Source organism: Strongylocentrotus purpuratus, unplaced genomic scaffold, assembly GCF_000002235.5.
Source record: "Strongylocentrotus purpuratus isolate Spur 01 unplaced genomic scaffold, Spur_5.0 spur5_scaffold_1, whole genome shotgun sequence".
Classification (NCBI taxonomy): domain Eukaryota; kingdom Metazoa; phylum Echinodermata; class Echinoidea; order Camarodonta; family Strongylocentrotidae; genus Strongylocentrotus; species Strongylocentrotus purpuratus.
The window spans coordinates 6,987,934-7,060,022 of NW_022145594.1; the positions used below are offsets into that span (position 1 = coordinate 6,987,934).

Below are 72,089 nucleotides of genomic sequence, written 5' to 3' on the forward strand. Positions count from 1 at the left end.
ATGTGGGTCACTCCGTGGCAAAATGGACCCCACTGAAATGAGTACCAAAGTATAGCAATAACAAATGTCGGTCCAACTGCGTGGTGGATATATGGACCACTCCATGGCAAAATGGATCCCACTGAAAAGAGTACCACAGTATAGCAATAACATATTTGGGTCCAACTGCGTGGTGGATATATGGACCACTCCGTGGCAAAATGGACCCCACTGAAAGGAGTACCACAGTATAGCAATAACATATGTGGGTCCAACTGCGTGGTGGATATATGGACCACTCCGTGGCAAAATGGACCCCGCTGAAATGAGTACTACAGTATAGCAATAACATATGTTGGCCCAACTGCGTGGTGGATATATGGACCACTACGTGTCAAAATGGACCCCACTGAAATGAGTAGCACAGTATAGCAATAACATATGTGGGTCCAACTGCGTGGTGGATATATGGACCACTCCGTGGCAAAATGGACCCCACTGAAATGAGTACCACAGTGTAGCAATAACATATCTGGGTCCAACTGCGTGGTGGATATATGGACCACTCCGTGGCAAAATGGACACCACTGAAATGAGTACTACAGTAAAGCAGTAACAAATGTGGGTCCAACTGCGTGGTGGATATATGGACCACTCCGTGGCACAATGGACCCCACTAAAATGAATACCACAGTATAGCAATAACATATTTGGGTCCAACTGCGTGGTGGATATATGGACCACTCCGTGGCAAAATGGACCCCACTGAAATGAGTACCACAGTATAGCAATAACATATGTGGGTCCAACTGCGTGGTGGATATATGGACCACTCCGTGGCAAAATGGACCCCACTGAAATGAGTACTACAATAAACCAATAACATATGTGGATCCAACTGCGTGGTGGATATATGGACCACTCCATGGCACAATGGACCCCACTGAAATGAATACCACAGTATAGCAATAACATATTGGGTCCAACTGCGTGGTGGATATATGGACCACTCCGTGGCAAAATGGACCCACTGAAAGGAGTACCACAATAAAGCAATAACATATGTGGGTCCAACTGCGTGGTGGATATATGGACCAATCCGTGGCAAAATGGACCCCGCTGAAATGAGTACTACAGTATAGCAATAACATATGTTGGCCCAACTGCGTGGTGGATATATGGACCACTCCGTGGCAAAATGGACCCCACTGAAATGAGTACCACAGTATAGCAATAACATATGTGGGTCACTCCGTGGCAAAATGGACCCCACTGAAATGAGTACTACAGTAAAGCAATAACATATGTGGGTCCAACTGCGTGGAGGATATATGGACCACACCGTGGCAAATGGACCCTAATGAAATGAGTACCACAGTATAGCAATAACATATGTGGGCCCAACTGCGTGGTGGATAAATGGACCACTCCGTGGCAAAATGGACCCCACTGAAAATGTACCACAGTATAGCAATACATATGTGGGTCCAACTGCGTGGTGGATATATGGACCACTCCGTGGCAAAATGGACCCCACTGAAATGAGTACCACAGTATAGCAATAACATATTTGGGCCCAACTGCGTGGTGGATATATGGACCACTCCGTGGCAAAATGGACACCACTGAAATGAGTACTACAGTAAAGCATAACATATGTGGGTCCAACTGCGTGGTGGATATATGGACCACTCCGTGGCACAATGGACCCCACTGAAATGAATACCACAGTATAGCAATAACATATTTGGGTCCAACTGCGTGGTGGATATATGGACCACTCCGTGGCAAAATGGACCCCCACTGAAATGAGTACCACAGTATAGCAATAACATATGTGGGTCACTCCGTGGCAAAATGGACCCCACTGAAATGAGTACCAAAGTATAGCAATAACAAATGTCGGTCCAACTGCGTGGTAGATATATGGACCACTCCGTGGCAAAATGGATCCCACTAACAAGAGTACCACAGTGTAGCAATAACATATCTGGGTCCAACTGCGTGGTGGATATATGGACCACTCCGTGGCAAAATGGACTCCACTGAAATGAGTACCAAAGTATAGCAATAACAAATGTCGGTCCAACTGCGTGGTGGATATATGGACCACTCCGTGGCAAAATGGATCCCACTGAAAAGAGTACCACAGTGTAGCAATAACATATGTGGGCCCAACTGCGTGGTGGATATATGGACCACTCCGTGGCAAAATGGACCCCACTGAAATGAGTACCACAGTATAGAAATAACATATGTGGGTCACTCCGTGGCAAAATGGACCCCTCTGAAATGAGTACCAAAGTATAGCAATTAAAAATGTCGGTCCAACTGCGTGGTATATATATGGACCACTCCGTGGCAAAATGGATCCCACTGAAAAGATTACCACAGTGTAGCAATAACATATCTGGGTCCAACTGCGTGGTGGATATATGGACCACTCCGTGGCAAAATAGACCCCTCTGAAATGAGTACTACAGTAAAGCAATAACATATGTGGGTCCAACTGCGTTGTGGATATATGGACCACTCCGTGGCACAATGGACCCCACTGAAATGAGTACCACAGTATAGCAATAACATATGTGGGTCCAACTGCGTGGTGGATATATGGACCACTCCGTGGCAAAATGGACCCCACTGAAATGAGTACTACAATAAACCAATAACATATGTGGATCCAACTGCGTGGTGGATATATGGACCACTCCATGGCACAATGGACCCCACTGAAATGAATACCACAGTATAGCAATAACATATTGGGTCCAACTGCGTGGTGGATATATGGACCACTCCGTGGCAAAATGGACCCCACTGAAAGGAGTACCACAATAAAGCAATAACATATGTGGGTCCAACTGCGTGGTGGATATATGGACCATCCGTGGCAAAATGGACCCCGCTGAAATGAGTACTACAGTATAGCAATAACATATGTTGGCCCAACTGCGTGGTGGATATATGGACCACTCCGTGGCAAAATGGACCCCACTGAAATGAGTACCACAGTATAGCAATAACATATGTGGGTCACTCCGTGGCAAAATGGACCCCACTGAAATGAGTACTACAGTAAAGCAATAACATATGTGGGTCCAACTGCGTGGAGGATATATGGACCACACCGTGGCACAATGGACCCTAATGAAATGAGTACCACAGTATAGCAATAACATATGTGGGCCCAACTGCGTGGTGGATAAATGGACCACTCCGTGGCAAAATGGACCCCACTGAAATATGTACCACAGTATAGCAATTACATATGTGGGTCCAACTGCGTGGTGGATATATGGACCACTCCGTGGCAAAATGGACCCCACTGAAATGAGTACCACAGTATAGCAATAACATATTTGGGCCCAACTGCGTGGTGGATATATGGACCACTCCGTGGCAAAATGGACACCACTGAAATGAGTACTACAGTAAAGCAGTAACATATGTGGGTCCAACTGCGTGGTGGATATATGGACCACTCCGTGGCACAATGGACCCCACTGAAATGAATACCACAGTATAGCAATAACATATTTGGGTCCAACTGCGTGGTGGATATATGGACCACTCCGTGGCAAAATGGACCCCACTGAAATGAGTACCACAGTATAGCAATAACATATGTGGGTCACTCCGTGGCAAAATGGACCCCACTGAAATGAGTACCAAAGTATAGCAATAACAAATGTCGGTCCAACTGCGTGGTAGATATATGGACCACTCCGTGGCAAAATGGATCCCACTAACAAGAGTACCACAGTGTAGCAATAACATATCTGGGTCCAACTGCGTGGTGGATATATGGACAACTCTGTGGCAAAATGGACTCCACTGAAATGAGTACCAAGTATAGCAATAACAAATGTCGGTCCAACTGCGTGGTGGATATATGGACCACTCCGTGGCAAAATGGATCCCACTGAAAAGAGTACCACAGTGTAGCAATAACATATGTGGGCCCAACTGCGTGGTGGATATATGGACCACTCCGTGGCAAAATGGACCCCACTGAAATGAGTACCACAGTATAGAAATAACATATGTGGTCACTCCGTGGCAAAATGGACCCCTCTGAAATGAGTACCAAAGTATAGCAATTAAAAATGTCGGTCCAACTGCGTGGTATATATATGGACCACTCCGTGGCAAAATGGATCCCACTGAAAAGATTACCACAGTGTAGCAATAACATATCTGGGTCCAACTGCGTGGTGGATATATGGACCACTCCGTGGCAAAATAGACCCCTCTGAAATGAGTACTACAGTAAAGCAATAACATATGTGGGTCCAACTGCGTTGTGGATATATGGACCACTCCGTGGCACAATGGACCCCACTGAAATGAGTACCACAGTATAGCAATAACATATGTGGGTCCAACTGCGTGGTGGATATATGGACCACTCCGTGGAAAAATGGACCCCACTGAAATGAGTACCACAGTATAGCAATAACGTATGTGGGTCCAACTGCGTGGTGGATATATCAACCACTCCGTTGCAAAATGGATCCCACTGAAGAGAGTACCACAGTGTAGCAATAACATATGTGGGCCCAACTGCGTGGTGGATATATGGACCACTCCGTGGCAAAATGGATCCCACTGAAAAGAGTACCACAGTGTAGCAATAACATATGTGGGCCCAACTGCGTGGTGGATATATGGACCACTACGTGGCAAAATGGACCCCACTGAAATGAGTACCACAGTAAAGCAATAACATATGTTGGTCACTCCGTGGGAAAATTGACCCCACTGAAATGAGTACCAAAGTATAGCAATAACAAATGTCGGTCCAACTGCGTGGTGGATATATGGACCACTCCGTGGCACAATGGACCCCACTGAAATGAGTACCACAGTATAGCAATAACATATGTGGTTCCAACTGCGTGGTGGATATATGGACCACTCCGTGGCAAAATGGACCGCACTGAAATGAGTACCACAGCATAGCAATAACATATGTGGGCCCAACTGCGTGGTGGATATAGTACCACTCCGTGGCAAAATGGATCCCACTGAAAAAAGTACCACAGTGTAGCAATAACATATGTGGGCCCAACTGCGTGGTGGATATATGGACCACTCCGTGGCAAAATGGACCCCACTGAAATGAGTACCACAGTATAGCAATAACATATGTGGGTCACTCCGTGGCAAAATAGACCCCACTGAAATGAGTACCAAAGTATAGCAATAACAAATGTCGGTCCAACTGCGTGGTGGATATATGGACCACTCCATGGCAAAATGGATCCCACTGAAAAGAGTACCACAGTATAGCAATAACATATTTGGGTCCAACTGCGTGGTGGATATATGGACCACTCCGTGGCAAAATGGACCCCACTGAAATGAGTACCACAGTGTAGCAATAACATATCTGGGTCCAACTGCGTGGTGGATATATGGACCACTCCGTGGCAAAATGGACACCACTGAAATGAGTACTACAGTAAAGCAGTAACAAATGTGGGTCCAACTGCGTGGTGGATATATGGACCACTCCGTGGCACAATGGACCCCACTAAAATGAATACCACAGTATAGCAATAACATATTTGGGTCCAACTGCGTGGTGGATATATGGACCACTCCGTGGCAAAATGGACCCCACTGAAATGAGTACCACAGTATAGCAATAACATATGTGGGTCCAACTGCGTGGTGGATATATGGACCACTCCGTGGCAAAATGGACCCCACTGAAATGAGTACTACAATAAACCAATAACATATGTGGATCCAACTGCGTGGTGGATATATGGACCACTCCATGGCACAATGGACCCCACTGAAATGAATACCCCAGTATAGCAATAACATATTTGGGTCCAACTGCGTGGTGGATATATGGACCACTCCGTGGCAAAATGGACCCCACTGAAAGGAGTACCACAATATAGCAATAACATATGTGGGTCCAACTGCGTGGTGGATATATGGACCAATCCGTGGCAAAATGGACCCCGCTGAAATGAGTACTACAGTATAGCAATAACATATGTTGGCCCAACTGCGTGGTGGATATATGGACCACTCCGTGGCAAAATGGACCCCACTGAAATGAGTACCACAGTATAGCAATAACATATGTGGGTCACTCCGTGGCAAAATGGACCCCACTGAAATGAGTACTACAGTAAAGCAATAACATATGTGGGTCCAACTGCGTGGAGGATATATGGACCACACCGTGGCACAATGGACCCTAATGAAATGAGTACCACAGTATAGCAATAACATATGTGGGCCCAACTGCGTGGTGGATAAATGGACCACTCCGTGGCAAAATGGACCCCACTGAAATATGTACCACAGTATAGCAATTACATATGTGGGTCCAACTGCGTGGTGGATATATGGACCACTCCGTGGCAAAATGGACCCCACTGAAATGAGTACCACAGTATAGCAATAACATATTTGGGCCCAACTGCGTGGTGGATATATGGACCACTCCGTGGCAAAATGGACACCACTGAAATGAGTACTACAGTAAAGCAGTAACATATGTGGGTCCAACTGCGTGGTGGATATATCGACCACTCCGTGGCACAATGGACCCCACTGAAATGAATACCACAGTATAGCAATAACATATTTGGGTCCAACTGCGTGGTGGATATATGGACCACTCCGTGGCAAAATGGACCCCACTGAAATGAGTACCACAGTATAGCAATAACATATGTGGGTCACTCCGTGGCAAAATGGACCCCACTGAAATGAGTACCAAAGTATAGCAATAACAAATGTCGGTCCAACTGCGTGGTAGATATATGGACCACTCCGTGGCAAAATGGATCCCACTAACAAGAGTACCACAGTGTAGCAATAACATATCTGGGTCCAACTGCGTGGTGGATATATGGACAACTCTGTGGCAAAATGGACTCCACTGAAATGAGTACCAAAGTATAGCAATAACAAATGTCGGTCCAACTGCGTGGTGGATATATGGACCACTCCGTGGCAAAATGGATCCCACTGAAAAGAGTACCACAGTGTAGCAATAACATATGTGGGCCCAACTGCGTGGTGGATATATGGACCACTCCGTGGCAAAATGGACCCCACTGAAATGAGTACCACAGTATAGAAATAACATATGTGGGTCACTCCGTGGCAAAATGGACCCCTCTGAAATGAGTACCAAAGTATAGCAATTAAAAATGTCGGTCCAACTGCGTGGTATATATATGGACCACTCCGTGGCAAAATGGATCCCACTGAAAAGATTACCACAGTGTAGCAATAACATATCTGGGTCCAACTGCGTGGTGGATATATGGACCACTCCGTGGCAAATAGACCCCTCTGAAATGAGTACTACAGTAAAGCAATAACATATGTGGGTCCAACTGCGTTGTGGATATATGGACCACTCCGTGGCACAATGGACCCCACTGAAATGAGTACCACAGTATAGCAATAACATATGTGGGTCCAACTGCGTGGTGGATATATGGACCACTCCGTGGAAAAATGGACCCCACTGAAATGAGTACCACAGTATAGCAATAACGTATGTGGGTCCAACTGCGTGGTGGATATATCAACCACTCCGTGGCAAAATGGATCCCACTGAAGAGAGTACCACAGTGTAGCAATAACATATGTGGGCCCAACTGCGTGGTGGATATATGGACCACTCCGTGGCAAAATGGATCCCACTGAAAAGAGTACCACAGTGTAGCAATAACATATGTGGGCCCAACTGCGTGGTGGATATATGGACCACTACGTGGCAAAATGGACCCCACTGAAATGAGTACCACAGTAAAGCAATAACATATGTTGGTCACTCCGTGGGAAAATTGACCCCACTGAAATGAGTACCAAAGTATAGCAATAACAAATGTCGGTCCAACTGCGTGGTGGATATATGGACCACTCCGTGGCACAATGGACCCCACTGAAATGAGTACCACAGTATAGCAATAACATATGTGGTTCCAACTGCGTGGTGGATATATGGACCACTCCGTGGCAACATGGACCGCACTGAAATGAGTACCACAGCATAGCAATAACATATGTGGGCCCAACTGCGTGGTGGATATAAGTACCACTCCGTGGCAAAATGGATCCCACTGAAAAAAGTACCACAGTGTAGCAATAACATATGTGGGCCCAACTGCGTGGTGGATATATGGACCACTCCGTGGCAAAATGGACCCCACTGAAATGAGTACCACAGTATAGCAATAACATATGTGGGTCACTCCGTGGCAAAATGGACCCCACTGAAATGAGTACCAAAGTATAGCAATAACAAATGTCGGTCCAACTGCGTGGTGGATATATGGACCACTCCATGGCAAAATGGATCCCACTGAAAAGAGTACCACAGTATAGCAATAACATATTTGGGTCCAACTGCGTGGTGGATATATGGACCACTCCGTGGCAAAATGGACCCCACTGAAAGGAGTACCACAGTATAGCAATAACATATGTGGGTCCAACTGCGTGGTGGATATATGGACCACTCCGTGGCAAAATGGACCCCGCTGAAATGAGTACTACAGTATAGCAATAACATATGTTGGCCCAACTGCGTGGTGGATATATGGACCACTACGTGGCAAAATGGACCCCACTGAAATGAGTAGCACAGTATAGCAATAACATATGTGGGTCCAACTGCGTGGTGGATATATGGACCACTCCGTGGCAAAATGGACCCCACTGAAATGAGTACCACAGTGTAGCAATAACATATCTGGGTCCAACTGCGTGGTGGATATATGGACCACTCCGTGGCAAAATGGACCCCACTGAAATGAGTACTACAGTAAAGCAATAACATATGTGGATCCAACTGACAAAATGGATCCAACTGAAAAAAGTACCACAGTGTAGCAATAACATATGTGGGTCACTCCGTGGCAAAATGGACCCCACTGAAATGAGTACCACAGTATAGCAATAACATATGTTGGCCCAACTGCGTGGTGGATATATGGACCACTCCGTGGCAAAATGGACCCCACTGAAATGAGTACCACAGTATAGCAATAACATATGTCGGTCACTCCGTGGCAAAATGGACCCCACTGAAATGAGTACTACAGTAAAGCAATAACATATGTGGGTCCAACTGCGTGGAGGATATATGGACCACTCCGTGGCAAAATGGACCCCACTGAAATGAGTACTACAGTAAAGCAATAACATATGTGGGTCCAACTGCGTGGAGGATATATGGACCACTCCGTGGCACAATGGACCCCACTGAAATGAATACCACAGTATAGCAATAACATATTTGGGTCCAACTGCGTGGTGGATATATGGACCACTCCGTGGCAAAATGGACCCCACTGAAATGAGTACCACAGTATAGCAATAACATATGTGGGTCACTCCGTGGCAAAATGGACCCCACTGAAATGAGTACCAAAGTATAGCAATAACAAATGTCGGTCCAACTGCGTGGTAGATATATGGACCACTCCGTGGCAAAATGGATCCCACTAACAAGAGTACCACAGTGTAGCAATAACATATCTGGGTCCAACTGCGTGGTGGATATATGGACAACTCTGTGGCAAAATGGACTCCACTGAAATGAGTACCAAAGTATAGCAATAACAAATGTCGGTCCAACTGCGTGGTGGATATATGGACCACTCCGTGGCAAAATGGATCCCACTGAAAAGAGTACCACAGTGTAGCAATAACATATGTGGGCCCAACTGCGTGGTGGATATATGGACCACTCCGTGGCAAAATGGACCCCACTGAAATGAGTACCACAGTATAGAAATAACATATGTGGGTCACTCCGTGGCAAAATGGACCCCTCTGAAATGAGTACCAAAGTATAGCAATTAAAAATGTCGGTCCAACTGCGTGGTATATATATGGACCACTCCGTGGCAAAATGGATCCCACTGAAAAGATTACCACAGTGTAGCAATAACATATCTGGGTCCAACTGCGTGGTGGATATATGGACCACTCCGTGGCAAAATAGACCCCTCTGAAATGAGTACTACAGTAAAGCAATAACATATGTGGGTCCAACTGCGTTGTGGATATATGGACCACTCCGTGGCACAATGGACCCCACTGAAATGAGTACCACAGTATAGCAATAACATATGTGGGTCCAACTGCGTGGTGGATATATGGACCACTCCGTGGAAAAATGGACCCCACTGAAATGAGTACCACAGTATAGCAATAACGTATGTGGGTCCAACTGCGTGGTGGATATATCAACCACTCCGTGGCAAAATGGATCCCACTGAAGAGAGTACCACAGTGTAGCAATAACATATGTGGGCCCAACTGCGTGGTGGATATATGGACCACTCCGTGGCAAAATGGATCCCACTGAAAAGAGTACCACAGTGTAGCAATAACATATGTGGGCCCAACTGCGTGGTGGATATATGGACCACTACGTGGCAAAATGGACCCCACTGAAATGAGTACCACAGTAAAGCAATAACATATGTTGGTCACTCCGTGGGAAAATTGACCCCACTGAAATGAGTACCAAAGTATAGCAATAACAAATGTCGGTCCAACTGCGTGGTGGATATATGGACCACTCCGTGGCACAATGGACCCCACTGAAATGAGTACCACAGTATAGCAATAACATATGTGGTTCCAACTGCGTGGTGGATATATGGACCACTCCGTGGCAAAATGGACCGCACTGAAATGAGTACCACAGCATAGCAATAACATATGTGGGCCCAACTGCGTGGTGGATATAAGTACCACTCCGTGGCAAAATGGATCCCACTGAAAAAAGTACCACAGTGTAGCAATAACATATGTGGGCCCAACTGCGTGGTGGATATATGGACCACTCCGTGGCAAAATGGACCCCACTGAAATGAGTACCACAGTATAGCAATAACATATGTGGGTCACTCCGTGGCAAAATGGACCCCACTGAAATGAGTACCAAAGTATAGCAATAACAAATGTCGGTCCAACTGCGTGGTGGATATATGGACCACTCCATGGCAAAATGGATCCCACTGAAAAGAGTACCACAGTATAGCAATAACATATTTGGGTCCAACTGCGTGGTGGATATATGGACCACTCCGTGGCAAAATGGACCCCACTGAAAGGAGTACCACAGTATAGCAATAACATATGTGGGTCCAACTGCGTGGTGGATATATGGACCACTCCGTGGCAAAATGGACCCCGCTGAAATGAGTACTACAGTATAGCAATAACATATGTTGGCCCAACTGCGTGGTGGATATATGGACCACTACGTGGCAAAATGGACCCCACTGAAATGAGTAGCACAGTATAGCAATAACATATGTGGGTCCAACTGCGTGGTGGATATATGGACCACTCCGTGGCAAAATGGACCCCACTGAAATGAGTACCACAGTGTAGCAATAACATATCTGGGTCCAACTGCGTGGTGGATATATGGACCACTCCGTGGCAAAATGGACCCCACTGAAATGAGTACTACAGTAAAGCAATAACATATGTGGATCCAACTGACAAAATGGATCCAACTGAAAAAAGTACCACAGTGTAGCAATAACATATGTGGGTCACTCCGTGGCAAAATGGACCCCACTGAAATGAGTACCACAGTATAGCAATAACATATGTTGGCCCAACTGCGTGGTGGATATATGGACCACTCCGTGGCAAAATGGACCCCACTGAAATGAGTACCACAGTATAGCAATAACATATGTCGGTCACTCCGTGGCAAAATGGACCCCACTGAAATGAGTACTACAGTAAAGCAATAACATATGTGGGTCCAACTGCGTGGAGGATATATGGACCACTCCGTGGCAAAATGGACCCCACTGAAATGAGTACTACAGTAAAGCAATAACATATGTGGGTCCAACTGCGTGGAGGATATATGGACCACTCCGTGGCACAATGGACCCTAATGAAATGAGTACCACAGTATAGCAATAACATATGTGGGCCCAACTGCGTGGTGGATAAATGGACCACTCCGTGGCAAAATGGACCCCACTGAAATATGTACCACAGTATAGCAATAACATATTTGGGTCCAACTGCGTGGTGGATATATGGACCACTCCATGGCAAAATGGACCCCACTGAAAGGAGTACCACAGTATAGCAATAACATATGTGGGTCCAACTGCGTGGTGGATATATGGACCACTCCGTGGCAAAATGGACCCGCTGAAATGAGTACTACAGTATAGCAATAACATATGTTGGCCCAACTGCGTGGTGGATATATGGACCACTCCGTGGCAAAATGGACCCCACTGAAATGAGTAGCACAGTATAGCAATAACATATGTGGGCCCAACTGCGTGGTGGATATATGGACCACTCCGTGGCAAAATGGACCCCACTGAAATGAGTACCACAGTATAGCAATAACATATGTGGGTCACTCCGTGGCAAAATGGACCCCACTGAAATGAGTACCAAAGTATAGCAATAACAAATGTCGGTCCAACTGCGTTGTGGATATATGGACCACTCCGTGGCAAAATGGATCCCACTAACAAGAGTACCACAGTGTAGCAATAACATATCTGGGTCCAACTGCGTGGTGGATATATGGACCACTCCGTTGCAAAATGGACTCCACTGAAATGAGTACCAAAGTATAGCAATAACAAATGTCGGTCCAACTGCGTGGTGAATATATGGACCACTCCGTGGCAAAATGGACCCCACTGAAATGAGTACCACAGTATAGAAATAACATATGTGGGTCACTCCGTGGCAAAATGGACCCCACTGAAATGAGTACCAAAGTATAGCAATTAAAAATGTCGGTCCAACTGCGTGGTAGATATATGGACCACTCCGTGGCAAAATGGATCCCACTGAAAAGATTACCACAGTGTAGCAATAACATATCTGGGTCCAACTGCGTGGTGGATATATGGACCACTCCGTGGCAAAATGGACCCTTCTGAAATGAGTACCGCAGTATAGCAATAACAAATGTGGGCCCAACTGCGTGGTGGATATATGGACCACTCCGAGGCAAAATGGACCCCACTGAAATGAGTAGCACAGTATAGCAATAACATATGTGGGTCCAACTGCGTGGTGGATATATGGACCACTCCGTGGCAAAATGGACACCACTGAAATGAGTACTACAGTAAAGCAGTAACATATGTGGGTCCAACTGCGTGGTGGATATATGGACCACTCCGTGGCACAATGGACCCCACTAAAATGAATACCACAGTATAGCAATAACATATTTGGGTCCTACTGCGTGGTGGATATATGGACCACTCCGTGGCAAAATGGACCCCACTGAAATGAGTACCACAGTATAGCAATAACATATGTGGGTCCAACTGCGTGGTGGATATATGGACCACTCCGTGGCAAAATGGACCCCACTGAAATGAGTACTACAATAAACCAATAACATATGTGGATCCAACTGCGTGGTGGATATATGGACCACTCCGTGGCACAATGGACCCCACTGAAATGAATACCACAGTATAGAAATAACATATGTGGGTCACTCCGTGGCAAAATGGACCCCTCTGAAATGAGTACCAAAGTATACCAATTAAAAATGTCGGTCCAACTGCGTGGTATATATATGGACCACTCCGTGGCAAAATGGATCCCACTGAAAAGATTACCACAGTGTAGCAATAACATATCTGGGTCCAACTGCGTGGTGGATATATGGACCACTCCGTGGCAAAATAGACCCCTCTGAAATGAGTACTACAGTAAAGCAATAACATATGTGGGTCCAACTGCGTTGTGGATATATGGACCACTCCGTGGCACAATGGACCCCACTGAAATGAGTACCACAGTATAGCAATAACATATGTGGGTCCAACTGCGTGGTGGATATATGGACCACTCCGTGGAAAAATGGACCCCACTGAAATGAGTACCACAGTATAGCAATAACGTATGTGGGTCCAACTGCGTGGTGGATATATCAACCACTCCGTGGCAAAATGGATCCCACTGAAGAGAGTACCACAGTGTAGCAATAACATATGTGGGCCCAACTGCGTGGTGGATATATGGACCACTCCGTGGCAAAATGGACCCCGCTGAAATGAGTACTACAGTATAGCAATAACATATGTTGGCCCAACTGCGTGGTGGATATATGGACCACTACGTGTCAAAATGGACCCCACTGAAATGAGTAGCACAGTATAGCAATAACATATGTGGGTCCAACTGCGTGGTGGATATATGGACCACTCCGTGGCAAAATGGACCCCACTGAAATGAGTACCACAGTATAGCAATAGCATATGTGGGTCCAACTGCGTGGTGGATATATGGACCACTCCGTGGCAAAATGGACCCTAATGAAATGAGTACCACAGTATAGCAATAACATATGTGGGCCCAACTGCGTGGTGGATATATGGACCACTCCGTGGCAAAATAGACCCCTCTGAAATGAGTACCACAGTATAGCAATAACGTATGTGGGTCCAACTGCGTGGTGGATATATCAACCACTCCGTGGCAAAATGGATCCCACTGAAGAGAGTACCACAGTGTAGCAATAACATATGTGGGCCCAACTGCGTGGTGGATATATGGACCACTCCGTGGCAAAATGGATCCCACTGAAAAGAGTACCACAGTGTAGCAATAACATATGTGGGCCCAACTGCGTGGTGGATATATGGACCACTACGTGGCAAAATGGACCCCACTGAAATGAGTACCACAGTAAAGCAATAACATATGTTGGTCACTCCGTGGGAAATTGACCCCACTGAAATGAGTACCAAAGTATAGCAATAACAAATGTCGGTCCAACTGCGTGGTGGATATATGGACCACTCCGTGGCACAATGGACCCCACTGAAATGAGTACCACAGTATAGCAATAACATATGTGGTTCCAACTGCGTGGTGGATATATGGACCACTCCGTGGCAAAATGGACCGCACTGAAATGAGTACCACAGCATAGCAATAACATATGTGGGCCCAACTGCGTGGTGGATATAAGTACCACTCCGTGGCAAAATGGATCCCACTGAAAAGAGTACCACAGTGTAGCAATAACATATGTGGGCCCAACTGCGTGGTGGATATATGGACCACTCCGTGGCAAAATGGACCCCACTGAAATGAGTACCACAGTATAGCAATAACATATGTGGGTCACTCCGTGGCAAAATGGACCCCACTGAAATGAGTACCAAAGTATAGCAATAACAAATAACGGTCCAACTGCGTGGTGGATATATGGAACACTCCATGGCAAAATGGATCCCACTGAAAAGAGTACCACAGTATAGCAATAACATATTTGGGTCCAACTGCGTGGTGGATATATGGACCACTCCGTGGCAAAATGGACCCCACTGAAAGGAGTACCACAGTATAGCAATAACATATGTGGGTCCAACTGCGTGGTGGATATATGGACCACTCCGTGGCAAAATGGACCCCGCTGAAATGAGTACTACAGTATAGCAATAACATATGTTGGCCCAACTGCGTGGTGGATATATGGACCACTACGTGGCAAAATGGACCCCACTGAAATGAGTAGGACAGTATAGCAATAACATATGTGGGTCCAACTGCGTGGTGGATATATGGACCACTCCGTGGCAAAATGGACCCCACTGAAATGAGTACCACAGTGTAGCAATAACATATCTGGGTCCAACTGCGTGGTGGATATATGGACCACTCCGTGGCAAAATGGACCCCACTGAAATGAGTACCACAGTATAGCAATAACATATGTGGGCCCAACTGCGTGGTGGATATATGGACCACTTCGTGGCAAAATGGACCCCACTGAAATGAGTACTACAGTAAAGCAATAACATATGTGGATCCAACTGACAAAATGGATCCAACTGAAAAAAGTACCACAGTGTAGCAATAACATATGTGGGTCACTCCGTGGCAAAATGGACCCCACTGAAATGAGTACCAAAGTATAGCAATAACAAATGTCGGTCCAACTGCGTGGTGGATATATGGACCACTCCGTGGCAAAATGGATCCCACTGAAATGAGTACCACAGTATAGCAATAACATATGTGGGTCACTCCGTGGCAAAATGGACCCCACTGAAATGAGTACCACAGTATAGCAATAACATATGTGGGTCCAACTGCGTGGTGGATATATGGACCACTCCGTGGCAAAATGGACCCCGCTGAAATGAGTACTACAGTATAGCAATAACATATGTTGGCCCAACTGCGTGGTGGATATATGGACCACTCCGTGGCAAAATGGACCCCACTGAAATGAGTAGCACAGTATAGCAATAACATATGTGGGTCCAACTGCGTGGTGGATATATGGACCACTCCGTGGCAAAATGGACCCCACTGAAATGAATACCACAGTGTAGCAATAACATATCTGGGTCCAACTGCGTGGTGGATATATGGACCACTCCGTGGCAAAATGGACCCCACTGAAATGAGTACCACAGTATAGCAATAACATATGTGGGCCCAACTGCGTGGTGGATATATGGACCACTTCGTGGCAAAATGGACCCCACTGAAATAAGTACTACAGTAAAGCAATAACATATGTGGATCCAACTGACAAAATGGATCCAACTGAAAAAAGTACCACAGTGTAGCAATAACATATGTCGGTCACTCCGTGGCAAAATGGACCCCACTGAAATGAGTACCAAAGTATAGCAATAACAAATGTCGGTCCAACTGCGTGGTGGATATATGGACCACTCCGTGGCAAAATGGATCCCACTGAAATGAGTACCACAGTATAGCAATAACATATGTGGGTCACTCCGTGGCAAAATGGACCCCACTGAAATGAGTACCAAAGTATAGCAATAACAAATGTCGGTCCAACTGCGTGGTGGATATATGGACCACTCCGTGGCAAAATGGATCCCACTGAAAAGAGTACCACAGTATAGCAATAACATATGTGGGTCCAACTGCGTGGTGGATATATGGACCACTCCGTGGCAAAATGGACCCCACTGAAATGAGTACCACAGTATAGCAATAACATATGTCGGTCCAACTGCGTGGTGGATATATGGACAACTCCGTGGCAAAATGGACCCCACTGAAATGAGTACCACAGTATAGCAATAACATATTTGGGTCCAACTGCATGGTGGATATATGGACCACTCCGTGGCAAAATGGACCCCACTGAAATAAGTACCAGAGTATAGCAATAACATATGTGGGCCCAACTGCGTGGATAATATATGGACCACTCCGTGGCAAAATGGACCCCACTGAAATGAGAAGCACAGTATAGCAATAACATATGTGGCTCCAACTGCGTGGTGGATATATGGACCACTCCGTGGCAAAATGGACACCACTGAAATGAGTAGCACAGTATAGCAATAACATATGTGGCTCCAACTGCGTGGTGGATATATGGACCACTCCGTGGCAAAATGGACACCACTGAAATGAGTACTACAGTAAAGCAATAACATATGTGGGTCCAACTGCGTGGTGGATATATGGACCACTCCGTGGCACAATGGACCCCACTGAAATGAGTACCACAGTATAGCAATAACATATTTGGGTCCAACTGCGTGGTGGATATATGGACCACTCCGTGGCAAAATGGACCCCACTAAAATGAGTACCACAGTATAGCAATAACATATGTTGGTCACTCCGTGGGAAAATTGACCCCACTGAAATGAGTACCAAAGTATAGCAATAACAAATGTCGGTCCAACTGCGTGGTGGATATATGGACCACTCCGTGGCACAATGGACCCCACTGAAATGAGTACCACAGTATAGCAATAACATATGTGGGCCCAACTGCGTGGTGGATATATGGACCACTCCGTGGCAAAATAGACCCCTCTGAAATGAGTACTACAGTTAAGCAATAACATATGTGGGTCCAACTGCGTTGTGGATATATGGACCACTCCGTGGCACAATGGACCCCACTTAAATGAGTACCACAGTATAGCAATAACATATGTGGGTCCAACTGCGTGGTGGATATATGGACCACTCCGTGGCAAAATGGACCCCACTGAAATGAGTACCACAGTATAGCAATAACATATGTGGGTCCAACTGCGTGGTGGATATATGAACCACTCCGTGGCAAAATGGATCCCACTGAAGAGAGTACCACAGTGTAGCAATAACATATGTGGGCCCAACTGCGTGGTGGATATATGGACCACTCCGTGGCAAAATGGATCCCACTGAAAAGAGTACCACAGTGTAGCATTAACATATGTGGGCCCAACTGCGTGGTGGATATATGGACCACTCCGTGGCAAAATGGACCCCACTGAAATGAGTACCACAGTATAGCAATAACATATGTGGGTCCAACTGCGTGGTGGATATATGAACCACTCCGTGGCAAAATGGATCCCCCTAAAGAGAGTACCACAGTGTAGCAATAACATATGTGGGCCCAACTGCGTGGTGGATATATGGACCACTCCGTGGCAAAATGGACCCCACTGAAATGAGTACCACAGTATAGCAATAACATATGTGGGTCACTCCGTGGCAAAATGGACCCCACTGAAATGAGTACCAAAGTATAGCAATAACAAATGTCGGTCCAACTGCGTGGTGGATATATGGACCACTCCGTGGCAAAATGGATCCCACTGAAAAGAGTACCACAGTATAGCAATAACATATTTGGGTCCAACTGCGTGGTGGATATATGGACCACTCCGTGGCAAAATGGACCCCACTGAAAGGAGTACCACAGTATAGCAATAACATATGTGGGTCCAACTGCGTGGTGGATATATGGACCACTCCGTGGCAAAATGGACCCCGCTGAAATGAGTACTACAGTATAGCAATAACATATGTTGGCCCAACTGCGTGGTGGATATATGGACCACTCCGTGGCAAAATGGACCCCACTGAAATGAGTAGCACAGTATAGCAATAACATATGTGGGTCCAACTGCGTGGTGGATATATGGACCACTCCGTGGCAAAATGGACCCCACTGAAATGAGTACCACAGTGTAGCAATAACATATCTGGGTCCAACTGCGTGGTGGATATATGGACCACTCCGTGGCAAAATGGACCCCACTGAAATGAGTACCACAGTATAGCAATAACATATGTGGGCCCAACTGCGTGGTGGATATATGGACCACTTCGTGGCAAAATGGACCCCACTGAAATGAGTACTACAGTAAAGCAATAACATATGTGGATCCAACTGACAAAATGGATCCAACTGAAAAAAGTACCACAGTGTAGCAATAACATATGTGGGTCACTCCGTGGCAAAATGGACCCCACTGAAATGAGTACCAAAGTATAGCAATAACAAATGTCGGTCCAACTGCGTGGTGGATATATGGACCACTCCGTGGCAAAATGGACCCCACTGAAATGAGTACCACAGTATAGAAATAACATATGTGGGTCACTCCGTGGCAAAATGGACCCCACTGAAATGAGTACCAAAGTATAGCAATTAAAAATGTCGGGCCAACTGCGTGGTAGATATATGGACCACTCCGTGGCAAAATGGATCCCACTGAAAAGATTACCACAGTGTAGCAATAACATATCTGGGTCCAACTGCGTGGTGGATATATGGACCACTCCGTGGCAAAATGGACCGCACTGAAATGAGTACCACAGTATAGCAATAACATATGTGGGCCCAACTGCGTGGTGGATATATGTACCACTCCGTGGCAAAATGGATCCCACTGGAAAGAGTACCACAGTGTAGCAATAACATATGTGGGCCCAACTGTGTGGTGGATATATGGACCACTCCGTGGCAAAATGGACCCCACTGAAATGAGTACCACAGTATAGCAATAACATATGTGGGTCACTCCGTGGCAAAATGGACCCCACTGAAATGAGTACCAAAGTATAGCAATAACAAATGTCGGTCCAACTGCGTGGTGGATATATGGACCACTCCGTGGCAAAATGGATCCCACTGAAAAGAGTACCACAGTATAGCAATAACATATTTGGGTCCAACTGCGTGGTGGATATATGGACCACTCCGTGGCAAAATGGACCCCACTGAAAGGAGTACCACAGTATAGCAATAACATATGTGGGTCCAACTGCGTGGTGGATATATGGACCACTCCGTGGCAAAATGGACCCCGCTGAAATGAGTACTACAGTATAGCAATAACATATGTTGGCCCAACTGCGTGGTGGATATATGGACCACTCCGTGGCAAAATGGACCCCACTGAAATGAGTACCACAGTGTAGCAATAACATATCTGGGTCCAACTGCGTGGTGGATATATGGACCACTCCGTGGCAAAATGGACCCTAATGAAATGAGTACCACAGTATAGCAATAACATATGTGGGCCCAACTGCGTGGTGGATATATGGACCACTCCGTGGCAAAATAGACCCCTCTGAAATGAGTACTACAGTAAAGCAATAACATATGTGGGTCCAACTGCGTTGTGGATGTATGGACCACTCCGTGGCACAATGGACTCCACTGAAATGAGTACCACAGTATAGCAATAACATATGTGGGTCCAACTGCGTGGTGGATATATGGACCACTCCGTGGCAAAATGGACCCCACTGAAATGAGTACCACAGTATAGCAATAACATATGTGGGTCCAACTGCGTGGTGGATATATCGTCGCGGACTTTACGAACCGGCGAATAGTCAAATTTCAATGAAATTTTCAATTTTGTAATTTTTACATATTTTGATAGTGCTTACAAGGATGTATCAAAATGCCAAATTTCAGGACATAAAAGTGAATATTACTGAAATTATCAATGTTTTTGTATATTGACCATGTCCTAAATTTACCAAAAGTGAAAAAAGGGGTTTTACGAACCGGCGAATAAAACATTCGTCGGTTCGTAAAAACCGATGGGATGCGCGGCGCTGTAGTGTACTATGCGTTATCGACTACACTTAACTAGAAAAACTCGCGGGTTTTACGAAGCGACGAAAATACAGTATTTCGTTACTGTATCGTCTGCAGAGCCTGAAACATTTTTATTATTTTCTGTTATTTCATCGGAATTGCCTGGAATAAGTTCGTCATTGTAAAAAAGGTGAGCTTTAAATGATTATGTCACATTATTATAGTTTTGATTAACCTCACATTCCAAATTTCAACACTATTAAGACTTAAATATAATATTTTCTTCGCTGATTGAAACAATGTTTGTAGCATGGTCCCAGATGCCTTAATTTATGTTAGTAGGTGCAAGCAATCGGCGCTAATGCTGTTTCGCATCGACATCCGGCGACAGATTAATTACTTAACTTAGGGTTAAGTTTAGATATATAGATCTAAGTTTACGGTTAGGGTAAGGGTAACCTTACGTTACATTAGGTAGCCTTATGTAATCTTAACTCTAACCCTAACTTAGATCTAGATCTAACTTGGATCTATTCTAAGTTTGAAGTTCAAGTCTGAGCCTGGCCTGGGGCCGCCGATTTTTCTAGAAATACAATTTTACATTGTTTTTTGTATGGATCTAACGTTAGACTAAGGTTAAAAGTGTTAAGTTAGTTAGATTCTAAGTAGATCTAGCGTTAGTCTAGATCTAATAGAATAAACAAATAGGGTCTATGTCAAGACTCAAGTCCTAGATCTAACTGTTACTCAAGTTCGATCTAGTTTAGCCTAAGTTAGACTCTAGAGTCTACTTGAGTTAAGTTTAAGCCAGGGCAAGGGACAGGAGATGGATGTAACGTTAACATTAACAGTTACTCACGTAGATCTAACGTTAGATCTATGTTAACTTAACATCTACCAAAGATCCTAGATCTACATCTATGACAAAATGGCATGGGTGAATTCAATTTAATTTGAAATATTTAAAAGAGGGCGATTGACTAACAAAAGTTAGGGTTTAAATCTAACTTAGAGCTAGATCATCTAGTGCAACCTAACATAGATTCCAGATGAACAATAATCTAACGTTAAATCTAAGTTAGATCTAAGTTAGCTTCGTTGGTCAAAGTACTGTGAATAGATTTAGATCTTACTAACTAACGTTAGATCTTTATCTAATTTAGATCTGTTAGATCTAACTGTTAAGTTAGTTCCCGCTTAAAATTTAATATCATAGATAGATTTACAACAATAACATCGAGACATTTAAGTTAAATGTCGATGTTGTATCGACGTTGTATCTAATAAAAAGAATTGTATCTATTTGCTTGGAGATCTGATCTAATTTATTTTAAGTAAGACCCAGACTATAGATCTAGAAAGTTAAACCTCTACGGGCTCTAGATCTATGAGACTCTGGTCTATTTTTTTTTTTATTTCAAGTGATTTTTTTGTGACATAGATCTAGTCATAGATCTAACGTTAGATGTATGGTCAACTCTTGCCTTGGTAAAATGTCAGGGGCCCGTTTCATAAAGCATTTACCGCAGCGGTAAGTCCCATTTTCAGCGGTAAATTCCAGTTTCAGCGGTAAATTTGGAAGCAGCGGTAACTTTCCGTTTCATAAAACTTTACCGCTGAAAAAAGCAGCGGTAAGTGGTCATACCAACGGTAACAGTTACCGCAGCTCCATGAGGTGCGGTAAGTGTTGTTATTGCTATGTTTTTTCATAGACCTGTGTACAAAAGTGTTCAAATAAAGCAATTTTTTTCATTTCCCATAGGCTGGTGTACAAATTTAGTATATTCTGCCATTCTTTTCACTAATTTCATATTATTCAACATTCATGCCATCCAAACCTCAATCTGACAATACAGGGAAACATTCCCTATGTCATTAAGTTCACAGCAATCCATCTTGCTTCGCTCCTTGAAAACAAGCCATCTTCATTGGAATTCACATCCTGAATTCCAATGAAGATAGACACTTCACTTGCATTGTACATAAAAATATCCATTCACTGATCTCCACACAAAGAACTATACTGAAATGATGACAATATTTAACAGATCAATTTGTTATGCTTTGGATTTTAATTCATTTGATCCCTTCCTTGAAGGGTTAACGGAATAGCAGAGGGGGGGGGGGTTCCTTTGGGACAAAGTTTCTTATCAAATTTAGAAGCTTAACCCTACCTTAAGGTTAACACCAGTTACATAAATCAATGCTTCAACAAGTGTTTGTTACGATTTGTTCAAGCATGACTGGTCGAGTTTTGTGCAGTAGTTCTACAATCCATTAATTTAGTACATGTATATTGCAAGTAGTCCACAGTCAGGAGGGTCACAAACTCCTCTACCGCCACTGTCTCATCTTGATTCCTGAAGAGCCATGTCTGATTAGTGATGAACTTGAGAGAAGTATCCAGTATCCACATTGTTTTGGAGTTGGGTGCTCCTTCAGCTGACTGCTCCTCTTTAACTACTGAAGACAAGCCCACTTGCATCTTTGTAACCAATTCTGACAAGCTGGCTGTTCATGAACAAAAGATTAGTTGAAGAAAAAGAAGAAAAAAAATCAAATATTGTACAAGCACTTTAAGATGTAAAGCTAACATCATCAGTCTATTTCTTCTCCTTTTTGTTCTTCTGCTTCTTCTAGTAATCTTCAAAAGGCTATTAGTTTTATATAATGTTGCAAAATTGTTTTCGATTTTCTGATGGTATAACTCTATTATCAAATAAACATTTACTTTACTTAAAGAGAACTGTTGCTGAGCTAGCGCCATGAGTGTACCTGGACGGTGTGTGCGCTCTATAAGTTTACACTATTATTATTATTATCATTAACATACTGTTTGCTCGACAGGAATACATTCCTATATTTCGTGCTTTTTTGTCATGATTTTTTTGTTAACAAAAATATTTATCACACTTCTGGGGCGACTACCTCCAGGATATAGCCATATGCGATAATAAGGCCTTGTATTGATGGGCTGACTGCCTGCCCCCCCCCCCCCCAAAAAAAAAAAAAAAAAAAAGAGAAAAAAAACAAACAATAATAATGATAATAATAAAATAAATAAATAATTAATTAAAAAATAAATAATTTAATTAATAACAATTTTAGTTCTAAAAATCAATAACAACAAATTCCTATATAGGAGTATGAAAAAGGAGATTAAATCGTTTTCTGTCGCCTTTCTTAATCACTAAACCAAATGTTGATTGTAGGTTACTGTTGTCTAGAGAATATATTGTGAAAGTGGGATGGGTTGCAGGAAACATGGATGGGTTGGTTGACAATTGCAACTGAAAGTTCATGCTCTTCTATTGGGCAAACTTACTTCAGACACTGTCATCTGGTCTCTGAGCTTTAGACAGCAAGGTCCTTGTCTTGTCTACCATATCATCATGAGCTTTTGCATTACATGTACAGGCACCTGTTTGTACAGAGACATACAATGAGTTCACTTTTATGGCATGTTCATGAAAGCAGTGTAAAATAATAATTATAAAGTGAACAGCAGGGTATGATTTTGCAGAAATTTTAGAACTTGAAGTAAAGGTGTAATAAAATATCAACTTTGAACAATACCAGTACCGGACTACCGGTATGTAGAAAGGGATTTAGGGTTACCTAACTTTGGGTCCGGAATGTTTAAATACATTTATGTTTTGCAATAGATCCAGGATTAAGGTTAAGAATTAATTTTGTGTTTAGCATAACCATGCAGTAAACAATTGTCAATGTCGTAAAAATCGCTTACTTCTTTCAATTGGTAATACAGTGCTACAATACATGTTTCACAAACTGCAGGTCAGTGTATTATTACTTTACTAAAGCTATTGTAAATGATGGAAAGAAGTCTTGTATACTATTTCCCCTTCCACTCTTCATCATGTTTAAGCTGCTATCACAATGCAGATGATGAGCAACATACATGCAGCTTCACCAGCACCTGCAAAATTGTGTTGGGTGACACTTCATCCAGTGACCACAGCTCCACGTCAATTTCCTACACTATTTAACAAAATAATTAACATTATCCCTGGACCCAACACTCGACCAAAACCTAACTCTAAACCATCTCAATCCCAATTGCAGCCCTCGACCGAACCCTATACCTTTGACGAAATAAAGCCTGGAGCAGTCGTTGCAGGGGCAAATGTCCGTTCACTAAAAATGCCATGACAGAATCAAATCCTATGAATTTATCTCTAAATATATCCCAGATTGGTTAAAAAACATGTAATATTTATTATGAATTACCAGTCCATTGTGCTTTGCTCCTCCAAGAGGCCATCGCTTTGAGGTAAAGGGCAGAAATTCAAGGTCGGAACCTCAAGGCACCCCATGATCTTTCTACAGGAAGCCCTCCTTCTGGAACAGAATTATAAACACTTCAATAAATATTGACAAAATATGAAAGAAAATACAAATATAAGAGCATTATTAAATATTGCTTGCCATTCCTTTTCATATTATTGACCCCCCCCCCCCCCCACCTTTCTACATTAACTTCAAATATTAATTCTAAAAAGAGATACATTGGAAGTTAAAATACACTTAATGAACACTACAGCAACTTGTTACTAGACATTTTGATGCATAGCCACCCCACAGGTTTGCATCCCCACAGGTTCCTTTAGTACATGTTTCAATGAGAAACCATTTTAAAGAAGACAAATAATGTGGTCTTTATAAGACAGGTGGTCACTAAAGCAGGTTTGACTGTATATGCTTACCTTCTCTTGTGACGGTCTGTTTTCTCCAGGACATTCTTGTTTCAAGCACATTCTCAGAGGAGGCAAGCATTTGGTACTGCGACAAGTCTCAATGTACATTTTCCTGTAAAAGAGAGGGGGAATTTAATATTTAGAATGAAAACTGAGTATGACCATTTAAGTTTGATGAGCATTTGCAGAATTAACGTGTTTTAATTTGGATTTCACACAAAAAACCTCCTTCATTATAGGCCAACTAACAAAAATGGGAAGTTTCTCGTCCTTTATTTTCTATTAAAGGAGGGGGGGGGATGAATGAATAGATCATCCCCCCCCCCTGATGAATAGGTATCAGTGACAGATCGACACCCATGGAGGCAGGGCATTACTATTTACTAATTTTAAATTTTTTGATATTTTTGTCCAAGACGACGTCATGCTAAATATAGCTGGCCAAGGTATATTTATTAACAGATATTGTGCTCAGGCGCGTACGCTGGGGTTGGGAGGGTTGAACCCCCCTCAATTTTTTTTTTTGTGTTTTGGAGGAAACCCCCCCCCCCCCCCCTCAACAAAAAACAAAAAAAATTGTGCTAATGGGTGACCCCAAAAACCTGACTTACCCAGCCAGGCTTTAAATTTCAATATTTTTAGGGCAAGGCCACTTTTCTGTGGGGCACATTCCTACATTACAGCACAAATAGAAAGAATTGGAAATCTCCAACGCCAATGAGAGGGGCATTAAGGCCAATCAAAAGGGCATCCACGGCCATGGCCTTGGATTAACTTAAGCCTTTACCCCCCCCCCCCCCCCAACAGATCGAAATAGCAATCGACCAAATTTTTGGGACAAAAAAAATAATTAAAAAGGTGCTCTTACCCCCCTTCAACCCCCCCCCCCCCCCGCTTATTCAGCGACTCTCTGAGTCGTTGCGAATTTTTTTATCAAATCCTGGACCAAAAAAAATGTGCTCTTATCCCCCCCCCCCCTTTCATGTAACCAATCTTGTAAAGTAGCCCCCGAAAGTGTTTAAATATTTTTTCCCTGCTATATAGATCTACAGTAGCTTTAGTCTCTTTAGTCTTAAGACTAGACCCTACGCAAAAATTAAAGATATAGATTGATTCTAGATTAGTCTAGACAGTAGACTAGACTCGTCTCTAAAACTAAAGTCTACTCTAGTCTAGATCTACTAGTCTATTGAAATCTAGATCTAGACACTGTTTGGGTTCTTGCGGTTTACTGCAGGAGTTGCTGTTTCAATAATTAGGGGCATACTCGTGATATAGGCCCCGCAACTGTTTTGAATCGATTATAATTTTATACTAGGCTTCTAACTTCAGCCAACTCACTATAATATACTCGTGATCTAAGCCCCGCGCAACGGCATCGCGCGCACTTCAACACAGCAGCGGGGCCTGTATCACGACTATACTATATACTCGTTATATAGGCCCCGCGCTACGGCATCGCGCACAATTCAACACAGCAGCGGGGCCTGTATCACGAGTATATATTAGCGAGTCTGCTATTCAACTCGCTATATTATACTCGTGATATAGGCCCCGCGCAACGGCGTTGCATGTTCTACAACACGGACATGGGGCCTGTATCACGACTATACTGTATACTCGTGAACAAGGCCCCATCCTATGCATTTTCAAGACGGACAGCACGGTAGTGGGGCTTCTTTCACCTAAGTATAATTTAGGGGGTGTTTTGAGGTTTAATAAATAGAGCTAGCAAATGATTAAAAAGGGTTACATTTAAATGATTAAATTTATCTTTTAGACCCTATTTTAATATTTTTCCTTTTTTAATATTTTACCTTCTTAAAGTTAAATATTTTTCCTTTTTTAATATTTTTCCTTTTTAATATTTCGTTTTTTCCCCTCATATTATGGCCCCCTCTCTTTGAATTTATCTTTAATTTGATTTTTTTTTTTTTTTTTTTTTTTTGGGGGGGGGGGGCCCCCCGCCCCCCTCTCTTTAAATTTATCTTTTATTTTTAGTTAAATATTTTTCCTTTTTTAATTTTTTTTTGGGGGGCCCGCCCCCCCCCCCCCTCCTCCTAATTATTATTTAAAAAATAAGTCCCTTTCAACCCCCTATTTAACTCACTTTTATCTCCCTTTTATTGCTGTCCGTCATGAAAATGTTGGCTGAAGCAGACTGAAGTTAGAAGTCTAAGATGATTTGTAATCGATTACAAGACGGGTCAGTTGCGGGGCCTATTTCACGATATTGCCTAATTAGGATTAAATAGAACTGTAATTTTCAGTTCTAAATTTATTAAATCCGACACTAAGCTCAGCCAGCTCAGTCAACCCCGACAGCTGACAGCTCAGTCACTCCAGACAACAGCATCGGATGACGGTAGGACTGATGCAAAAGTGCCCGCCACCAGTCCGGGCGTTACACTCAGCTCCCGCTCTCGGTTTGAGCGCATGAAATTTGACAAACACTCGCATGCGAGCTCTCATAATCAATCTTTGTTTAACCGCTGGAAAAGTATTTAAATATAAATAAGCACACAGATGTCGAGTTATGAATATAATTCTTCGTATTATGGATTAAATATGACATGTACTTACGGGATTTCTATGAAAAAACATTTCAAGCGGCGAAGTTGTGTTCATTGTCACGGTGATTGCAGACGACGACAAAGCACAATGGAGCCATTGCGCACGCGCATAATCGTAATGATCGTTTCTTAAACGATCACTTTGTTATTAGTTTTATGAAACGTATTTTCACTTCAATAACAAGCTACGATAGTCGTAATCAGATTTGTCATAGATACCAGATTTGTTATAGTCGTAAGTAAAAAGCTTTATGAAACACCCCCCAGGTTTAACTGTTATGTTGTGATTTTTTTTTCTTTCTGCTGTTCCCTTATTTTCAGAAATGGATGTGTTGGTAAAGTGGAAGAAAGATGGGAGCCAGAATATTGTCAGTGCTGAAGACCTGCATCTGGATGGGAAGCGCTCAATTAAGGAGGGTGCAACTGTTCAGATGAGGGGGAAGTATTCTTGGTGGAAAGGGAAGGTCATCTCCATATTTCAGAGAATTGGTAAGATTATTAGTATGAATAATTCTTTTGTATTAGAAAAAATATGAAATTGATATGAAAATCAATTGCGAAAGGTAAGATGATTTAAAATACCATGAAAACAGATTTATTTTCCATAAACAATTTATATGAAAAAGAATTGACAGTGTGAGAGAATGAAGTATAGTAATTAGGATTAATGTCAAGTGATACTACGAATGGTGATGACCCAATATCTGATGACGATACATCATTTACCACAATGACTGGGAACAAATCATTTTTAGCTCCAATTTGATTATGGTTTATAAATAAGAAGGACAGCACATGTTAATAATAAAAAAAAAGGATAGGAATGTATTAAATGAAATATGTATGATATACATTATTAGGATTTTTATTGATTTACATTATTTTACATTCACAGTGCCAGAACGAAATCAAGGTCCCATAGGTCCAAGTGACTCTACTGGAGTGCTTCCACAAGGTCCCAAGGACTCTGCAAATGACGGTGAGGACGAAGATGATCTTCCTCTGACAATGCTTGGTACGAAACATTCTTATCTTCAATTTGATTATTGTTTCAAGCCTCAAACAAGAAGGATAGCACAAATTAATCACAAAAAGAAAAGGAAAAAGAGAAATGTATAAAATGAAATATCTGAAAACTTAACATCTTTAGGACTTCGATTTACATTATTTTACATTCACAGAGCCAAAACAAAATCGAGGTCCCATAGGTCCAAGTGGTTCTACTGGAGTGCTCCCACAAGGTCCCGGGGACTCTGCAAATGACGATAAGGATGAGGATGATCTTCCTCTGACAATGCTTGGTAAGAAACTTTCTTATTTTCAATTTGATTATTGTTTCAAGTCTCAAGTAAGAAGGATAGCACAAATTAATCACAAAAAGAAAAGAAAAGATAAACGTATGAAATGAAAAATCTGAATGATAAACATCTATGGGACTTTGATTTACAATATTATACATTCACAGTGCCAGAACAAAATCGAGGTCCCATAGGTCCAAGTGGTTCTACTGGAGTGCTCTCACAAGGTCCCAGGGACTCTGCAAATGACGATAAGGATGAGGATGATCTTCCTCTGACAATGCTTGGTAAGAAACTTTCTTATTTTCAATTTGATTATTGTTTCAAGTCTCAATTAAGAAGGATAGCACAGATGAATCACGAAAAAAAGGAAAGAAGAGAAACGTATGAATTGAAATATCTGAATGATTAACATCTAGGGACTTTGATTTACAATATTCTACATTCACAGTGCCAGAACGAAATCAAGGTCCCATAGGTCCAATAGGTTCAACTGGAGTGCTCTCACAATGTCCCAGGGACTCTGCAAATGACGATGAGGACGAAGATGATCTTTCTCTGACAATGCTTGGTAAGAAACGTTCTTATTTTCAATTTGATTATAGTTTCAAGCCTCAAATAAGGAAAGCATAGATGAATCGCAACAACAAAAAAAGAAAGAAGCGAAATGTATGAAATGAAATATCTGAATGATTAACATCTATGGGACTTTGCTTTACAATATTCTACATTCACAGTGCCAGAACGAAATCAAGGTCCCTTATGTCCAATTGGTTCAAGTAGAGTGCTCTCACAAGGTCCCAGGGACTCTGCAAATGTTGTTGAGGACGAAGATGATCTTCCTCTGACAATGCTTGGTAAGAAACGTTCTTATTTTCAATTTGGTTATTGTTTCAAGCCTCAAATAAGAAGGATAGCACAGAGGAAAATTTACCCCCAAAAAAGAGAGAAAATGTATGATATGAAATATCTGAAAGATTAACATCTTTAGGACTTTGATTTACATTATTTTACATTCACAGTGCAAAAACGAAATCAAGGTCTCATAGGTCCAAGTGATTCTACTGGAGTGCTCCAAAAAGGTCCCAGGGACTCTGCAAATGACGGTGAGGACGAAGATGATCTTTCTCTGACAATGCTTATTAAGAAACGTACTTATTTTCAATTTGATTATAGTTTCAAGCCTCAAATAAGAAGGATAGCATAGGAAGTATTCTTGGTGGAAAGGGACGGTCATCTCCATATTTCAGAGAATTGGTGAAAGTATTAGTATGAATAATTCTTTTGTATTAGACAAAATATGAAATTAATATGAAAATCAGTTGCGAAAGGTAAGATGATTTAAAATACCATGAAAACAGATCTATTTTCCAAAAACAATTTATATGAAAAAGAATTGACAGTGTGAGAGAATGAAGTATAGTAATTAGGATTAATGTCAAGTGATGCTACGAATGGTGATGACCCAATTTCTGATGACGATACATCATTTACCACAATGACTGGGAACAAATCATTTTTAGCTCCAATTTGATTATTGTTTATAAATAAGAAGGATAGCACATGTTAATAAAAATAAAAAAAGGATAGGAATGTATTAAATGAAATATGTATGATATACATATACATTCACAGTGCCAGAACGAAATCAAGGTCCCATAGGTCCAAGTGATTCTACTGGAGTGCTCCCACAAGGTCCCAAGGACTCTGCAAATGACGGTGAGGACGAAGATGATCTTCCTCTGACAATGCTTGGTAAGAAACGTTCTTATTTTCAATTTGATAAGAGTTTCAAGCCTCAAATAAGAAGGATAGCACAGATGAATCACACAAAAAAAGGAAAAAGAGAAATGTATAAAATGAAATATCTGAAAACTTAACATTTTTAGGACTTTGATTTACATTATTTTACATTCACAGAGCCAAAACAAAATCGAGGTCCCATAGCTAGTTCAAGTGGTTCTACTGGAGTGCTACCACAAGGTCCCGGGGACTCTGCAAATGATGGTGAGGACGAAGATGATCTTCCTCTGACAATGCTTGGTAAGAAACGTTCTTATTTTCAATTTGGTTATTATTTCAAGCCTCAAATAAGAGGGATAGCACAGAGGAAAATTTACCCCCCCCCAAAAAAAAAAGAGAAAATGTATGATATGAAATATCTGAAAGATTAACATCTTTAGGACTTTGATTTACATTATTTTACATTCACAGTGCAAAAACGAAATCAAGGTCCCATAGGTCCAAGTGATTCTACTGGAGTGCTCCAAAAAGGTCCCAGGGACTCTGCAAATGTTGTTGAGGACGAAGATGATCTTCCTTTGACAATACTTGGTAAGAAACGTTCTTATTTTCAATTTGATTATTGTTTCAAGCCTCAAATAAGAAGGATAGCACAGATGAATCACAAAAAAAAAGAAAAAGAAAAAAAAATCATTGAAATGAAATTAGTTATAGGTCCACAAATATGCTTTGAAACAGAATGCTATCACTGCAGTCACATAATAGGATTGTGTTCGATAGTGTGTGACAGCAGTGAAAGCATTTTCTCAGTCTTTCATCGTCTTACAAAAACTGGCAAAAACTTTCTTTTTTACCCGTCACCTTCACTTGCAATGTACTCAGTTATGCGTGACATTTATGATGCAGGGAAAGTATCATTGCAAAGGTGAGAAGTTCCTCCTTAATTATGTTACATTTAAATTGCCAGAATAAATGAGCTTGGAATATGGCCCCTGAAAAATTGGACTATCTTTATTATGATACGCACTTTTATATATATATATTACATATTGCAGAGATGATAGAGAGCTTTTTACTCAGATTTGGACATGACAAATATGAGCTCTTGAAAAAATGTTTTACTCTTTTAATTTCACATGGCCAGTTATATAATGAGATTGATATGTTTGTGATTACAGAGTTATCACAAGATCTGATTGAACTTGAGACATTTATGTCTATACCAGACATGCTAGGTGATGATGACGCCAGCCAGGATGACGCCATGTCAGTTGATACAGAATCAGACACAGGTAAATGGATATACTGGGGAAAACCATAAATGTGTGTCATGTATGAATAATCAATTATCATCAAACCTTACTATACAATCTGCATATAGTGTGTAAAGATTCAGGCAAGTACTTTTGATAATTAATAAGCACCAGATTGATTTTCATTTGTTAACAACTGAATATCATTGCTTTATTAGTGAAGTATTAATGTGCATTTTGATACTTTGTTCAATGGTTTTAATTTATTGCATTTCTATCTTTGCAAACACCTTTCATCTTGTTCACATTTTAAAAATCTTATATTTGTTTTAAAGATCTCCAAGTTATCGAGTCTTTGGGGGAAGTTGACAAGCATCCCGGTGACCAGTGTTGCGGCAGTCTGCATTGCAAAGGTAATGTGTTTGCAGCATGCATCAGGTGTCAGACTTTGATGTGTTTTGAACACTTTGACAAAGGAGAAGAGTGTAAATTTCATGCTCAATTTGAAAGGGAAAACCCCCCTGAAAGTTTTGTCATAGAGGAATCAGTTGGAAATGACATCAATCCTTTGTTGGATACATCCCAAAATGTACCAGTCAAGACTCCTAAGTCAAAAAATCGCCTTGTTAAAGATGCTAGGAACAAAGGTAAATCCTATTTCTCTGAAAAATCTGACAAGTTTGTGGGAGGGCGAAAATTTGTAGAGTACAACAAGTGTGACTTGTCACGAAATCACAAAAAGGTTTCATGTGGTATCTTCACTGAGGAAGACAGGCGTGAAATAAGGTATGACTATTATGGAATGGGCAATCTAGCTCTGCAGAGAGAATGGATTGCACGACATGTATCTCACAAGGCCCATTCACATGTGAAAAGTCGTAAGAAACAGACAATGAGGTATACTCTTCCTCGACCTTCTTCATTTTCTTATCCTGGAGAAATTGTCACTGTTTGTCGTAAGATGTTCCTGAACACTTTGGGAATTGCCGAAAGGCAAGTGCGAACTGTACTTGGAAAAACAAAATCTGGCACTGGTGTCCTGGGGAGGGAAAGAAGAGGTGGGACACAGAAACCTCAAATCCAAAAGCGACAAAAAATCATTGAACACCTACAGTGCTTCCCACGAGTGGAGTCTCATTACTGTCGCTCTTCCACAACATGCCAGTATCTTTCTGGGGAACTGACAAAACGAAGGATGTTCAATATGTTTGAAAATGAAAACCCAGGGTGTGCCTCTTACTCCCTGTACAAAGAGGTTATGAGAGAGCTCAAACTCAAATTTCATCGACCCAAAAAGGACAAGTGTGGGATTTGTGAAACTTTCCGCAAGTCTAATGAGGTTGAAAGAGACCAGATGAAAGTGAAATACAACATGCACAGACAAGAAATTTCAAAAGTAAGACAGATAAAGTCAGAGAGCAAAACTCGTGCCCAGCATGATGACAAGCATGCTGCTGCTGTGTTTGATCTGCAGCAAAACATGTACTTACCAAAATCAAATAGGGGTGAGTTGTTCTACAAGAGAAGATTAGCATGCTACAATTTTACTATTTACAATTTGGCTAATCATGCAGGAAGTTGTTACCTTTCAAATGAAACAGTAACAAGAAGGGGAGCTTGTGAGGTATCGACATACGTCCTTGACTACTTCAGCAATTGTGATAAGGAAGGAAAGACGTCAGTTGACTTCTTTTGTGATGGCTGTGTTGGCCAAAACAAAAACTCAATTGTCCCATCGATGGTACATAGGTTTGTATCCGAGGCCAAAAGTGTGCAAGTGGTAACATTCTACTACTTTGAAACCAATCATGGCCAGAGCGAGGGTGATAGCATGCATTCCACCATTGAAAAATGTCTTGCTCGCTCTGAAGAAGTTTTCCATCCTTGCCAGCTCTCTTCTATAATCAAGGAGGCAAGAAAAGATCCATGCCCATACACAGTCAGACATGTTCAAACCAATGACATTTTGGACTGGAAGACATATGGCCATAATTTAGGTATCCTGAAGTGCAGACAGGCGGATACTGGTGAGGCAATTGATTGGACGACCTTCAAGCAGATTAGAATAAGCAAAGAATTTCCTACCTCAATTCTTTTCAAAACATCACATAATACTAATGATTTCAGTATTCTTTCACTAGGCAGATCCCGCAGCCTGCGTTCTACCACTCCTGCAGTTCACATTGATCCTCCTTCCCAGCTCTACCAAAGCAGACCCAAACTATCTGCTGGGAAGTATAGCGATCTTGTCAGTCTATGCAGAGGCACATATCCTGTCATTTCCCAACCGGAACTAGTTGATTACTATATTAATCTACCTCATGAATAGATTACAGTCACTACCATGTCCACCTTTTAACTCTACTTTTTGTTTTTGTTTTTGCAGGACGAGGATCACTACCTGAGTTGGACAATCATCTACATGTATAGACTTTCGATGACTGCTGGTTTGTGTCATATGGTTTAAGGGAATGCTCTATAGATTTGTTTTGATTTGTTTTAAATTATTAATGCTTAGGCTGATGTCCAAACTAAAATTCCAATAGTATTGCAATGCAAGGCTGGAAATCATTGGATATAACTGCTTGCATAAACTTGCACACTAATATTTTGCACCTTAGCCATGTTACTAGCACAGGGCTGGAATTCTTTTACACAGTTATGGGATCTAGAGTCAACTCAGTATCACTGCTTATATTAACTATCACTGCTTTTGTCATCTTGCACACTAATATTTTTGCACTTTGGCACAGGACTACAATTCGTTGACTTGGTTATGGAGTCACAAGCCAACTTTGAAGAATTGCTCTGCCGCAAAATATACGATATTTTGAAAATACCACTGCTTATATATTAACTTGCACACTAATGTTTTGCACTTTAGTACAGGAATACAATTCGTTGACTCGGTTATGGAGTCAAAAACCAACTTTGAAAGAATTGCTCTGTAACAAAATATGCAATATTTTGAAAATAACACTGCTTATATATTAACTTGCATACTAATGTTTTGCACTTTAATTAGCACAGGACTACAATTCGTTGACTCGGTTATGGAGTCAAAAACCAACTTTGAAGAATTGCTCTGTAACAAAATATGCAATATTTTGAAAATAACACTGCTTATATATTAACTTGCACAATAATGTTTTGCACTTTAGCACAGGACTAGAATTTGTTGACTTGGTTAAGGAGTCACAAGCCAACTTTGAAGAATTGCTCTGTAACACTGCTTACATATTAACTTGCACACTAATGTTTTCCACTTTAATTAGCACAGGACTACAATTCGTTGACTCGGTTATGGAGTCAAAAGCCCACTTTTAAGAATTGCTCTGCAACAAAATATATAATTTTTTGAAAATAACACTGCTATATATTAACTTGCACACTAATGTTTTGCACTTTAGCACAGGACTAGAATTTGTTGACTCGGTTATGGAGTCACAAGCCAACTTTGAAGAATTGCTCTGTAGCAAAATATACAATATTTTGAAAATAACACTGCTTATATATTAACTTGCACACTAATGTTTTGCACTTTAGCACAGGACTACAATTCGTTGACTTGGTTATGGAGTCAAAAGCCAACTTTGAAGAATTGCTCTGTAACAAAATATACAATATTTTGAAGGAAAAAAAAACACTGCTACCCTCCCTGGTCATAAGTATTGCAACATAGCTAAAATGCATGCATTTTTATTTTTATTTTACAAACCTTTCTGTATATTGTTATATATTTTATTCATAACCATAGTGTTGTCGACAATTTGTGTATATTTTGAAAGGGAAGACTTGTCCCATTTCATTCATGAGAGCAGTAAATGATCAGACCCGGTCATTTTTTAAACAAAGGGGAGGATAACAGAACAAAGGCAAACAAACAAAAAAAAATTGGGGGGAGGTGGGGATTATCAGTGAGCGAAATCATGAAACTGTTTCATATTTCTCCCAAAACTGTTTACAGGTTTCGTTTGTATTTTTCGCAAAGAAATAATGGCCATAAGGTACCAATACAAGGGCAGAGGAAAAGGGCAACACCCAGAGAAGAAAGATTTCTTTGTGCCGTTGCTAAGGAGGATGCGCGCCAAAATCAGAGGTTGTGATTATCCAACAAAATATAATAAATGTGTGAAAATTTACTTTCAATAAACTAGTACAATATATTCACCTCTAGAAACTGACTATAATTTAATATATCGGTGGAATAAAGTTGCATTAAAACGTCTTTGCAATACAGATCTAAATCCTCCTTGGCAACGGCACAAATAAATTTGTCTTCTCTGGGTGTTGCCGTTTTCCTCTGCCCTTGTCTTGGCACCTTATGGCCATTATTTCTTTGCGACAAGTATAAACGAGACCTGTAAACAGTTTTGGGAGAAATATGAAACAGTTTCATGATTTCGTTCACTGATAATCCCCATCTCCCAAAATTTCATTTGTTTTGCCTTTGTTCATTTGTCTTCCAATTTGTTTCAGAAATGACCAGGTCTGGTCATCTACTTCTCTCAGGAATGAAAAGGGACTAGTTTTCCCTCTCAAAATATACAAAAATGGTCGACAACACTATGGTTGTGATGAATGAAATATGACAATATAAAGGCTTGTAAAATAAAAATAAAAAATGTGCGCATTTCAGCATAGTTGCAATACTTACGACCAGGGAGGGTATATATATATCCACTTGCACACTTTTGGTTACTATTGGTACAAAGTTTACAAAAAAATGACTAAAAATACTTGTAATATACCATAAGATGAACTTTTCAATTGTGCAAGAGCTGTAATAGTAGAAATGTTGCATTGAGAATAATAACTCCCTGAAACTAAAATGATTTGTTTGCACTTAAATTCAATCAAGAATCATCTATACCATTATGGCAAGTCATGAGCCTGTGTATAGGAGAAGATACAACTAACAGGTATAAAATTGGAAAAGATGTGATGTAAAAGAAGAAAGAACACCATCTATATATGTATATTATGTAAAATATTAATGCTAATAATAAAGCAAACAATTCATGAAATGTTTCATGCATCATTTTAAAGCTCTTTTCCTCTTCTTTCTTTTGACATCTAATACAATATGAAAGAGCAACGCATAGACGAGCAAGAAGAATTTGAAATTTAAATGTAGAAATCAAACTGCGCAAATCAGAGCAAAGAGAACTGCATTGGATGTCTGCAGCAAGTGAACAACTCATAATATGATAAGATTGGCTGATAAATCAATACCTTCTCTCACTGCTATTGTGAACACCAGCTATGTACATTATGTATATTATACTTATGTAAATATGTATGGTAATGTTATATCATATAGGATAGACAATTATTTTCATTGCAAAATCTGTTAAAATTCAGTATTTTACACATAATATGTAGAAAGAAGTATTGATTATTGAAATTTCAGTATATCCAATTTGATCCAAGATTTTGTGCTTGCAGTTTTTACATATATTTATGAAGATGAAATGATAAGATTGGCTGATAAATCAATATATTCTTTTACTGCTATTGTGAACACCAGCTATGTATGTATATTATATTTATGTAAATATTTATGGTAATGTTATATCATATAGGATAGACAATCATTTTCATTGCAAAATCTGTTTAGATTTAGTATTCTATCAAAAAATATGTAGAAAGAAGTATTTATTATTGAAATTTCAGTTTAACCAATTTGATCCAAGATTTTGTGCCTGCAGTTTTTACATATATTTGTGAAGATAAAATGGTACGATTGGCTGATAAATCAATATATTCTATTACTGCTATTTTGAACACCAGCTATGTATTTATATATTTATGGTAATGTTAGATCATATAGGATAGACAATTATTTTCATTGCAAAATCTGTTAAGATTCAGGATTCTTACACATAATATTTAGAAAGAAGTATTTATTATTAACATTTCAGTATAACCAATTTGATCCAAGATTTTGTGACTGCAGTTTTTACATATGTTTATGAAGATATTAAAATGATAAGATTGGCTGATAAATCAATACCTTCTCTTACTGCTATTGTGAACACCAGCTATGTACATTATGTATATTATATTTATGTAAATATTTATGATAATGTTATATCATATAGGATAGACAATTATTTTCATTGCAAAATCTGTTAAGATTCAGTATTCTTACACATAATATGTAGAAAGAAGTATTTATTATTAACATTTCAGTATAACCAATCTGATCCAAGATTTTGTGACTGCAGTTTTTACATATATTTATGAAGATAAAAGGACAAGATTGGCTGATAAATCAATACCTTCTCTTATTGCTATTGTGAACATCAGTTATGTATGTATATTTATGTAAATATTAATTTTATATCATATAGGGTAGACAATTATTTTCATTGCAGACTGTGTTAATTTTCATATCTATGCATGTAGCAATCTTACGTACAACTTGCTTTGCAATGATGTGTAACTGTCAAATATATCAGTTGTTTTAAGATTAGGTAATCCGATTTGTATTTATAATCTGCTAAATTATCTAAAGTGCATGGCAACTATGTAATGTAACATGAACAATTGCATTGTACGTTGAAGACTATTTGACGATTAAAGATAATGCGATTTATCACATGTTTGTATGTAAATTGTCTTACAGGAAAAAAAAAGTGTTTCTCGAAATATGACTTGATTTGCTGTCAATGTTGAAAATGTCAGATCACAAGAGTTAGCAAAAAGTTGGATGAAAAATAAGGAGAGGGTATGACATTATATGATTGAAAAGAGAGAGAATGGAAGAGAAACAATTATTTTGGACCTCCGGCCATCCTCAAAAAAAGGATCATTAAAAAAAAAAACCGGCCGCTCACAGATAAGCAGGGGGAGGGGGTCTTAAAAAATATTTTTTTAAAAACCCAAACAATTATAACGAAAATATAAATAGATATGCCATTGCAGGTCTTATTGTTGGGAGGACAATATCCTTCAGGGTTTTGCAAAACATGACAAAAATTGGGGGAAATGTAATTTTCCCCCATTTTGGGGGCCGCGTCCCCCTTCCCCCAACTGACAAAAATGGTGGGGTGACATTGCATGGTATGATGTCCCTACCTTAAGAAAGAAAACAAAAACGTGTCAGCCACCCCCCCCCCCCGATTGACGCCAATATCTGAATTAGCTATAGGAAACAACAAATAAACTGCAAATAACGATTTAAATGAGAAAAGTAGGCCTAATTAATGTGTGTGTTTTTTTAATTTAATTTGTTATTAAAGTTTCTAAGCATTTACCCGAAGAAAACGGTTAAATAAAAGTTTATCGAGATAAACATGAACGTGAAACTATTCGCCCCTTCGTAAAGGCCGCATTTACGTTGCAATATGCGCACGGGCAGGGCACCGAGTGGCATTACGAACTGGCGAATGCGTACATTCGTCACTTCGTAATATACATGCTTATGTGTATTGTGCGCGCAACCGTGGCTATACGTTGGACATTACGAACTGACGAATGATTTATTCGCCGCTTCGTAATGTCAGCGCTTCAGTACATAATACGCGCAAACGTATAAAACGCGTGGTATTACGAACCGGCGAATGTTGTTTACACAAGGACAGCAGGCTCGCTAGTTTAGTTTGCTATAATATTTGTAAATCACTTAAAAGAGCAACTTTTACACTCCTCACCTTTTAAATATTTTTGGATTAGGAGTAACGTAACCCCTTTTATTTGGCGATGTAGTAAGTGCAATTTTCTTCAAACGCGATTATCTCCGAATGATGTTTGCGCACTAAATATTAACATTCGCCGGTTCGTAATGTCCGCGACGATATGAACCACTCCGTGGCAAAATGGATCCCACTGAAGAGAGTACCACAGTGTAGCAATAACATATGTGGGCCCAACTGCGTGGTGGATATATGGACCACTCCGTGGCAAAATGGATCCCACTGAAAAGAGTACCACAGTGTAGCAATAACATATGTGGGCCCAACTGTGTGGTGGATATATGGACCACTCCGTGGCAAAATGGACCCCACTGAAATCAGTACCACAGTAAAGCAATAACATATGTTGGTCACTCCGTGGGAAAATTGACCCCACTGAAATGAGTACCAAAGTATAGCAATAACAAATGTCGGTCCAACTGCGTGGTGGATATATGGACCACTCCGTGGCACAATGGACCCCACTGAAATGAGTACCACAGTATAGCAATAACATATGTGGTTCCAACTGCGTGGTGGATATATGGACCACTCCGTGGCAAAATGGAACGCACTGAAATGAGTACCACAGTATAGCAATAACATATGTGGGCCCAACTGCGTGGTGGATATATGTACCACTCCGTGGCAAAATGGATCCCACTGAAAAGAGTACCACAGTGTAGCAATAACATATGTGGGCCCAACTGCGTGGTGGATATATGGACCACTCCGTGGCAAAATGGACCCCACTGAAATGAGTACCACAGTATAGCAATAACATATACGGGTCACTCCGTGGCAAAATGGACCCCACTGAAATGAGTACCAAAGTATAGCAATAACAAATGTCGGTCCAACTGCGTGGTGGATATATGGACCACTCCGTGGCAAAATGGATCCCACTGAAAAGAGTACCACAGTATAGCAATAACATATGTGGGTCCAACTGCGTGGTGGATATATGGACCACTCCGTGGCAAAATGGACCCCACTGAAATGAGTACCACAGTATAGCAATAACATATGTCGGTCCAACTGCGTGGTGGATATATGGACCACTCCGTGGCAAAATGGACCCCACTGAAATGAGTACCACAGTATAGCAATAACATATTTGGGTCCAACTGCATGGTGGATATATGGACCACTCCGTGGCAAAATGGACCCCACTGAAATGAGTACCACAGTATAGCAATAGCATATGTGACCCGGCACCACAAAACCAACAAAAAGTCGCAACCAGCGATTCTCCGTAATCAGCTAAAATGTCAATTTAGGTGAAAAAAATAGATTTTTGTTTTTTTTGCATTTTCTGAGAGAGTGGTCTTTTCTGTACCTAGTATCAAAATTTGGAAGTCTAAAACATAGTAGAAGATGTGTTTTAAACGGTTTTTCTAGACCAGTTTTTTTCGCACAGCCTTCGGTCTCTTCCAAAATTTGATCACTTTTCCGGAGCGAAATTATCGTAGTCCGGAAATGGTCGGTCGTTGCTAACGGGTCGTGCTACGCGGGCTGTGATTGGTCCGTTATAGCAATCAGTGCGGCGCGCCATTTTGTTTGTATCCGCTTTCACATCCGAGTTCCAGATTTGCGTTCGTCTTATATTCTCCGTTAATTAACGACTTCGAGTAGCTTGATTATACATCACATATCCAGAATTTGTTGATCAAGAGTAAGAACATTATTATACTTTATACAATTGAGAGTGACAAGTTGCGAAAAAGTCTACAACGTCGTTACAATGCCAGGTTTTGTACGTGAGCAGAGCCGTGGGATGGTACCGGGGTGCACCAACGCAGATGCCCGGGTAGCTCGGGCGGTCAACGAAGCGATGATGCGGGGGCTAGCTGCCGGGGATCAGGCCAACCTTACAGCTTTGCTTACTGAACACTTCGGGCAAGACAGCGACGAGAGAATTCCAGATGTTCATAATGTGGTTACAAATAATTGCCCAGATGTATACAAAACAAGATAGGTGACAAGCAGTGTTATGTAAGGGGGAACAAAAAGACTCCGGGTCCACCATGAATAGGCATTGTCTAGTGCAGGTGTCTCGGCACTATGTTGCAGTTCACTTAATCTGTCCAATTACAACTCTATACATTTACAACATAATAACTTTTGAAAGACTTTAGTCCACACATTGAAACCTCAGAAACATAATGAACAGACTATGTTTGACCATCAGGCCAAATTTCAGCCTAATCTGAAAATCTCTTCATAGTGGTTGCTATGGCCTTTTGATTCACCCTTCTATTGATTTCCCTGTGGTTTGCTTGCTCCGCATGCTTGAATAGCCCCAAACTTTAAATCTCTCTTTCTCACAATTTAATACCAGTAACCTCCCTCACCAGCTCTTTTCATTCACTAAATTGAAAGGGTTAGGAAGCTTCAATTTGGACAAGTAATATACCATTTTAATGAGGAGAACTTCTTCTTTCATAATCAGATGAAATCAGGAAAATAATTTTTTGCGACTTTTTGGTGGTTTTGTGGTGCTGGGTCACATATGTGGGTCCAACTGCGTGGTGGATATATGGACCACTCCGTGGCAAAATGGACCCCACTGAAATGAGTACCACAGTAAAGCAATAACATATGTTGGCCCAACTGCGTGGTGGATATATGGACCACTCCGTGGCAAAATGGACCCTAATGAAATGAGTACCACAGTATAGCAATAACATATGTGGGCCCAACTGCGTGGTGGATATATATGGACCACTCCGTGGCAAAATAGACCCCTCTGAAATGAGTACTACAGTAAAGCAATAACATATGTGGGTCCAACTGCGTTGTGGATGTATGGACCACTCCGTGGCACAATGGACCCCACTGAAATGAGTACCACAGTATAGCAATAACATATGTGGGTCCAACTGCGTGGTGGATATATGGACCACTCCGTGGCAAAATGGACCCCACTGAAATGAGTACCACAGTATAGCAATAACATATGTGGGTCCAACTGCGTGGTGGATATATGAACCACTCCGTGGCAAAATGGATCCCACTGAAGAGAGTACCACAGTGTAGCAATAACATATGTGGGCCCAACTGCGTGGTGGATATATGGACCACTCCGTGGCAAAATGGATCCCACTGAAAAGAGTACCACAGTGTAGCAATAACATATGTGGGCCCAACTGCGTGGTGGATATATGGACCACTCCGTGGCAAAATGGACCCCACTGAAATGAGTACCACAGTAAAGCAATAACATATGTTGGTCACTCCGTGGGAAAATTGACCCCACTGAAATGAATACCAAAGTATAGCAATAACAAATGTCGGTCCAACTGCGTGGTGGATATATGGACCACTCCGTGGCACAATGGACCCCACTGAAATGAGTACCACAGTATAGCAATAACATATGTGGTTCCAACTGCGTGGTGGATATATGGACCACTCCGTGGCAAAATGGACCGCACTGAAATGAGTACCACAGTATAGCAATAACATATGTGGGCCCAACTGCGTGGTGGATATATGTACCACTCCGTGGCAAAATGGATCCCACTGAAAAGAGTACCACAGTGTAGCAATAACATATGTGGGCCCAACTGCGTGGTGGATATATGGACCACTCCGTGGCAAAATGGACCCCACTGAAATGAGTACCACAGTATAGCAATAACATATGTGGGTCACTCCGTGGCAAAATGGACCCCACTGAAATGAGTACCAAAGTATAGCAATAACAAATGTCGGTCCAACTGCGTGGTGGATATATGGACCACTCCGTGGCAAAATGGATCCCACTGAAAAGAGTACCACAGTGTAGCAATAACATATGTGGACCCAACTGCGTGGTGGATATATGGACCACTACGTGGCAAAATGGACCCCACTGAAATGAGTACCACAGTATAGCAATAACATATGTGGGCCCAACTGCGTGGTGGATATATGTACCACTCCGTGGCAAAATGGATCCCACTGAAAAGAGTACCACAGTGTAGCAATAACATATGTGGGCCCAACTGCGTGGTGGATATATGGACCACTCCGTGGCAAAATGGACCCCACTGAAATGAGTACCACAGTATAGCAATAACATATGTGGGTCACTCCGTGGCAAAATGGACCCCACTGAAATGAGTACCAAAGTATAGCAATAACAAATGTCGGTCCAACTGCGTGGTGGATATATGGACCACTCCGTGGCAAAATGGATCCCACTGAAAAGAGTACCACAGTGTAGCAATAACATATGTGGACCCAACTGCGTGGTGGATATATGGACCACTACGTGGCAAAATGGACCCCACTGAAATGAGTACCACAGTATAGCAATAACATATGTGGGTCCAACTGCGTGGTGGATATATGGACCACTCCGTAGCAAATTGGACCCACTGAAATGAGTACCACAGTATAGCAATAACATATGTGGGCCCAACTGCGTGGTGGATATATGGACCACTCCGTGGCACAATGGACCCCACTGAAATGAGTACCACAGTATAGCAATAACATATGTGGTTCCAACTGCGTGGTGGATATATGGACCACTCCGTGGCAAAATGGAACGCACTGAAATGAGTACCACAGTATAGCAATAACATATGTGGGCCCAACTGCGTGGTGGATATATGTACCACTCCGTGGCAAAATGGATCCCACTGAAAAGAGTACCACAGTGTAGCAATAACATATGTGGGCCCAACTGCGTGGTGGATATATGGACCACTCCGTGGCAAAATGGACCCCACTGAAATGAGTACCACAGTATAGCAATAACATATACGGGTCACTCCGTGGCAAAATGGACCCCACTGAAATGAGTACCAAAGTATAGCAATAACAAATGTCGGTCCAACTGCGTGGTGGATATATGGACCACTCCGTGGCAAAATGGATCCCACTGAAAAGAGTACCACAGTATAGCAATAACATATGTGGGTCCAACTGCGTGGTGGATATATGGACCACTCCGTGGCAAAATGGACCCCACTGAAATGAGTACCACAGTATAGCAATAACATATGTCGGTCCAACTGCGTGGTGGATATATGGACCACTCCGTGGCAAAATGGACCCCACTGAAATGAGTACCACAGTATAGCAATAACATATTTGGGTCCAACTGCATGGTGGATATATGGACCACTCCGTGGCAAAATGGACCCCACTGAAATGAGTACCACAGTATAGCAATAGCATATGTGACCCGGCACCACAAAACCAACAAAAAGTCGCAACCAGCGATTCTCCGTAATCAGCTAAAATGTCAATTTAGGTGAAAAAAATAGATTTTTGTTTTTTTTTGCATTTTCTGAGAGAGTGGTCTTTTCTGTACCTAGTATCAAAATTTGGAAGTCTAAAACATAGTAGAAGATGTGTTTTAAACGGTTTTTCTAGACCAGTTTTTTTCGCACAGCCTTCGGTCTCTTCCAAAATTTGATCACTTTTCCGGAGCGAAATTATCGTAGTCCGGAAATGGTCGGTCGTTGCTAACGGGTCGTGCTACGCGGGCTGTGATTGGTCCGTTATAGCAATCAGTGCGGCGCGCCATTTTGTTTGTATCCGCTTTCACATCCGAGTTCCAGATTTGCGTTCGTCTTATATTCTCCGTTAATTAACGACTTCGAGTAGCTTGATTATACATCACATATCCAGAATTTGTTGATCAAGAGTAAGAACATTATTATACTTTATACAATTGAGAGTGACAAGTTGCGAAAAAGTCTACAACGTCGTTACAATGCCAGGTTTTGTACGTGAGCAGAGCCGTGGGATGGTACCGGGGTGCACCAACGCAGATGCCCGGGTAGCTCGGGCGGTCAACGAAGCGATGATGCGGGGGCTAGCTGCCGGGGATCAGGCCAACCTTACAGCTTTGCTTACTGAACACTTCGGGCAAGACAGCGACGAGAGAATTCCTGATGTTCATAATGTGGTTACAAATAATTGCCCAGATGTATACAAAACAAGATAGGTGACAAGCAGTGTTATGTAAGGGGGAACAAAAAGACTCCGGGTCCACCATGAATAGGCATTGTCTAGTGCAGGTGTCTCGGCACTATGTTGCAGTTCACTTAATCTGTCCAATTACAACTCTATACATTTACAACATAATAACTTTTGAAAGACTTTAGTCCACACATTGAAACCTCAGAAACATAATGAACAGACTATGTTTGACCATCAGGCCAAATTTGAGCCTAATCTGAAAATCTCTTCATAGTGGTTGCTATGGCCTTTTGATTCACCCTTCTATTGATTTCCCTGTGGTTTGCTTGCTCCGCATGCTTGAATAGCCCCAAACTTTAAAGCTCTCTTTCTCACAATTTAATACCAGTAACCTCCCTCACCAGCTCTTTTCATTCACTAAATTGAAAGGGTTAGGAAGCTTCAATTTGGACAAGTAATATACCATTTTAATGAGGAGAACTTCTTCTTTCATAATCAGATGAAATCAGGAAAATAATTTTTTGCGACTTTTTGGTGGTTTTGTGGTGCTGGGTCACATATGTGGGTCCAACTGCGTGGTGGATATATGGACCACTCCGTGGCAAAATGGACCCCACTGAAATGAGTACCACAGTAAAGCAATAACATATGTTGGCCCAACTGCGTGGTGGATATATGGACCACTCCGTGGCAAAATGGACCCTAATGAAATGAGTACCACAGTATAGCAATAACATATGTGGGCCCAACTGCGTGGTGGATATATATGGACCACTCCGTGGCAAAATAGACCCCTCTGAAATGAGTACTACAGTAAAGCAATAACATATGTGGGTCCAACTGCGTTGTGGATGTATGGACCACTCCGTGGCACAATGGACCCCACTGAAATGAGTACCACAGTATAGCAATAACATATGTGGGTCCAACTGCGTGGTGGATATATGGACCACTCCGTGGCAAAATGGACCCCACTGAAATGAGTACCACAGTATAGCAATAACATATGTGGGTCCAACTGCGTGGTGGATATATGAACCACTCCGTGGCAAAATGGATCCCACTGAAGAGAGTACCACAGTGTAGCAATAACATATGTGGGCCCAACTGCGTGGTGGATATATGGACCACTCCGTGGCAAAATGGATCCCACTGAAAAGAGTACCACAGTGTAGCAATAACATATGTGGGCCCAACTGCGTGGTGGATATATGGACCACTCCGTGGCAAAATGGACCCCACTGAAATGAGTACCACAGTAAAGCAATAACATATGTTGGTCACTCCGTGGGAAAATTGACCCCACTGAAATGAATACCAAAGTATAGCAATAACAAATGTCGGTCCAACTGCGTGGTGGATATATGGACCACTCCGTGGCACAATGGACCCCACTGAAATGAGTACCACAGTATAGCAATAACATATGTGGTTCCAACTGCGTGGTGGATATATGGACCACTCCGTGGCAAAATGGACCGCACTGAAATGAGTACCACAGTATAGCAATAACATATGTGGGCCCAACTGCGTGGTGGATATATGTACCACTCCGTGGCAAAATGGATCCCACTGAAAAGAGTACCACAGTGTAGCAATAACATATGTGGGCCCAACTGCGTGGTGGATATATGGACCACTCCGTGGCAAAATGGACCCCACTGAAATGAGTACCACAGTATAGCAATAACATATGTGGGTCACTCCGTGGCAAAATGGACCCCACTGAAATGAGTACCAAAGTATAGCAATAACAAATGTCGGTCCAACTGCGTGGTGGATATATGGACCACTCCGTGGCAAAATGGATCCCACTGAAAAGAGTACCACAGTGTAGCAATAACATATGTGGACCCAACTGCGTGGTGGATATATGGACCACTACGTGGCAAAATGGACCCCACTGAAATGAGTACCACAGTATAGCAATAACATATGTGGGCCCAACTGCGTGGTGGATATATGTACCACTCCGTGGCAAAATGGATCCCACTGAAAAGAGTACCACAGTGTAGCAATAACATATGTGGGCCCAACTGCGTGGTGGATATATGGACCACTCCGTGGCAAAATGGACCCCACTGAAATGAGTACCACAGTATAGCAATAACATATGTGGGTCACTCCGTGGCAAAATGGACCCCACTGAAATGAGTACCAAAGTATAGCAATAACAAATGTCGGTCCAACTGCGTGGTGGATATATGGACCACTCCGTGGCAAAATGGATCCCACTGAAAAGAGTACCACAGTGTAGCAATAACATATGTGGACCCAACTGCGTGGTGGATATATGGACCACTACGTGGCAAAATGGACCCCACTGAAATGAGTACCACAGTATAGCAATAACATATGTGGGTCCAACTGCGTGGTGGATATATGGACCACTCCGTAGCAAATTGGACCCACTGAAATGAGTACCACAGTATAGCAATAACATATGTGGGCCCAACTGCGTGGTGGATATATGGACCACTCCGTGGCAAAATGGATCCCACTGAAAAGAGTACCACAGTGTAGCAATAACATATGTGGGCCCAACTGCGTGGTGGATATATGGACCACTCCGTGGCAAAATGGACCCCACTGAATTGAGTACCACAGTATAGCAATAACATATGTGGGCCCAACTGCGTGGTGGATATATGGACCACTCCGTGGCAAAATGGACCCCACTGAAATGAGTACCTCAGTGTAGCAATAACATATGTGGACCCAACTGCGTGGTGGATATATGGACCACTACGTGGCAAAAATGGACCCCACTGAAATGAGTACCACAGTATAGCAATAACATATGTGGGTCCAACTGCGTAGTGGATATATGGACCACTCCGTAGCAAATTGGACCCACTGAAATGAGTACCACAGTATAGCAATAACATATGTGGGCCCAACTGCGTGGTGGATATATGGACCACTACGTGGCAAAATGGACCCCACTGAAATGAGTACCACAGTATAGCAATAACATATGTGGGCCCAACTGCGTGGTGGATATATGTACCACTCCGTGGCAAAATGGATCCCACTGAAAAGAGTACCACAGTGTAGCAATAACATATGTGGGCCCAACTGCGTGGTGGATATATGGACCACTCCGTGGCAAAATGGACCCCACTGAAATGAGTACCACAGTATAGCAATAACATATGTGGGTCACTCCGTGGCAAAATGGACCCCACTGAAATGAGTACCAAAGTATAGCAATAACAAATGTCGGTCCAACTGCGTGGTGGATATATGGACCACTCCGTGGCAAAATGGATCCCACTGAAAAGAGTACCACAGTGTAGCAATAACATATGTGGACCCAACTGCGTGGTGGATATATGGACCACTACGTGGCAAAATGGACCCCACTGAAATGAGTACCACAGTATAGCAATAACATATGTGGGTCCAACTGCGTGGTGGATATATGGACCACTCCGTAGCAAATTGGACCCACTGAAATGAGTACCACAGTATAGCAATAACATATGTGGGCCCAACTGCGTGGTGGATATATGGACCACTCCGTGGCACAATGGACCCCACTGAAATGAGTACCACAGTATAGCAATAACATATGTGGTTCCAACTGCGTGGTGGATATATGGACCACTCCGTGGCAAAATGGAACGCACTGAAATGAGTACCACAGTATAGCAATAACATATGTGGGCCCAACTGCGTGGTGGATATATGTACCACTCCGTGGCAAAATGGATCCCACTGAAAAGAGTACCACAGTGTAGCAATAACATATGTGGGCCCAACTGCGTGGTGGATATATGGACCACTCCGTGGCAAAATGGACCCCACTGAAATGAGTACCACAGTATAGCAATAACATATACGGGTCACTCCGTGGCAAAATGGACCCCACTGAAATGAGTACCAAAGTATAGCAATAACAAATGTCGGTCCAACTGCGTGGTGGATATATGGACCACTCCGTGGCAAAATGGATCCCACTGAAAAGAGTACCACAGTATAGCAATAACATATGTGGGTCCAACTGCGTGGTGGATATATGGACCACTCCGTGGCAAAATGGACCCCACTGAAATGAGTACCACAGTATAGCAATAACATATGTCGGTCCAACTGCGTGGTGGATATATGGACCACTCCGTGGCAAAATGGACCCCACTGAAATGAGTACCACAGTATAGCAATAACATATTTGGGTCCAACTGCATGGTGGATATATGGACCACTCCGTGGCAAAATGGACCCCACTGAAATGAGTACCACAGTATAGCAATAGCATATGTGACCCGGCACCACAAAACCAACAAAAAGTCGCAACCAGCGATTCTCCGTAATCAGCTAAAATGTCAATTTAGGTGAAAAAAATAGATTTTTTTTTTTTTTTGCATTTTCTGAGAGAGTGGTCTTTTCTGTACCTAGTATCAAAATTTGGAAGTCTAAAACATAGTAGAAGATGTGTTTTAAACGGTTTTTCTAGACCAGTTTTTTTCGCACAGCCTTCGGTCTCTTCCAAAATTTGATCACTTTTCCGGAGCGAAATTATCGTAGTCCGGAAATGGTCGGTCGTTGCTAACGGGTCGTGCTACGCGGGCTGTGATTGGTCCGTTATAGCAATCAGTGCGGCGCGCCATTTTGTTTGTATCCGCTTTCACATCCGAGTTCCAGATTTGCGTTCGTCTTATATTCTCCGTTAATTAACGACTTCGAGTAGCTTGATTATACATCACATATCCAGAATTTGTTGATCAAGAGTAAGAACATTATTATACTTTATACAATTGAGAGTGACAAGTTGCGAAAAAGTCTACAACGTCGTTACAATGCCAGGTTTTGTACGTGAGCAGAGCCGTGGGATGGTACCGGGGTGCACCAACGCAGATGCCCGGGTAGCTCGGGCGGTCAACGAAGCGATGATGCGGGGGCTAGCTGCCGGGGATCAGGCCAACCTTACAGCTTTGCTTACTGAACACTTCGGGCAAGACAGCGACGAGAGAATTCCTGATGTTCATAATGTGGTTACAAATAATTGCCCAGATGTATACAAAACAAGATAGGTGACAAGCAGTGTTATGTAAGGGGGAACAAAAAGACTCCGGGTCCACCATGAATAGGCATTGTCTAGTGCAGGTGTCTCGGCACTATGTTGCAGTTCACTTAATCTGTCCAATTACAACTCTATACATTTACAACATAATAACTTTTGAAAGACTTTAGTCCACACATTGAAACCTCAGAAACATAATGAACAGACTATGTTTGACCATCAGGCCAAATTTGAGCCTAATCTGAAAATCTCTTCATAGTGGTTGCTATGGCCTTTTGATTCACCCTTCTATTGATTTCCCTGTGGTTTGCTTGCTCCGCATGCTTGAATAGCCCCAAACTTTAAAGCTCTCTTTCTCACAATTTAATACCAGTAACCTCCCTCACCAGCTCTTTTCATTCACTAAATTGAAAGGGTTAGGAAGCTTCAATTTGGACAAGTAATATACCATTTTAATGAGGAGAACTTCTTCTTTCATAATCAGATGAAATCAGGAAAATAATTTTTTGCGACTTTTTGGTGGTTTTGTGGTGCTGGGTCACATATGTGGGTCCAACTGCGTGGTGGATATATGGACCACTCCGTGGCAAAATGGACCCCACTGAAATGAGTACCACAGTAAAGCAATAACATATGTTGGCCCAACTGCGTGGTGGATATATGGACCACTCCGTGGCAAAATGGACCCTAATGAAATGAGTACCACAGTATAGCAATAACATATGTGGGCCCAACTGCGTGGTGGATATATATGGACCACTCCGTGGCAAAATAGACCCCTCTGAAATGAGTACTACAGTAAAGCAATAACATATGTGGGTCCAACTGCGTTGTGGATGTATGGACCACTCCGTGGCACAATGGACCCCACTGAAATGAGTACCACAGTATAGCAATAACATATGTGGGTCCAACTGCGTGGTGGATATATGGACCACTCCGTGGCAAAATGGACCCCACTGAAATGAGTACCACAGTATAGCAATAACATATGTGGGTCCAACTGCGTGGTGGATATATGAACCACTCCGTGGCAAAATGGATCCCACTGAAGAGAGTACCACAGTGTAGCAATAACATATGTGGGCCCAACTGCGTGGTGGATATATGGACCACTCCGTGGCAAAATGGATCCCACTGAAAAGAGTACCACAGTGTAGCAATAACATATGTGGGCCCAACTGCGTGGTGGATATATGGACCACTCCGTGGCAAAATGGACCCCACTGAAATGAGTACCACAGTAAAGCAATAACATATGTTGGTCACTCCGTGGGAAAATTGACCCCACTGAAATGAATACCAAAGTATAGCAATAACAAATGTCGGTCCAACTGCGTGGTGGATATATGGACCACTCCGTGGCACAATGGACCCCACTGAAATGAGTACCACAGTATAGCAATAACATATGTGGTTCCAACTGCGTGGTGGATATATGGACCACTCCGTGGCAAAATGGACCGCACTGAAATGAGTACCACAGTATAGCAATAACATATGTGGGCCCAACTGCGTGGTGGATATATGTACCACTCCGTGGCAAAATGGATCCCACTGAAAAGAGTACCACAGTGTAGCAATAACATATGTGGGCCCAACTGCGTGGTGGATATATGGACCACTCCGTGGCAAAATGGACCCCACTGAAATGAGTACCACAGTATAGCAATAACATATGTGGGTCACTCCGTGGCAAAATGGACCCCACTGAAATGAGTACCAAAGTATAGCAATAACAAATGTCGGTCCAACTGCGTGGTGGATATATGGACCACTCCGTGGCAAAATGGATCCCACTGAAAAGAGTACCACAGTGTAGCAATAACATATGTGGACCCAACTGCGTGGTGGATATATGGACCACTACGTGGCAAAATGGACCCCACTGAAATGAGTACCACAGTATAGCAATAACATATGTGGGCCCAACTGCGTGGTGGATATATGTACCACTCCGTGGCAAAATGGATCCCACTGAAAAGAGTACCACAGTGTAGCAATAACATATGTGGGCCCAACTGCGTGGTGGATATATGGACCACTCCGTGGCAAAATGGACCCCACTGAAATGAGTACCACAGTATAGCAATAACATATGTGGGTCACTCCGTGGCAAAATGGACCCCACTGAAATGAGTACCAAAGTATAGCAATAACAAATGTCGGTCCAACTGCGTGGTGGATATATGGACCACTCCGTGGCAAAATGGATCCCACTGAAAAGAGTACCACAGTGTAGCAATAACATATGTGGACCCAACTGCGTGGTGGATATATGGACCACTACGTGGCAAAATGGACCCCACTGAAATGAGTACCACAGTATAGCAATAACATATGTGGGTCCAACTGCGTGGTGGATATATGGACCACTCCGTAGCAAATTGGACCCACTGAAATGAGTACCACAGTATAGCAATAACATATGTGGGCCCAACTGCGTGGTGGATATATGGACCACTCCGTGGCAAAATGGATCCCACTGAAAAGAGTACCACAGTGTAGCAATAACATATGTGGGCCCAACTGCGTGGTGGATATATGGACCACTCCGTGGCAAAATGGACCCCACTGAATTGAGTACCACAGTATAGCAATAACATATGTGGGCCCAACTGCGTGGTGGATATATGGACCACTCCGTGGCAAAATGGACCCCACTGAAATGAGTACCTCAGTGTAGCAATAACATATGTGGACCCAACTGCGTGGTGGATATATGGACCACTACGTGGCAAAAATGGACCCCACTGAAATGAGTACCACAGTATAGCAATAACATATGTGGGTCCAACTGCGTAGTGGATATATGGACCACTCCGTAGCAAATTGGACCCACTGAAATGAGTACCACAGTATAGCAATAACATATGTGGGCCCAACTGCGTGGTGGATATATGGACCACTCCGTGGCAAAATGGATCCCACTGAAAAGAGTACCACAGTGTAGCAATAACATATGTGGGCCCAACTGCGTGGTGGATATATGGACCACTCCGTGGCAAAATGGACCCCACTGAAATGAGTACCACAGTATAGCAATAACATAATGTTGATCACTCCGTGGGAAAATTGACCCCACTGAAATGAGTACCAAAGTATAGCAATAACATATGTGGGTCCAACTGCGTGGTGGATATATGGACCACTCCGTAGCAAATTGGACCCACTGAAATGAGTACCACAGTGTAGCAATAACATATGTGGGCCCAACTGCGTGGTGGATATATGTACCACTCCGTTGCAAAATGGATCCCACTGAAAAGAGTACCACAGTGTAGCAATAACATATGTGGGCCCAACTGCGTGGTGGATATATGGACCACTCCGTGGCAAAATGGACCCCACTGAAATGAGTACCACAGTATAGCAATAACATATGTGGGTCACTCCGTGGCAAAATGGACCCCACTGAAATGAGTACCAAAGTATAGCAATAACAAATGTCGGTCCAACTGCGTGGTGGATATATGGACCACTCCGTGGCAAAATGGACCCCACTGAAATGAATACCACAGTATAGTAATAACATATGCAATGCAAATCTAAAAGTCTTTATTGGTAGACTATAGACGGCTCGATGTAATAATAATGATAATAATAATGGTGGCTTCTTGTATAGCGCACTTGTCCGTCACGTTGTGACGCTCCTGGCGCTGCCCCTGTCGGAATAGGATGTGCGTTTGTTGGCCATTCGTTGGTCATATTCTATTTCAAGAAATTAAAATGCTATGTATACGTTGTAGCCTACATTGGCTATATGGAAAAGTTGCGTATGGGTCGGACGAACAGCGAATGTTCAACATAGCGTATATATTGACCAGAACGTTGTTAAACACTCAAAATGTTGAACATGTCCGAATCTAAAAATCTTCCCCAGCGTACCTAAGGAACCCCTACGAACAGCTAACAAATACAACCTTTGTCAAACGTGTCACGAACGAATGCAACTTACGCGAACGTAACCCCCCCCCCCCCCTCCCATAAAAAAGTTAGGCACATGTTGGCTCTATGTAATGTAATAATATGTATTTTGCGACAAATATTACATGGTGGCGGTATTTTGATTCAGAGATATGTCGCTTCTGATTATCTTAGTAATCGTTGTCAATGTACTATTTATAATTCTAAACTGTCTGACTTCAAAGATATTACTTGCGGGGTACCCTAGGGTCACTGTTAGGCCCCTTACTTTTCATAAAATGTTTGTAAATTATATTTAACGATCATCAAACCTGCTTTGTTTTATTCTTTACGCTGATGATACAAACTCATTATACTCTCACAAAAAGCTCGATATACTATGTAAAACTGTTAACACCGAATTGATAATATCTGCAATTGGTTTGCTGCCAATAAATTAACAATCAACTTCAAAATTTCTTTGGCATTTTCATAGACAGTCCTTTAACATGGAAAAATTATATAAATGCGCTTGAAAACAAAATAGCTCAAAACACAGGTGTTATTTACGGCCTAAGTATGTTTTTGCCGAAAACGAAATAACGTACTCTATATTGTTCTTTGATTCTCCCATCCCTATCCTATTGTAATATTATATGGGTAAATACATATCGAACAATTGTGAGAAGAAATACAACATGGATACATTGTTTGCCATTTTCTCAACATTTATTCCACTGAGGATAGAATTTCCCCCTTCCAAACCGTCCAACAATTAATGTCACAATCAAATAACAGAAATGCAATGAAATTAAAAAGGGGCGATATCTGTACCCGCACTATTGTACAGGGAAGAGGGGAGAGGCTAAATAAAAACGAGATACTAAGTAGGGGAACCCGGGTCACGTGACCAGCCGGGAGGAAGACATCCAACCGAAGTCCCAGTTTCCTGAGATACGGATTCCCCTAAACAACCTCTCCTACTGAGAGCCCCTCCTTGCCATTGGGCAAACCGCTCTCCCCTGTTATGAACAACAATTAACATAAATATCAATAGCAATAAGCAACCTTGACAATTTTCAACCCCAAACATACATATAATAATTTCATAGCAGGATGAGTTATAATAAGCTTCGATACATCTATCTGGGCACTTATATCTACGTCTGTCCTATAATCTCACATATTATTTCGTCTGTCATCCCTCTTGACTCCCAATACACACAAATAACACAATAATACACTTCAATTATTGTGGAATAGCCTGACAACGACTACTGAGAGCCGACCGTTTATTCAGTATGAATGTTTAACAAACATTTCTTCTCGTTTCCTTCACTGGAAACCGTTTCCTTCACTGGAAACCGGACCTATCATGGTTCAGGATAAAAAACCAGAGATAAAACTCAACGAGCATAAAAACTCTGGAAAACCTTATTCAAACACAGTCATATAACACTACATGACACAACGCACTTTTATTGTAAATAAAAGTTGTCTCGTTGAAAGTTCAAGCTAGAATGATTCAATTACACACTAATTCATGCCACGCCCTGGTCTCCGTGGCAGAATTAGCTCGCACACCTGTACGAGCTGCCTATGCAAATTACATTCCATCGGGGCACAGCCCCGGACCCAACATAAGTATGCATTCATTAACGATACAAACAACATTTGTCTGCTATACAATCGTACCGCAGACAAATAATATTAATTACAGCGTCCAAGAAGGCTCTACGAGCCACAACCCTTCAGCATATGTTCAAAATAAAGAATGCCAAAACCGAATTTTCAGATGAATCTTCAATCCAAACCACCCAACCAAGACTTTGTTTCAATTAAGAATACAAGCCCATCCGGTCAACCATTAAACTAATTATTACTAGCCCAACTGCCAACCGTTTATTCATTAATAGTCTACCGGCCTAACCAACCAGCCATTTATTGGAACATCACTAGCCCAACCAACCAACCAACCAAACTTTGTTCCAATTAAGAATACAAGCCCATCCAGCCAACTTTAAAACGAATCATTATACTAGCCCAGCCAACCATTCATTCATTAATAGCTTACTGGCCCAACCAACCAGCCATTTATTGGAACATCAATAGCCCAACCAACCAAACTTTGTTCCAATTAAGAATACAAGCCCATCCAGCCATCTTTAAAACGAATCATTATACTAGCCCAGCCAACCATTCATTCATTAATAGCTTACTGGCCCAACCATTTCCAATTCAGAATACAAGCCAATCCAGCCAACTTTAAAACGAATCATTATACTAGCCCAGCCAACCATTCATTCATTAATAGCTTACTGGCCCAACCAACCAGCCATTTATTGGAACATCACTAGCCCAACCAACCAACCAACCAACCAAACTTTGTTCCAATTAAGAATACAAGCCCATCCAGCCAACCATAACACGAATTATTACAAGCCCAGCCAACCATCCATTCATTAAAAGCATACTAGCCCAACCAACCAACCATTTATTTAAAATGCGTCCAAGAAGGCTCTACGAGCCACAACCCTTCAGCATATTTTCAAAATAAAGAATGCCAAAACCGAATTTTCAGCTGAATCTTCAATCCAAACTACCCAACCAAGACTTTGTTTCAATTAAGAATACAAGCCCATCCGGTCAACCATTAATCTAATTATTACTAGCCCAGCTGCCAACCATTCATTCATTAATAGTCTACTGGCCTAACCAACCAGCCATTTATTGGAACATCACTAGCCCAACCAACCAACCAAACTTTGTTCCAATTAAGAATACAAGCCCATCCAGCCAACTTTAAAACGAATCATTATACTAGCCCAGCCAACCATTCATTCATTAATAGCTTACTGGCCCAACCAACCAGCCATTTATTGGAACATCACTAGCCCAACCAACCAACCAAAACTTTGTTCCAATTAAGAATACAAGCCCATCCAGCCAACCATAACACGAATTATTACAAGCCCAGCCAACCATCCATTCATTAAAAGCATACTAGCCAAACCAACCAACCATAATCATCATCATCACTTTTTTGTTTTTTGGCCACATGTCTCAAATCTATCCTCCCCGAGCCCTGCTGTGTACTGTACATTTCCCTCCCCCTTTCTTTTAGCTCTTTCACTTTCTACTTCTTATTTCTTCCTTTCTTATTGTCTGAGGAGTAGAAGGGTGGGGAGGCGGGAAAAGAAAAACATCCAACCCCAGTGGAACTTGTTGAGTATGTGAGGCGAATTCAGTTGTTGTGCCGCGCATGCTAACTTGGAATGCGCGCACTTTACCGGTATCGCGCGCGATGCGCTTAACTAATAGTTTCTCTTTTGACCTTTCTGCACTTTGCTAGCGTAAACAACTTTGACCCTGAACTATATTGTTTACGTTGCATTCTCTCACAAATGCGCTGATTCGATAACTCGAATAATCGAATTGTGAGAAGAAATACAACATGGATACATTGTTTGCCATTTTCTCAACATTTATTCCACTGGGGATAGAATTTCCCCCTTTCAAACCGCCCAACAATTAATGTCACAATCAAATAACAGAAATGCAATGAAATTAAAAAGGGGCGATATCTGTACCCGCACTATTGTACAGGGAAGAGGGGAGAGGCTAAATAAAAACGAGATACTAAGTAGGGGAACCCGGGTCACGTGACCAGCCGGGAGGAAGACATCCAACCGAAGTCCCAGTTTCCTGAGATACGGATTCCCCTAAACAACCTCTCCTACTGAGAGCCCCTCCTTGCCATTGGGCAAACCGCTCTCCCCTGTTATGAACAACAATTAACATAAATATCAATAGCAATAAGCAACCTTGACAATTTTCAACCCCAAACAGCCAATACAAACCATTTTTTTTTTTTTTTTTTTTTTGCCTCTTAAATAGTTTTGTCTGTTTTGTTTTCTAAATTGTTACTTTCTGCCATAAACGGACGAACAATTAAATGAAATGATGTTATCTGTTGTCACTTGGACCCATTCAAACAAAGCAAACTATAGTCATCTCTTTAAGGGCATTTATCAAAAATACTAACAATTTTATTTTTATTATTTTTCTCCATCGGTTCCCAAACCTTAATACCAAGCCAGGTGCTTAAATTCTCTGCACCATAATCACATTTTATGTGACTTTGCCGAGCAAAATTGAAATGAACAATTACGATTTATGAATCCACGTTAAATCAATTAAACACGATCACTATGTTGAAGACAATAATAACCTGTTTGCCCGTGTTGCACAGCCTCAAATAAGATTCAGTCATTAGTCGACTGTCCTATTTTGATCGAACGTCTATTTACATGTACGTATTCATCTGTACAATCCACTGTTATCTTATTATCTTTGGCATTATTCCCTAAACTAGAAATATACATGTAGGTATACTTGACGAGCTGCCATACCAAAACCAACAACAAAACAACCATGATAGCAGCGTCAACGAGCCATATCATGGTCCAAATCAGATTCTGCCTTGTTCTATTTACATGTGCATGTATATACCCTTTGCAATGATCTTTATATTCAGCTTAAATATTAAAGTGTTGAGTCGCAAGACTCACGTGCATTATTTTGAGGGAGTCATTATATTTAAACGGCGTTTTCTCAGAGATTTCAAGTTTTAAGTTAACCCAGCCATTCGAGCCGCCGTTGCGAAACTCTGTATCAAGATGTCACATCCACTGTCCGACAGGTGTATCCCGTCCCTGTTGAAGTATTGGTGTTCTTGCGCGATGAAGTTGTGCATGATGAACGATGCATTGTGCATGCGCCTGATCTTTCTTCTACCATATTTGTTCAGGGATTTCCTCACCTTATCAATCGCTGATTGCGAGTGCACTGTACGGCCATATCCATAGTAGAACAAACGAGGTATTATGCTTGAGAAAGAAATGTGGCACCCCGGTAATAGTTCCCGGGCTGTGGTGAGGGCATCATCTAATGCCTGTCGACATTGCTTGGCTCCATAGCGGCCGAGGTCGTTCGAACCCACGTGAATGATCATGATGGTAGGAGCTGGGTTGTACCTTAGTAAGTCCTGGAGAGCTCTCGGAAATTCGTGTAGGGTTAGGCCGCCTCTGCCAAATCATTTAACCTCGCTTGCATTTACTCCCAGGTTGTGGTTGCCTGTCCAGGATGCCCTCTCGCCGGCTCTCCTGACGAAGCTATCCCCCAATAGCCACAACCGTTGGGCTCGAGTACCTGTGGTGAAAACAAAAGAGTTCTTCGGGGAAGTATACATGTACATAATTCTTTTCACGATCATATGTTTATTCATAGTCCACCCTATTCGACTTGTTTGTAGTTAAGGTTAAAACGAGCATCATATTGTGCCCGTGCTATAATTTGGTAAGCACGATAATCGGTTTCTTATTATTTGTTTATTATTTATTTATTTTTTATTTTTATTTTTTACACTGTATACATGACTTTTTGAAAACTTATGATCAGCTTACAATAATTTGCTTCATGTGAGAGATGAGGAAGAGCACTCTCAATTTTATTAATGTAAACTACAACATTCCACGCTATAACCTTTGGAAGGAGGATGGAGTAATCTTCCTTCAACACGTGCTGAGGCCACGCACCACTGAACCACTTGTTCTGAAAGTAACCGCCAAATCCTATGCCTCCGCTTGCATCTGTGAATAAGTTCAAGTCTGAGTCAGTTGACCACTGCCTAGGCTGAATGATTGTAACCCCGTTAAATTGTTCCAGAAAAGACAACTAAACTTCGAGGTCAGCACGGGCTCCATCCGTTAAACGCCGTGAACCCTTTGACCCGTCTTCTGTTTTCAGGAAATCTATTAACCTCCTTAGGAACGCTCTACCTGGCCGTACGGCTCGACAAACAAAATTTAAGGATCCTATTAACGACTGAATATTCCTCAGATCCAAAGACTTTTGTTCTAAGGCCCTGCAGATTTTCTGTTTCAAGGCTGCTACCTTACCGTCAGGTATCCGAACTTGCATGACGCTGGTGTCGATCTCCAGGCCTAGATATGTCAATTTTGTACAGGGCCCTTCCGATTTTTCCATAGCCAGAGGGACACCTAGTTCACTGCATACTGAGTGAAATTTGGTTATTATTCCTAAACATTTAATACCTCCTGCATTTGCCGACCCTACTGCTCAAAAATCGTCCATGTAGTGAACTATCCTATCTGTTCCTAGCCTGTCCCTCACACAGAATTCTAGAAATGAGGAGAATTTTTCGAAATATGCCGGTGCGCATCGGATCCCCATTGGTAAACGCTTATCTACGTAATACTTCCCTTCGAATTTTATTCCTAATAATTCAAAGTCCTGGGTTGATATGGGTAGCAGTCTGAATGCAGATTTTATGTCTTCTTTTGCTAACTCGGCCCCTATTCCCGTCCTAGAAACTAAATCTACGGCAGTATCAAAGCTACTGTATTCTACTTTGCATGCGTCATCGGCAATGAAATCATTAATCGAGTACCCTTTCGGATAGGATAAGTGATTTATTAGTCGGAAATCCCCTGGGTTCTTCTTCGGGACTAAGCCAATTGGGCTTGCTCTCAAATTTGAAGGGGTCTTTTCTCGTATGGCCCTGCGTAGCGTCCCGAAGTAACTTCCTTATCGATTTTCTTTTTTGTCGCTACCTTATTCTGATCTGCCGATTTCAAATTTGGTAGATCGGCAGGCAACCGAGGGCCGTTGTAATTCAATATGAAGCCCTGGGTGAAACCGGTTACTAAGAATTGCGCTGCCTTTTTAATGGGATATCTTTCTAACTCTGCTACTAGTCTTTCTACTTTAATGGGAGATGGAGCTAGTGAGTGTAGTTGATGATCTTGTACCGACTTTACGTTAACATTATTATTATTGGCCATTGATGTTCCTTCGTTATATTGATCCCCAGTATTTAAGTTTTCTTGTATTACTAGACTATCTAGATCTACTAGATCTGCTTCATGCGGTTTGGCTGGTGATCGCCTCCCGTGTATTTGCTCGATGCCGACCGTATGAGGTGGCAATATTTTAGGATCTCTTGTGCGCAGTTTGGATGTGCCTGCAAACAGACACTCGCAAATGTCAAAAAGGCGTTTGTCCACGCCTCAATGTTGTAGATCTTGTTTCTTGCTGTTACTGTTGGTTTAAGCGTGAGTTGTTGTCCCGTTTGAACTACAGTAAAACCCGATTGACACTGTTCCATTGGAACGTATCCCTGCCCTCGAGCCGTCATCCCCTGGTTGCCTAGTAACCCGTTAAAATCGACGTATTCTCCCTTCCATATTTTTTCTTTCAAATTGTGGGGAACCGTGATACCCAGGGTTTCTGTTTGGGGCGACATTGGTCCGATTGGAGATGGCATCGGGACTTGTTGAGACTGAGGTTGATATGGGGATGGGGATTGAGATTGAGACGGGATCGGATCGATTGGTTTCGGGTTTAGATCTAGATCTAGATCTAAGTCTACATGATCCCCCAGGTCTGGATTTAGACCTCCATCCCGCCCTGGTACTATGGAAGGGAACGATACGGTAGGGACGAGGGCTGAATTGGTCTTTATGCTTTCATTAGATTTAATGCCTGTAATGTCAAGCTGACGGTTGTTTGTCGTAAACTCACCCGGTTGTGTCACGACCGAGGGTCGTCCCGACGACTGACTGGGTGTTGCTGCCTGGGCTGCAGGCACCTGCTCCACCGTCCCTGGGCCGGTCACTGGTTGATCTTGCGACACCGACTCCCTTGGCATTGACCTTGACGTGTATCTCCCTTTCCTACTACTAGTAGGCCTAGAGCTAGTAGTAGGCCCTACTAGGCCTTGTCACTCTCGTGCTGGGTCCTGTGGTAACACTAACATTCCGTGTTGATGCTCTGGCCTCGCGATCTTTGCGTTTAGTCGTCTGCCCGCCTCTTTTCTTCCCCATTGTCACTGTCAAGTTCGGGCTTGATCGAGCGCGATAGTCCGGTTTAGTTTGTAGAGTAGATCTAGACTTGATCTAGAGTCTAGATCTATAGATCCCCTTTACTTTTTATGTATCCAGAATAATCACTTCCAGAGTTATACCAGGCGATAGTATACAAATAACGCACGTCCCAGAGTGCAATAGCGGTGAATGCAGAATGCGCGAGGTTTCTTTAGATTGGTGCCGCTCTGTGCAACGAGCCGCTTGCGGCGAGTTGACAGTGCGAACCATCTGAAGAAACCGAGCGAACACTGCTTTTACGTTTCGCACAACAGGGTCAAGTGCGTTATTTGTTTTATAAAATAGCGACACAAACAGCAACAAACAAAAGTTTAGATCTTAAGTATACGAGAGTTCGATCTAGATCTAGAGTTATGTTGGTTCTAGAAATAAAATGAGGGTCTAAGACCTTGCAGGCTTACCAAAAAGTCCACGGGATTCATTGTTTGATTAAAAATAAAATGCATAGGATGTCTAGAGACGAGTCTACTTCAGACAGCTGAAATTCCTGGCTTCATTATAAAATCCAAAAGTCAAAACGGGTCTAAATCCAAGGCAAAAGTAAAACAAAAATTTGCTTTCTAATAATACCCTGTTCTAGCTAGAGCTAAGCTACGCGTACGCTGCGCTGGGGACCATGGTGGATATGGAGCGTACAATATTAGCTACGCGTAGCCTATAGCCTACAATGCACTCGAGGGAGCGTATACTAGTACTACGCGTACGCGCGCGCACTGGATCTCCATGGTCACGTACGCGCCGTGCAATATAACTTTTTGTTGCGCTTTTTCTGCACTCATTTCTGCAAAATCGTGCTTGCATCAAAAATTTGTCAATGTCATGTGACGCGTATTGACCAATCACGATGCTTAAAATACTAGAGCCATTTTATAATGTGGGCTAAACCATCCTCGACGAGCCAGCACGGTAAAAGTTGTCTTGGTAATAAAATTGTTCAAGTGTAGACACCTAAAGAGTATAGGTCTACGTGTATATTCCTGTTCCTACGTGTATATTCCTGTTCCTACGTGAATATTCCTGTTCCTAAAATCTGGGAGAACTAAAAGAAAAACATCCAACCCCAGTGGAACTTGTTGAGTATGTGAGGCGAATTCAGTTGTTGTGCCGCGCATGCTAACTTGGAATGCGCGCACTTTACCGGTATCGCGCGCGATGCGCTTAACTAATAGTTTCTCTTTTGACCTTTCTGCACTTTGCTAGCGTAAACAACTTTGACCCTGAACTATATTGTTTACGTTGCATTCTCTCACAAATGCGCTGATTCGATAACTCGAATAATCGAATTCTAAACAAGCTCTGTGCACAGCAAAATAAAGTTGTACGTATCATATCAGTTTTTCTCGCCCACGATCCAGTAGCGATCCTTTATTTAAATCTCTTAAGTCGCTTCGTATTAACATAAACTTCAACAATGTACATTATCATATAAAATATCTAAACTCACAACTGCCTTCTCAGTTCTGCGGCCAATTCCAACGTGTTTCGGATATACATATTGTACCAGAATAACCAGATCATCTGAAGAAATCTATATTCCCAAACAACATAAAACGTATTTTTCAAAATAACATCCGTTTTACCGGTCTTAAGCTCCGGGACGATTTACCTGAACCTATGAGGAAATCTGTATCTCTGTTAAGCTTCTCTTGGAAGCTTAAAAATGTATCATTTTAAATTACAGTGCATAAGTATTAGCTCTATACAGATTAGGTTGACGAGTGTGTATGTATATTGTATAATGGGATGTGTATATGTGTTGTACGCATGTGTATAATCAGGGGCGGCCGAGCGACTTCCAAAGTAGGGGGGCACCAAAAAAAAGGGCACTTCCTGGAAAAAAGGGCACCTCCAGTGGGAAATCTCAAAGCGAAAATATACAATTTTTTAGACATCGGTATATACCCCTACATTGTGATTACATTATCAGGGATGATTTCAATATTTGTTTCTCTTCATACATCATACAATATATTGCTTAAGCATCATACTTTACAGTTGGGTGTGATGTCTGAATATGCATTGCGAGCGAGAACATTTTTAAAGATCTGTGAGGTCGCAGTGCGAAAATTTACATCTTATAAAGAGGAAAAAGCCAATCGTGATGGGGTTGTAGGCACATTCTAATAACGAAAGACTGAAAAGACCTTTGATAAGTAACATAATTATATCATCTTTAAATGCGAGCGAACTTTTGGAGAAATTTCCCTTAGTCGCTTTAAATAAGGGGCACGTTTAATGAAAAGGGGACAATTATGGAAAGGGATAAGACACTTATTAGAAAAGAAAAGGAGCACGTGTCAAAGTACAAAGGATAATTATAAGAGGTGAAAATGAGGCGTTTCTTTACCTGAAAAGAGCCACTCACCAGTGATGAAAAAGAGGCGTTTACGAAAATGGGAAATAGGCATTTGTTGACGAAAAAGGGGCACCCATCAGATTTTGATAGGGGCATTTATAAGAGGTGAAAATGGGATAGGTCCCTTATTAGAAAGAAAAAGGGGCACGTATCATTATTAAAAGGGGAATTATCAGAGTTGAAAGGGGCACTGACCAGATAATGTAAAAGGGGCACTTATAATAAAGGAAAATGTGCATTATTTTGTTGAATGAAAAGGGGGCACCGTTCAGATTTTTAAAAGGAGCAGTTATGAGAAGGGGAAGGAGCTCTTTCTTTTTAATGGGGGCACTTATCATAAGGAAAATGGGCACTTATTAGAAAGGGAAAGGGGTAGTTATGAGAAGGGGAAGGAGCTCTCTCTTTTTAATGGGGGCACTTATTAGAAAATAAGAGGGGCTCATGTTAAAATGAAAGGGGTGCTCATCCGAGTTTAAAAAAGGGGTAGTTATTAAAAGGAGAAGGGGCACTTCTTACAAAGGAAAAAAGGGGAAGTTGTCAAAGTAAAAGAAGCACCTCTCAGTTTTAAATAGGGCAATGATCAGAGGTGAAGGGGGCACTTATTAAAAGTGAAAAGGGGCACTTCTCGTGCTTTAAAAGAGGCACTTACTAGAGATTAAAAAGGGCACTTATTCAAGATAATTTCAAGATTTATGAGAATGGAAAATGGACACTTATTGCAAAGGAAAATGGGAACATGTCGAAGGAAAAGGGGTACTTGTAAAAAATAAAAAGGGCACTCGTCAGAGGCGAAAAGGGGGAAGGGGCACTTTTACTAAGTAATAGGGGCACTTGTCAAAGTAAAAGGGGCACCTTCCCTATGTAAAAGGGGCACTTCTTACAAAATAAAAGGGGCACTTTTCCTATTTTGGGGTATCTGAAAAAGTGAGGGGCACTGTGCCCCCCACCCCCCCCCCGGAGGGCCGCCTCTGTGTATAATTATGTAAACTTGCATGTATGTATGTGTAGGCCTATGCTGTATAAATGCATGTACTTGTAACGAAGCATATATATATATATATATATATATATGTATATATATATATATATATGCAGTCAAATATTACAACATTATACCCTTCACCTATATCTTGCCATTATGTTGTTTATGCATGCCATACACTCCATTGCTACTATGTTGCAGTCCGCTTCTTTTCCTCTCTATTTTTCTCTTTCCCCAAGCTCTCTATCCTCCTCTCCTTCTTGCCTATCCCTTTCTTCCTTTCTTCTATTTATAATGTATATTATGTATTTGTGTATTCGGGCGTACCCTTTACAAGCTCGGGTTTCGCGCCTTCTTCCTTGTAATACAAGATATTTAATTATATTTATGTTCCTACGTATAAATTGTATTGTTTGAACAGATGTCAAATATATTGTTTAATTGAATGGAAGAAAATAAATGTTCATTTAAATTGAAAAAAATTGTATTGAATTAGTCAATCATTTCAAGGATCTCCAAATATTTCCCTCCCATAGAGATTGTACGTGGGAGGGAACTATTCGGTACTCTATGATTTAGTCTTGACTGCATTCGCGTACGACTCTTTGCCCCCCACAAGTTTTCTATCTTTATAACCTACTCTCTCTCTCTCTCTCTCTCATTCTCTCTCTCTTTCTCTCTCTCTCGCTCTGTTTCTCTGTCTGATATATCTTTCTTAAACCGGTTTCAGAAAGTCATTACGTTTTACCTGAATATCCTCAACAATTTACGCTTCATCCTAGTGAAACCTTTTGTAAAATAGAGTTTAAGTTTAATTCCATTAATTTACACATTGGATATTTGGATATCTTAAAACCTGTGTCGATATTAAACCTGCCCAAATAGATTATTCACACGTCAACTCCTGCTTATCGTTACATTTCATCTGCAGATTAGGAATGGTGTAAACACCAAAATAGGCCCATAATGGACGCATACAGGATGAAATCAGATTGTTTTCATTGTTATCAGCATTTTCATTCTTTCATTCAAAAGAATTACATTTTACAAAAATACAGTTAAAGCGAGAAAGCAGACAAACATATATATACAATTAAACAAACACTAAATTGATTGATTAGATGTAATTTTTATATTTCGAAATGCATAGACTGTTTCACTTTGTAAATATAAGTTCTCAGTCAAATATATACATTTAATCATATTATGAGAGTAATATTAAACATTACAGATAATAATAACACGCATTCAAAGTTCTACACATTCATTGTATTTTACAGTCCGAAACATGTAGATTCCAGTAAGTTATGTCGAAAGTTTCGATATATCCTTAACAAGAAACTAGTTAGAAAAACAAGGTGGCAAATGGCTTACATACAAACTGTCACTTCTTTGTCATGGGGATGTCCTTATCATAACAATGTGATACTTTCAGATCCTTCAGCAATGACTTGCATCAATTTGTAATTATGTATTCATGTGTTTCAAATGAATGAAAAACACTTAATTTTATAGGCTGTACCAATAAGCTTGGAAGGGCGATTTACCTATACTCATTTTAACGAATTCAGGTTACAATTTTTCTTAGGATATTTATTTAATTAGATGGAAGGTGTCATTATGAGGTTATATGCAATTACATTTTCCCATTTTTGTATTTCACAATTGCAAAAATTGTTTAGAAATTCATTTTCGGTCAATTTTAATATACAAAATAGTCACGTGCCGTCTCGATAATCTTCACTGTGGAGTACGTACACAGTATGGGTGTTGGCTAAAATACATGCGCTACTTGACCATGAAAGCCTTTAATATTATTGTTTTATTGTCAATATAATAAATTAAATAATCATCTTTAATTTTTTGGTTAAACCGTTAAGTGATTATTTTCATATACGGTATCTGAATTACAGGTTTTTGCCATTCCGTTACCGCGTTTTGTAAGTCTGAGAAGGAAGAGTTTGTACCTCAGTTGCCATCTGTAGTGGTACACGATGACGATGACGAAAACGACAATGACAACCAAGCAGGCTGTTGAAAAGTATACAGGGAAATTCGTTGTGCAGAGATCGTTTGGTTGGATGGATTCCAGTGCCTCTCCTCCGAAAGGTTTCAGCGATGAGGATGAACATCTTGTTTCTTTACCATTCTGAACATCTATGGCCCCACGCAGCAACTTGAATAACCATTGCGATTTGCAGGAGCATTCGATGGAATTTTGTGACAGATCGATTGAAGATAGCGTGGTTGAAATTTGGGAAAATGTTGTCTGATTGAAAGTGCTAAGCTGATTTCTTGCAAGATCTATCGAAGTTATCATCTGCATTTTACCAAATAAAGCCTCATCGATATAAACCAATGCGTTATTTCCAATTGAGAAGATACTCAAATGAATCAGGCTGTCGAAGATATGCAAGGGAAGTATTTGTAAATCATTATTTTGCAGAGATAGAATGGTCAGTGAGGTCACCGAAGCAAAAGCGCCAGATTCGATCGTGAAAATGTGGCAGTCCCTCAAATCGAGAACTTGTAACGCCAACAGTTTGTCAAAAATCCTAGACGGTAAACTACCGATATTGTTTTGGTTCAGGCCGAGATACCTTAAATTTTTAAGTCCTTGAAACAGAGATATATTCTCAGATGAATCCCACAGTTCACTCAATTTCACATACGAGTTATTTAATTCGATACTGTTTAGATATAGCGTGGACTGGAATGTTTTACCTGGATTTAAGGCAGATAGAGATTGCCACCAGTCGTAGGGTCCGAAGGTGAAAACGAATATTTCGATAAGTGGAGTACATAAGGTCATTTCCGCAATTCTGGTACGGGCTACATTTAACGTTCGTAAGTTGTCAAGTCCTGATAGAGATGTATTTGGTATAATCATTATTGAGCGTTGTATGTCAGGTCCAATGATGTAAGATTTGTCAGACCCTTGAAGGCAAATGGACTCAACCTCCTTAGATTATTATGCGACAAATTCAGTCCCCGAAGATCAATCTTCCAAGATGACCCTGAAGGGTTGACTTGCCTTATCTCTGTGCCACCGGCTGTAAGGCTTCGAAGTTCCTTCATGCCATCAAAGAAAGCAGGCTCAAGAACTCCTATATAAAATGAGGTCAGCATCATATTATAAACGGTTGTTAGATTAGCAAAGATGGACAATTGAACTCGTTTATTGTCAGCCATAGGTAGGCAAGTCTTTTACCACGCAATGGATCAAAGAAGTCACGAGGGACATCGTTGAATGCGTGGGACAGAAACAGTTGATCTATTTCAGATTGAGCGATACCCGCAAACAAATTCTTCCATACTTCCAATGTTTGCCATGGCCCCGGTAACATCCCGAATATCAAAACATCAACGGGAAAAGCAGCAACAACATCGGCATCAATTTTCCTGAAACTAATCCCACCGATATAGAGAACTTGTGTCCTGCAGGGCAAACTCAGAACATCAGCTGATATTTCTTGAAATGTGTTACAACCGAATTTTACCGTAGTCAGTGTTCTTTTGGGGCACTTCGAAATATTTATATACGTCAGTTCACTCCCCCTTAAATCAAGGCTTTGTAGCTGAGGTAAGAATCTGAGGGTCTCATTCGGGAAGTATGATAAATTGCAATGTTGAAGGGACAGACTCGACAACCGTTTGAACTCCTGAAAGATATCACTTCCGGGTAGGGTAAAAATAGGGTTGTGGTCTAGGGCCAAGCTGGTCAGTTGGTCTACAGGAAAGAAAGTCGCTAAATCGATAAAGCCGATGAAATTGTTAGACAGGTCTAACTTCTCCAAGAGAGAGTACCTGATGAATGACGTATTCCGGAGGCTTCGGATGAAGTTTAACGACAGATCAAGCGAACGGAGATCACTGATAAGGTTATTGGGTACGTCTTTCAGCCCCCTATTTTTGCAATCGGCCATTTTCTTCAGGAAATCCACAGAACATGAATATCTCTTGAGAGTACCTTTGACGTGACCTGCTATGGTTGTAATTCCGTGATCATTATGTGGCCGGATCTCCTGGCGCGGGGACACCATGATAAGTGAACATAACATGATGATGGATAATTGGAAAGTGGTCTCCCACTTCATGATGTATTACTTTTCTCAACAGAATTGATTTGGGTTATAGTAATAGTATGTGCCTTGTACCTTCTTCTTTAGCGATTAACCAGAACGTTCGTCAAAGGTACTTGTATAATAATCCTTTGGTTACATACGCGAGGACATCAGATCCCAAGGTTTTCCCACGTGCAAACACTCACAAGATATGCTGAGATAATGATAGTGCCAACGAATAATATTGCTTAGATGGAGCCCGATGCCAATATCACAATATCATAAAGCACGACAAAGCACGAGTAAACCCGGAAATATAAGTTAATATAAGTCGAATTATGACCCTGTTGTTCTTGGAAACTGTAGCTGGAAGCCTGATATTGAGAGAAAGAGATGGAAGGAGAGTGTGTATATGATAGAGAGAGACATACAGAGTGGGAGAGAGTGAGATAAAGAATGTGGGAGACAAGTGGCGTGTCCAAGTTAATAACAGGGACAGAGTCCTCAAGCGGGGGCGTGCTGTAGACCTACTCTGTAAAGGCTATAATTATATCTGACTCGTTCGGCAACAGACAAACTAGTCCACTCACTTATTTCTTCACGTCTGGTTTTCGGCAACAGTCTCCTCTATAATTTACCAAATTCACAAATTGCCGAGTTACAAAAACTACAAAACGCAGCTGCACGCATCATTTCTCTGTCAAACTAGCAAACGTAGTCACATTCACATTACATCTTACAAAATCTCCATTGGTTGACTGTAAAGGAACGTTTAATCTTCAAAATCCTTCTTTTAGGGGGGGGGGGGTAGTGAGCACATTTTTCCCCCTCCAAAATTTAAAAAAATGCCCCCCCCCCCCTTGAGCGCCAGGGGGGGGGGGGGATCGCCCCAAAAAGGTAAAAATCACGTTTTTTTTTTTTTTGCAGGATCCGCCACTGGCGCTATATAAATCTCATGTATTATTTATTATTATTATATTTTCCTTGGTCGTGGTCGTTCAAACGGCCAGGCGGGGGGAGGGGGGAGGTGTATGTCTGCTTTACCTCATGCTGGGTTATATTAGAACAAAAATACTCCAACCAAAAGTGCAACATAGACATGTACATTCACATACTGTATTTTGTATGTACATTAAGAACAATATACCTTGACACTTCGATGTTAGGTTATGTCGATAGGGGGGTGGAGTTACATGTATTTCATTTTATTAGGAATCCAAGTCACTTATGATACCAGGGGGGTGTTTCACAAAGATCCTAAGTTGAACTTATCTCTAAGTTGGACTTAAAATTTATGGGAAGCCATTAGCATCCTTGAAAACATTTTGTAATTTTTTTTTTAGAAGGCATAAAATGTTGATTCAAATCATTCATATTTTCTATTATCATGGGAGATTTCATGTTCTTGATGTGGAATTGATGAAAAGTCTAAAATACTCCAATTTTTGCTTTTGAATATATTTAATTTTAAGGCTCCAATGGCTGTCCATACTTTTTAAGTCCAACTTAGGGTTAAGTTCTACTTAGGATCTTTGTGAAACACTCCCCAGGAAACCTTTAACTAGGATATAAACAAGGAAACCCCTCGGGATCAATATAATGGGGGGGGGGGGGAAACGACATATTTACCCTTGTCAACAGAAAGTGAATGATCGTGTTTTTCGAAATGACTGAAAATAAAGTTTAAAAAATTACACGGAAAATGTATACACATGTATTATGAATATCCTTTCAACAGGGAAACCTATATAGAA

At 41.6% G+C, this 72,089-nt stretch overlaps 1 protein-coding gene and 2 long non-coding RNA genes across 4 annotated transcripts; 2 read left to right on the top strand and 1 right to left on the bottom strand.

Annotated features, from left to right (window-relative positions):
• Positions 1-23,040: 23,040 nt before the first annotated feature.
• Positions 23,041-28,187, bottom strand: LOC115920878. 2 transcript variants are annotated; one of them, XR_004062588.1, is made up of 5 exons: positions 28,150-28,187; positions 25,576-25,678; positions 25,100-25,210; positions 24,174-24,269; positions 23,041-23,359 (listed from the first exon to the last, which is right to left on the bottom strand). It is a non-coding gene; the product is annotated as an uncharacterized LOC115920878 (long non-coding RNA). The 2 variants fall into 2 exon arrangements; XR_004062587.1 differs by lacking the exon at positions 28,150-28,187 and having other exon boundaries at positions 25,576-25,694.
• A 227-nt stretch (positions 28,188-28,414) lies between these two features.
• Positions 28,415-32,109, top strand: LOC115918189. The gene is made up of 7 exons (XM_030978492.1): positions 28,415-28,628; positions 29,035-29,154; positions 29,889-30,008; positions 30,175-30,294; positions 31,073-31,192; positions 31,358-31,480; positions 32,087-32,109. Exons 1-7 carry the CDS (start codon positions 28,463-28,465, stop codon positions 32,107-32,109), a joined length of 792 nt encoding a protein of 263 aa, XP_030834352.1. The 5' UTR covers positions 28,415-28,462.
• Positions 32,110-32,413: 304 nt separating this feature from the next.
• LOC115920879 lies at positions 32,414-35,355 on the top strand. The gene is made up of 3 exons (XR_004062589.1): positions 32,414-32,472; positions 32,769-32,846; positions 34,820-35,355. It is a non-coding gene; the product is annotated as an uncharacterized LOC115920879 (long non-coding RNA).
• Positions 35,356-72,089: the final 36,734 nt, after the last annotated feature.

Bases quoted from the DNA above. Each gene is read 5' to 3' on its own strand.
- LOC115918189 (XM_030978492.1), top strand. From the start codon at position 28,463: ATGGATGTGTTGGTAAAGTGGAAGAAAGATGGGAGCCAGAATATTGTC. The intron at 28,629-29,034 runs GTAAGATTATTA...TTACATTCACAG, and splicing joins CTCCATATTTCAGAGAATTG to TGCCAGAACGAAATCAAGGT. The intron at 30,009-30,174 runs GTAAGAAACGTT...CTACATTCACAG, and splicing joins TCTTTCTCTGACAATGCTTG to TGCCAGAACGAAATCAAGGT.